At 33.9% G+C, this 71511-nt stretch overlaps 7 protein-coding genes and 1 pseudogene across 9 annotated transcripts; 5 read left to right on the top strand and 3 right to left on the bottom strand.

Annotated features, from left to right (window-relative positions):
* LOC136066832 (peptidyl-prolyl cis-trans isomerase CYP21-1-like) overlaps nt 1–3292 on the bottom strand; it is a 6131-nt pseudogene extending 2839 nt beyond the window's left edge.
* A 9114-nt stretch (nt 3293–12406) lies between these two features.
* Nucleotides 12407–18610, top strand: LOC112037060 (peptidyl-prolyl cis-trans isomerase CYP21-1). Of its 2 annotated transcripts, XM_065771756.1 has the most exons (7): nt 12408–12747; nt 15560–15638; nt 16743–16790; nt 17043–17066; nt 17164–17349; nt 17482–17557; nt 18202–18610. In XM_065771756.1, exons 1-7 carry the CDS (start codon nt 12649–12651, stop codon nt 18362–18364), a joined length of 675 nt encoding a protein of 224 aa, XP_065627828.1. In that variant the 5' UTR covers nt 12408–12648; the 3' UTR covers nt 18365–18610. The 2 variants fall into 2 exon arrangements, with proteins under 2 accessions (XP_065627832.1, XP_065627828.1); XM_065771760.1 differs by lacking the exon at nt 17043–17066 and having other exon boundaries at nt 12407–12747.
* Nucleotides 18611–23691: 5081 nt separating this feature from the next.
* LOC112037052 (protein HIGH ARSENIC CONTENT 1, mitochondrial) lies at nt 23692–25742 on the bottom strand. Of its 2 annotated transcripts, XM_024069868.2 has the most exons (6): nt 25638–25742; nt 25324–25401; nt 25082–25155; nt 24819–24886; nt 24337–24390; nt 23692–24073 (listed from the first exon to the last, which is right to left on the bottom strand). In XM_024069868.2, the coding sequence occupies exons 1-6, from the start codon at nt 25652–25654 to the stop codon at nt 23960–23962; spliced, it is 405 nt and encodes a 134-aa protein (XP_023925636.2). In that variant the 5' UTR covers nt 25655–25742; the 3' UTR covers nt 23692–23959. The 2 variants fall into 2 exon arrangements, with proteins under 2 accessions (XP_023925636.2, XP_065628686.1); XM_065772614.1 differs by lacking the exon at nt 24337–24390.
* A 7253-nt stretch (nt 25743–32995) lies between these two features.
* LOC136066828 (uncharacterized) lies at nt 32996–34462 on the top strand. Its single transcript, XM_065771754.1, has one exon. The coding sequence runs from the start codon at nt 33146–33148 to the stop codon at nt 34259–34261; it is 1116 nt and encodes a 371-aa protein (XP_065627826.1). The 5' UTR covers nt 32996–33145; the 3' UTR covers nt 34262–34462.
* A 3060-nt stretch (nt 34463–37522) lies between these two features.
* LOC112037055 (uncharacterized) lies at nt 37523–38965 on the bottom strand. The gene is made up of 2 exons (XM_065771748.1): nt 38593–38965; nt 37523–37948 (listed from the first exon to the last, which is right to left on the bottom strand). Exons 1-2 carry the CDS (start codon nt 38938–38940, stop codon nt 37685–37687), a joined length of 612 nt encoding a protein of 203 aa, XP_065627820.1. The 5' UTR covers nt 38941–38965; the 3' UTR covers nt 37523–37684.
* A 1375-nt stretch (nt 38966–40340) lies between these two features.
* Nucleotides 40341–45876, top strand: LOC112037061 (26S proteasome non-ATPase regulatory subunit 4 homolog). Its single transcript, XM_024069876.2, has 10 exons — nt 40341–40472; nt 40624–40737; nt 40840–40945; nt 42367–42481; nt 42557–42766; nt 43794–44109; nt 44357–44432; nt 44985–45079; nt 45167–45235; nt 45429–45876. Exons 1-10 carry the CDS (start codon nt 40461–40463, stop codon nt 45474–45476), a joined length of 1161 nt encoding a protein of 386 aa, XP_023925644.1. The 5' UTR covers nt 40341–40460; the 3' UTR covers nt 45477–45876.
* A 3990-nt stretch (nt 45877–49866) lies between these two features.
* Nucleotides 49867–51135, top strand: LOC112037065 (actin-depolymerizing factor 5). The gene is made up of 3 exons (XM_024069879.2): nt 49867–49999; nt 50122–50381; nt 50772–51135. The coding sequence occupies exons 1-3, from the start codon at nt 49871–49873 to the stop codon at nt 50920–50922; spliced, it is 540 nt and encodes a 179-aa protein (XP_023925647.2). The 5' UTR covers nt 49867–49870; the 3' UTR covers nt 50923–51135.
* An 8948-nt stretch (nt 51136–60083) lies between these two features.
* Nucleotides 60084–62788, top strand: LOC112037070 (subtilisin-like protease SBT1.6). Its single transcript, XM_024069886.2, has one exon. The coding sequence runs from the start codon at nt 60140–60142 to the stop codon at nt 62456–62458; it is 2319 nt and encodes a 772-aa protein (XP_023925654.1). The 5' UTR covers nt 60084–60139; the 3' UTR covers nt 62459–62788.
* The last annotated feature ends 8723 nt before the right edge of the window (nt 62789–71511 follow it).

Here is a 71511-nt window from a genome sequence, read left to right as displayed (position 1 = left end):
CATTCGTACATGAAGCCTCGAGAGTGGCTATGTGCTTGTTGCTGCAGTTCAAATCAAAGTGTTAGTATGAAAGCTGTACCTTGACGTTGTTCCTCAATATCAATATCGAAGTAAACTCTGTGGGTAATTTCAGGCACCTCTTCTGCTTTCTCTTCACTCTACACATTAAAGGAAGCAAATCAATACAGTTATAAATATTGCCATTAGGTAAGGGTTGATGGTAGTCGAGCATGAAATTATCAGTCCAATGAATCAACATGCAAAAACATAAATCAATGTATAAGCAAATAATGACGAATGAGTGAAAAGAAATTTCAATTCTCAAGCATGCAGATATGGCCATTCATCTTCACAGAAGACTTGAGATAATATTTCATAAATAGCAGACTCTTGGGAATTCATCGTGAGGTGATTGCTACATAACAAGAAAAGAGATAACACTGGAACCTAAAATCCCTTTTAGTATCTAAAGAGCCATATTTTTCACTTTCCCTTATATATTAAATCTCTATCCTATCTTATGTAAAAGGGTAACTTGGAATTCATTTCAATTAAAATTCGGTTATTCACTATGTATGAGGATCCCCGATAAGCATCCATGGGTGAATGGTAAAAGTGCCTAACTCATAATTGTTGAATTCATAGGTTCAATTCCTACATGATGCACATCAAGACCCTCCAATAAGTATCCATTTGGATATAGCTTTTCCCACATCTACATCTACTTTTTTTTTTTTTTTTTTTTTAAAGTGCGTTTCTAACTTTTTATGGCTGTGGTGGTTTTCCAGTGGGTCCCGTGCACTGTTCACAGAACTCACAAACCTCTTTTTTCAACACAACTTTCATTAAAAATAGGTCTCACGGCACTATTCACACATTTAAAATTATTTTACTACAGTGTTTTCAGTTTTCAGCCAAATAAACGGTATCCAAATGGACAGTCTATTGGAATTAGCTCCATATTATTAAGAATCTCATCATAGAATCATAGATCTCCAAATTATCAAACTAACTACCATTTTGATATTAATATCATTAAATGCCTTAGCAACACATATTCTCTACAAAGGTGCATAGTTGCAAGAATCCTGTAGAAATGAATCTGCTCCATAAGTAAACCCTCCTGCACTACCCTAACCAAATTGCAAAAGAAGCTTGATACCCCAGATTGGCCAATTCCAACTTAACATGCAGTACAGCAATTCACTACATTCATAGCAACAATTGAAGTTCTACAACAAACTTTTATATGCAACCAGGCTTGGGCTTCCACATTTACCACTTTTGGATTGACGTAATGCTTTTTTTTTTTTTTTTTGAAGTAAAAATTTTATTAGAAAGGAAAAGAGAATGACACAAAATAAATATTTGTGAAAATACGTGTGGATGAAAAATTGTGGAAAATTGCTGATCGAAAACATTTGTGGAAATACATGTAGATGAAAAAGTGGGTTGAAATGCGTGAAATATTGTTTAAAAACTGAAAATTGTTGTTTGAAATCACAAACCAAACACCCCAAAATGTGTACAATCCCTTTTCAAAGAATGCAACTTGCAAAGAAAGTGTCAATAAAAGCAACAAAAGACATCAAAGGGATGCCGCCTAGAGCATGCATCCAATCAATCAAAGACCGTAAAATTTGTTCTTTGATCTCATGAGCAGGTCAACTCCATCAAAGACCCACCTATTTCTTTTGTATCACAAAGTCCTCATACCACATAAGGCAAGGTTTGCCACACAATAGTGGCTCTGAAACCGTCATTGTCAGCTTTCCAACATCTAACATACAGATTTGGCCATTTGAGCATCACCTAAGTTAGTCCTTTTGATAGTTTGATGGTTGGGGGTGGGGATTAGAACCTTGAATGTCTCCATTGGAAAGCCAAAAGATGCCAACCATTTGAGCTACAAGGCTCTTGGCATCGCCCAAGTTAGTCCTAGCACTACAAAAATAAGGATCATACATCAGTTCCGGAGGGCAATGAAGAACCAAGTGATCAACAGTCTCCTCGTTACCCTTACAGATCTGATCGTAATGCTCTTATTTAAATTGTCAAGATTAGATTTGAGGCTGAACTTGCTCATGCTATTGTAGCTAATATTTGGTTTAGGCTGTTCTGTCGAAAGGAATTAAAAACTCCATTATGAGTAGAGCTCTTTGCTGCTTAAGGAAGCTTCCAGCCTGTGTCTTTAATGAGCTGGCCCTTTGTTGCTTTGATTAGTCATTTAGCCTATGTCTTATAGAATTATAGTTATCGCTGCAGTTGGTCCACTATTGCTATCTCTCTCTCTGTTCTAGAATTTGTGCTTTATAGTAGCTTGTGTTCTTTGTATTTATCAGTTTCAGCTCAAGATACTTGATACTTCTTGAATGTTGTGTCTATAGTGTTAGTTTCTTAACGAAATTTTCTCATTCATTAGGAAAAAAAAAGTATTCTAACAATTTTCCAATCCTTCTCCTCAATCTTTTTTGTAATTTAAGTTAAAAGTAGATGCTAATCATTTAAATAAAATACAAGTATTGAAATTTTCTACCCACCTATTCCACCTTAACCCAAATGCCCATTACTTACTTTGTAATTCCCTTATCAACTTTCAAGCAAATTCAAAATGTTAGCTACAACAATGTTACCATATATGAAATTCAAACAATGAACATGTTTATCTCTTCCAATTGCACCCAATCAAGCACTGCTCACACAAAATTCAAATGCAACTAAAGCTAACCCATGCTCATTTTCCAATTACACAACAACAAAAAACCCCTCCATTCACAGCATTCAGATCACACGCACGCACACCATAGCCAAACAAAGATAACCCATTATTAAATATCCAAAACCCAGATCAAATTCGCAGCCAAACTAGCTAAAACTCAACCCCACTCACACAATCAGATCCGTACACATACAAACCGAAATGGGTTTTACTTGTATTATCCAAAAAATAAATAAAAATCTTACCTTTTTGGAGTTGGAGAACGCGAAGATGAGGAAAATCAAGAGGACAACGTAGAGAAAGATGAAGCGTGGCTGGACCAAAAGTGAGATCGCTCGACGCATCGTTTTGGGTTACTCTTGTGTGTGACTGGATTTCTCTCTCTCTCTCTCTCTCTTTTGAATCAAAATTATATCTAAAGCTTTCGTGTCCTTCCATGAATGAAGGAAATAGCAGAGCTTTTCACTCTCTCTCTCTCTAGAGAGGAAGAAGGAGCAAATGTAGCAGTGTCAGTGGCCTCTCTCAGAGAGAGTGCGGAAATCTGTGTCTCTGGATTTTTGGTCTTTGGCGCTGAAGAGGAAGGAAATAAATTTCTTTTTTATATAATTAAAAAGCAAAAATAATAATAATAATAATAATAATCAGATAATTAAAAAGAAATTATTCTAATAAGAAGGATTTATTTATTTATTATAGGCTCATAAGTCATAAGAAGGATAGTGGACCGTGATTAGTTGTTGTTTTTTTAATATATTATATATAGGGGAATGGGTGATTAGTAGTAATTAAATACGATTTAATTTGCCAAAACTTTACAACCAACTAACTAGAACTTTACTAGATTAGTATCTGTCATTGAGCATATTTTACGAAATCTAATCAAACTCTTACAAGCAATTAACCACATCTGCCAAAACTACTAAGTAATTATGAGTTTTTACCGTTGACAGTTAAATAGTTTATATATATATATATATATAGGATGAATTGTGATTAGTAGTAATTAGATATGATTTAATTTGTCAAAGCTTTACAACTCAATTAGCATAAAACTTTACTTAGTTTCATGTCACAAAGTTATTTTACGCAATCTATCAAACTCCTGCAAGCAACTAATCCCACCTACCAAAACTAATTACTAAGTAATTCAGGAGTTTTACTGCTAACAGGTTAAATAGCTTAATTTCCATGACTATGAGGTAGCTTTTAGTATTTTAATTGAAACATTTTTTGGTAAACATGATAATTTCATTAACTAAAAGACATCAAACACAGAGCATTTATGCTCATACACAGTTCCGACAGCATCAAGGCTGAGCAAAAGGGAAACATCAATAGGGGGAGTGGAAATGATTTGGTCAAACATGATTTCAAATTTCATCTCCCTCATTATAACAACCAATACAATATAAGACAAAAATGATTTGGTGTTCAAATGTAGTGGTTTGGTGTTCAAATCACCACTGTGCTATTTTTGTACCTATTGGAATTTAAAAATAAATAAATAAGTTTTTTTTTTTTTTTTGAGAAGAAAAAACAAATCTGGTTTAGTTGGATTTGGGGATTTTGGATCAATAAGATGTAGTTTTCTTGTTTTTGTACCAAAATTCAAATTCTCCGAGCTATGTGTCCCTTCAAAAGAAGAGCTGTTTGTGGACCCTATAATACTTGGGTCCAAAGAGGCAAATAAATAAATGACCTGAACTGAGATGTTGGGAGTTTGAGATGGGCTTAGCATTGTCTTGTCCGGCAGTCTTGTGAGAGTTAACAATTCTTGGCCCAACAATTTCTTGATCAAACAGACTAGAGAAGGTTACTCCAAAAAAGACCAAAAGATTGGGATTCATATAGGGTGGATTTACTGATTTAGCTTACATCCAATGTATTGGAGTACTCAAACGGAAGCCTTGACTTACAAACATTACCATCCTTGAGGAAATCTATCACTAAATGACTGTTTAGCCTATGCTTAAAGTTCATAGTTTATCTTTTAACTTTTAGTTTTTATGTACAATTTTAAACTTACTTTTTTTTTTCACATTTTCTCACTTTTAAAATTTTTTTCAAAGTACAAGTATATTTTATTACACTTTACAAAAAATTTTAATAAAAAGCTAGATAAGTTGTTCTCAAACGGAGTAGAGGCAAGAGTCAAGGTTCAAAGTTCAAGTCTCGATAATGGAGTTTCACACAAAAAGACACACTTAAGATTAGGTTTTTTTTTTTTTTTTTTATTTTATCTTAGATCAAAAAAGAAATAAGTCCTCCATTTTATTTATTTCCTCTTTACTAAACTCAAATATAAAATGAATGAGAGCGTTGAGAACCCGTTCTTGTCCCATCATCTAAGGCATTCATATGGACCTTACAAGAAATTATAGGCCCAACTAGACAACAGATGAGCATGGGCCCAGACTGATCAAGGTTTTTAAGTACGCTTAAAATTGTTGATCTAGTGTGGGTTGCACAAAATGTGGCCCAAAAATGACCCCAAAAGAAAGAATTGGCATACATATGGGTCTCGTTCCAATGTTTTTCTTTTACTAGTTTTCTTCCAATTTCCTATTTTTAGGATCTTACTAGCAAGAAGTTATATTTAAAAAAAAAAAAACTATGATAAAAGAGAAGCAATTGGGGAAAATAAATGTCAATTAGTTTACTTTGTAAATATCAATCACCATGGCTCTTGTGTGGCACAAGTTGATTTTTCTGCCCCTTTGCTAAGCAAACTACTCTTTTATCCCCTCGAGAAAAATAGTAGAATAATTCCTAATATTAGATATTCAACGCTCGTGGATTGAATTTGAATCTTATTATCCTAGATTTTTTTAAAGAAAAAAAATAATACAGCCAAATTAAAAATTTAGTCTTTTTAAATAACAACTTCAATTTGTAAAATACTAGTTTTTCAGAATCTCTAGAAATATATAGTTTAATAACATAATTCTCTTCAACGGTATGGATTACATCAACCAACAATATAGTTAGGAAAATATGATTGTCAAAGGTTTTTATTATTATTATTATTATTATTTATTTATGGGAATTGTCAAAGATATTATTCATTCTAGAACCAAAAAGTAAATCGAAATAGCAATTCTTTTCAAATCAAATGTTTGAATTCTTTTCGTGAGAGGCTGTTTTGTCAAGATGCTGAAAAAGAGTGTCTCAGGCCTTCATATTTCTTCTAATGTACGTGCTAGTGACTGATGTCCTTCCAAGAGGAGGAAAATAAGGTTGGATGGGGAAAAAGACTGAAACTACTATCCAACGAAATTCCTTGGTATAACAAAAATTTTGAGTAATTTTCATTTTCTTTGGCCTAGTCTGGAGAATGCTGGATAAGACGTAAAAGCAGCCGTGTTTTTTTTTTTTTGGTAAGATATGTGTTGCGTTTAATGCATTAGACTAATCTAATAAATGCTGAATAATTTGATCTGAAACTAAAACTAAAAACTACTGAAACTTAAAACTGAAAAACTGTAGTAAAATAATTTTTAAATATGTGAATAGTTTGTGTAGTCCATTTTTAATATTTTTAAATATATAAACAGTGATGACAGTGTATAAACAGTAAATGCACTGTTACAACAGTAAATTTTGCGCTAAAAGTCAATATAAGCGTTTAAAAAAAAAAAAAATACAAAACGCCAACGCAGACATAGACGCGAAATCCAAACGGTCATCTCGGTGCTTTTTTTTTTTTTAGATTTGTGTTTTGTCTCTGTTGTATCTAATTTTTTTTTAAAAAATATATATAGAAATTGTAAAATTCTACAAAAAAAATTGTACAAAATTTGTAACAAATTTATAAATGAGTGAGATTTTCGGATGAATGTAGACTATATATAGTGTCTATCAACCATGAGATAGAGATAATTTAGAAAAAAAAAAATCAATCAAGAGATAAAAGATAAAGACAAAATAAAAAAGTAGATTTACTTAGTCTTGTGTCAAATCAATGACTTGTCATATGACTGTAAGATAACGCGGTGTTACATCAAACCCATTAACATCTAGCCGAAGACGGTTTGATTCGACCGGGGCCGCCATCTCTTTAATGTCCACCGTCAAGGAATTAAATCATGTTTGTACTTCTTCTCTCTTTTTTTTTTTTTTTTGAGAAAGAAATTGTACTTTGTACTTTTAACAATAATATCAATATGTGAATTGTCATTTTTTTTTTTTAAGGCAAAAGTAAGCAAAATATTATTAAAAAAAATAAAATAAAAAATAAACAACACGAAGTCAAGGCAAATCTAAATAAAAAATATCTTTCACATTTTTATGCAGAGATTCTATCATATATCAGTATTTATAGATAAAATTAATTTTTTAGCTAAACAATGACTAAAAATATTTTAAGAAGTGCTTTGGCTTATCTAATTTTATTTGTGTTTTTTTTTTTTTTTGAAAAATTGAACAAGTTGGGAATTAGTGAAATGGTCATGTGATTTGTGATTTGTTGAGGGGAGGAAAAAATGATGAAAAGATGGATGACCAAGAGGAAAGAAGTAATTAAAAAAAATTCTTTTTTTTAAGAGAGAAAAATTAATAAAAATAATATTTAAAAATAAATAGAAAAAAAAAAAACTAAGATTTTGATTTGGTTGTACGTGAAGAATGGATTAACTACAATCAAAAAATGGCCTTTTAACTACAATTAGACTAAAAAATTGTTTCAATTGATGTGAGTGCTCGATGTTGTACCAGTTTAGAACCCCCAAATATAATTTTATTGAGTATTGACCATAGTTCGTATCGTGGGATGGGCAGACGCGGGGGCCGTACAATATATATATATATATATATATATATATGTATATATATATTGCCCATCCAACGATACGAATCTATGGTCAATACTCAATAAAATATATATTTGGGGGTTCTAAACCAAGGAAGTCGATACCGTACCGGTACCGGCCGGTACGTACCGGTACCGGCCGGTACGTACCGTACCGGTTGCATACCGGTATCGAAACATTAACGTTTCGTACCGGTTTAAATACCGACCGTACCGGCCAATTTCAGGGCGTACTGGCCGGTACAGAAAAAAGTTTTTTTTTTTTAATTTTTTTTTTAAGTTTTGTAATTTTTGAATTTTTGTTAGGGTAGAATGATAACTTATTTGCATTAACTTATTAGTATTATTTTTTTTCTTAGTATGCAATGGTAACTTTTAAGCTTTCTATTTTTTATATTGTGTGTTTTTTTTTCTTTTAATTAATACTAAAGTTTAAAATTATGAATAATTAGTCTTGAATTGAGGAAATATTTTATGGTAAACTTTTATATTTATTATAATATATATACACACACATACATACATATATATATATATTATTTATTTATTTATTTATTTAAAAATATAAAAAATAGCAGTAAACCCGAAACGGTATACCGGTATCCGAAATATATCGTACCGCTGAGCAAACCGATACAGCTTCCGGTACGGTATTGACTCTCTTGTTCTAAACTGGTACAACATCGAGCACTCACATCAATTGAAACAATTTTTTAGTCTAATTGTAGTTAAAAGGCCATTTTTTTTATTGTTGTTAATCCATTCTTCACGTACAACCAAATCAAAATCTTAGTTTTTTTTTTTCTCCTATTTATTTTTAAATATTATTTTTATTAATTTTTCTCTCTTAAGAAAAAAAGAATTTTTTTTAATTACTTCTTTCCTCTTGGTCATCCATCTTTTCATCATTTTTTTCCTCCCCCTCAACAAATCACAAGTCACATGACCATTTCACTAATTCCCAACTTGTTCAATTTTTCAAAAAAAAAAAAAATAACACAAATAAAATTAGATAAACCAAAGCACTTCTTAAAATATTTTTTAGTTCATTGTTTAGCTAAAATATTAATTTTATCTGCAAATACTGATATATGAGAGAATCTCTGCATAAAAATGTGAAAGATATTTTTTATTTAGATTTGTCTTGAACTCGTGTTGTTTATTTTTTTTTAATTTTAGTTTTTCTTAATAATATTTTGCTTACTTTTGCCTTGGAAAAAAAATTACAATTCACATATTGATATTATTGTTAAAGGTACAAAGTACAATTTCTTTCTCAAAAAAAGAAAAAAAAGAGAAGAAGTACAAACATGATTTAATTCCTTGACGGTGGACATTAAAGAGATGGCGGCCCCGGTCGAATCAAACCGTCTTCGGCTAGATGTTAATGGGTTTGATGTAACACCGCGTTATCTTACAGTCATATGACAAGTCATTGATTTGACACAAGACTAAGTAAATCTACTTTTTTATTTTGTCTTTATCTTTTATCTCTATGATTGATTTTTTTTTTTTTCTAAATTATCTCTATCTCTATGGTTGATAGACACTATACATATAGTCTACATTCATCCGAAAATCTCACTCATTTATAAATTTGTTACAAATTTTGTACAATTTTTTTTTGTAGAATTTTACAATTTCTATATATATTTTTTTAAAAAAAAATTAGATACAACAGAGACAAAACACAAATCTAAAAAAAAAAAAAAGCACCGATTGCTTTTATGTGGCCGTTTGGATTTCGCGTCTATGTCTAGTGTTGGCGTTTTGTATTTTTTTTTTTTTTTTTTAAGCTACTTATGTTGACTTTTAGCGGCAAAATTTACTGTTGTAAACAGTGTATTCACTGTTTATATACTGTACATACACTGTTTACGTATTTAAAAATATTAAAAATGGACTACACAACACTATTCACATATCTAAAAATTATTTTACTACAGTGTTTTCAGTTTTCAGTTTGAGTATTTTTAGTTCTCAATTTCAGATCCAAATTATTCAGCATTTACTAGATTAGTCTAATGCATTAAACGCAACACATATCTTACCAAAAAGAAAAAACACCGGCTGCTTTTACGTCTTATCCAGCATTCTCCAGACTAGGCCAAAGAAAATGAAAATTACTCAAAATTTTTGTTATACCAAGGAATTTCGTTGGATAGTAGTTTCAGTCTTTTTCCCCATCCAACCTTATTTTCCTCCTCTTGGAAGGACATCAGTCACTAGCACGGACATTAGAAGAAATATGAAGGCCTGAGACACTCTTTTTCAGCATCTTGACAAAACAGCCTCTCACGAAAAGAATTCAAACATTTGATTTGAAAAGAATTGCTATTTCGATTTACTTTTTGGTTCTAGAATGAATAATATCTTTGACAATTCCCATAAATAAATAATAATAATAATAATAATAAAACCTTTGACAATCATATTTTCCTAACTATATTGTTGGTTGATGTAATCCATACCGTTGAAGAGAATTATGTTATTAAACTATATATTTCTAGAGATTCTGAAAAACTAGTATTTTACAAATTGAAGTTGTTATTTAAAAAGACTAAAATTTTTAATTTGGCTGTATTATTTTTTTTCTTTAAAAAAATCTAGGATAATAAGATTCAAATTCAATCCACGAGCGTTGAATATTTAATATTAGGAATTATTCTACTATTTTTCACGAGGGAGATAAAAGAGTAGTTTGTTTAGCAAAGGGGCAGAAAAATCAACTTGTGCCACACAAGAGCCATGGTGATTGATATTTACAAAGTAAACTAATTGACATTTATTTTCCCCAATTGCTTCTCTTTTATCATAGTTTTTTTTTTTTTTAAACAAAAATATAACTTCTTGCTGGTAAGATCCTAAAAATAGGAAATTGGAAGAAAACTAGTAAAAGAAAAACATTGGAACGAGACCCATATGTATGCCAATTCTTTCTTTTGGGGTCATTTTTGGGCCACATTTTGTGCAACCCACACTAGATCAACAATTTTAAGCGTACTTAAAAACCTTGATCAGTCTGGGCCCATGCTCATCTGTTTGTCTAGTTGGGCCTATAAGTTCTTGTAAGGTCCATATGAATGCCTTAGATGATGGGACAAGAACAGGTTCTCAACGCTCTCATTCATTTTATATTTGAAGTTTAGTAAAAGTAGGAAATAAAATAAAATGGAGGACTTATTTCTTTTTTGATCTAAGATAAATAAAAAAAAAATTAAAAAAAAACCTAATCTTAAGTGTGTCTTTTTGTGTGAAACTCCATTATCGAGACTTGAACTTTGAACCTTGACTCTTGCCTCTCACTCCGTTTGAGAATAACTTATCTAGCTTTTTATTGAAATTTTTTTGTAAAGTGTAATAAAATATACTTGTACTTTGAAAAAAATTTTAAAAGTGAGAAAATGTGAAAAAAAAAAGTAAAATTTAAAAAAATTGTACATAAAAACTAAAAGTTAAAAACTGAACTTTTAAGCCTAAGGCTAAACAGTCATTTAGTGTATAGATTTCCTCAAGGATGGTAATGTTTGTAAGTCAAGGCTTCCGTTTGAGTACTCCAATACATTGGATGTAAGCTAAATCAGTAAATCCACCCTATATGAATCCCAATCTTTTGGTCTTTTTTTGGAGTAACCTTCTCTAGTCTGTTTGATCAAGAAATTGTTGGGCCAAGAATTGTTAACTCTCACAAGACTGCCGGACAAGACAATGCTAAGCCCATCTCAAGCTCCCAACATCTCAGTTCAGGTCATTTATTTATTTGCCTCTTTGGACCCAAGTATTATAGGGTCCACAAACAGCTCTTCTTTTGAAGGGACACATAGCTCTGAGAATTTGAATTTTGGTACAAAAACAAGAAAACTACATCTTATTGATCCAAAAATCCCCAAATCCAACTAAACCAGATTTGTTTTTTCTTCTCAAAAAAAAAAAAAAAACTTATTTATTTATTTTTAAATTCCAATAGGTACAAAAATAGCACAGTGGTGATTTGAACACCAAACCACTACATTTGAACACCAAATCATTTTTGTCTTATATTGCTATTGGTTGTTATAATGAGGGAGATGAAATTTGAAATCATGTTTGACCAAATCATTTCCACTCCCCCCTATTGATGTTTCCCTTTTGCTCAGCCTTGATGCTGTCGGAACTGTGTATGAGCATAAATGCTCTGTGTTTGATGTCTTTTAGTTAATGAAATTATCATGTTTACCAAAAAATGTTTCAATTAAAAATACTAAAAGCTACCTCATAGTCATGGAATTAAGCTATTTAACCTGTTAGCAGTAAAAAACTCCTGAATTACTTAGTAACTAGTTTTGGTAGGTGGGATTAGTTGCTTGCAGGAGTTTGATTAGATTGCCGTAAAATATACTCTGTGACATGAAACTAAGTAAAGTTTTATGCTAATTGAATTGTAAAGCTTTGACAAATTAAATCATATCTAATTACTACTAATCACCGATTCATCCTATATATATATATATATATAAAACTATTTAATCTGTCAACGGTAAAAAACTCATAAATTACTTAAGTAGTTTTGGCAGATGTGGTTAATTGCTTGTAAGAGTTTGATTAGATTGTCGTAAAATATGCTCAATGACACGATACTAATCTACGTAAAGTTCTACGTTAGTTGGGTTGTAAAGTTTTGGCAAATTAAATCGTATTTAATTACTACTAATCACCCATTCACCCTATATATAATATATTAAAAAAACAACAACTAATCACGGTCCACTAGTCCTTCTTATGACTTATGAGCCTATAATAAATAAATAAATCCTTCTTATTAGAATAATTTCTTTTTAATTATCTGATTATTATTATTATTATTATTATTTTGCTTTTTAATTATATAAAAAAGAAATTTATTTCCTTCCTCTTCAGCGCCAAAGACCAAAAATCCCAGAGACACAGATTTCCGCACTCTCTCTGAGAGAGGCCACTGACACTGCTACATTTGCTCCTTCTTCCTCTCTAGAGAGAGAGAGAGTGAAAAGCTCTGCTATTTCCTTCATTCATGGAAGGACACGAAAGCTTTAGATATAATTTTTGATTCAAAAGAGAGAGAGAGAGAGAGAAATCCAGTCACACACAAGAGTAACCCAAAAAGATGCGTCGAGCGATCTCACTTTTGGTCCAGCCACGCTTCATCTTTCTCTACCTTGTCCTCTTGATTTTCCTCATCTTCGCGTTCTCCAACTCCAAAAAGGTAAGATTTTTATTTATTTTTTGGATAATACAAGTAAAACCCATTTCGGTTTGTATGTGTACGGATCTGATTGTGTGAGTGGGGTTGAGTTTTAGCTAGTTTGGCTGCGAATTTGATCTGGGTTTTGGATATTTAATAATGGGTTATCTTTGTTTGGCTATGGTGTGCGTGCGTGTGATCTGAATGCTGTGAATGGAGGGGTTTTTTGTTGTTGTGTAATTGGAAAATGAGCATGGGTTAGCTTTAGTTGCCCTTGAATTTTGTGTGAGCAGTGCTTGATTGGGTGCAATTGGAAGAGATAAACATGTTCATTGTTTGAATTTCATATATGGTAACATTGTTGTAGCTAACATTTTGAATTTGCTTGAAAGTTGATAAGGGAATTACAACGTAAGTAATGGGCATTTGGGTTAAGGTGGAATAGGTGGGTAGAAAATTTCAATACTTGTATTTTATTTAAATGATTAGCATCTACTTTTAACTTAAATTACAAAAAAGATTGAGGAGAAGGATTGGAAAATTGTTAGAATACTTTTCTTTTTCCTTAATGAATGAGAAAATTTCGTTAAGAAACTAACACTATAGACACAACATTCAAGAAGTATCAAGTATCTTGAGCTGAAACTGATAAATACAAAGAACACAAGCTACTATAAAGCACAAATTCTAGAACAGAGAGAGAGATAGCAATAGTGGACCAACTGCAGCGATAACTATAATTCTATAAGACATAGGCTAAATGACTAATCAAAGCAACAAAGGGCCAGCTCATTAAAGACACAGGCTGGAAGCTTCCTTAAGCAGCAAAGAGCTCTACTCATAATGGAGTTTTTAATTCCTTTCGACAGAACAGCCTAAACCAAATATTAGCTACAATAGCATGAGCAAGTTCAGCCTCAAATCTAATCTTGACAATTTAAATAAGAGCATTACGATCAGATCTGTAAGGGTAACGAGGAGACTGTTGATCACTTGGTTCTTCATTGCCCTCCGGAACTGATGTATGATCCCTTATTTTTGTAGTGCTAGGACTAACTTGGGCGATGCCAAGAGCCTTGTAGCTCAAATGGTTGGCATCTTTTGGCATTTCCAATGGAGACATTCAAGGTTCTAATCCCCCACCCCCAACCATCAAACTATCAAAAAGGACTAACTTAGGTGATGCTCAAATGGCCAAATCTGTATGTTAGATGTTGGAAAGCTGACAATGACGGTTTCAGAGCCACTATTGTGTGGCAAACCTTGCCTTATGTGGTATGAGGACTTTGTGATACAAAAGAAATAGGTGGGTCTTTGATGGAGTTGACCTGCTCATGAGATCAAAGAACAAATTTTACGGTCTTTGATTGATTGGATGCATGCTCTAGGCGGCATCCCTTTGATGTCTTTTGTTGCTTTTATTGACACTTTCTTTGCAAGTTGCATTCTTTGAAAAGGGATTGTACACATTTTGGGGGTGTTTGGTTTGTGATTTCAAACAACAATTTTCAGTTTTTAAACAATATTTCACGCATTTCAACCCACTTTTTCATCTACATGTATTTCCACAAATGTTTTCGATCAGCAATTTTCCACAATTTTTCATCCACACGTATTTTCACAAATATTTATTTTGTGTCATTCTCTTTTCCCTTTCTAATAAAATTTTTACTTCAAAAAAAAAAAAAAAAGCATTACCTCAATCCAAAAGTGGTAAATGTGGAAGCCCAAGCCTGGTTGCATATAAAAGTTTGTTGTAGAACTTCAATTGTTGCTATGAATGTAGTGAATTGCTGTACTGCATGTTAAGTTGGAATTGGCCAATCTGGGGTATCAAGCTTCTTTTGCAATTTGGTTAGGGTAGTGCAGGAGGGGTTTACTTATGGAGCAGATTCATTTCTACAGGATTCTTGCAACTATGCACCTTTGTAGAGAATATGTGTTGCTAAGGCATTTAATGATATTAATATCAAAATGGTAGTTAGTTTGATAATTTGGAGATCTATGATTCTATGATGAGATTCTTAATAATATGGAGCTAATTCCAATAGACTGTCCATTTGGATACCGTTTATTTGGCTGAAAACTGAAAACACTGTAGTAAAATAATTTTTAAATGTGTGAATAGTGTCGTGAGACCTATTTTTAATGAAAGTTGTGTTGAAAAAAGAGGTTTGTGAGTTCTGTGAACAGTGCACGGGACCCACTGGAAAACCACCACAGCCATAAAAAGTTAGAAACGCGCTTTAAAAAAAAAAAAAAGTAGATGTAGATGTGGGAAAAGCTATATCCAAATGGATACTTATTGGAGGGTCCATTGATGTGCATCATGTAGGAATTGAACCTATGAATTCAACAATTATGAGTTAGGCACTTTTACCATTCACCCATGGATGCTTATCGGGGATCCTCATACATAGTGAATAACCGAATTTTAATTGAAATGAATTCCAAGTTACCCTTTTACATAAGATAGGATAGAGATTTAATATATAAGGGAAAGTGAAAAATATGGCTCTTTAGATACTAAAAGGGATTTTAGGTTCCAGTGTTATCTCTTTTTCTTGTTATGTAGCAATCACCTCACGATGAATTCCCAAGAGTCTGCTATTTATTGAAATATTATCTCAAGTCTTCTGTGAAGATGAATGGCCATATCTGCATGCTTGAGAATTGAAATTTCTTTTCACTCATTCGTCATTATTTGCTTATACATTGATTTATGTTTTTGCATGTTGATTCATTGGACTGATAATTTCATGCTCGACTACCATCAACCCTTACCTAATGGCAATATTTATAACTGTATTGATTTGCTTCCTTTAATGTGTAGAGTGAAGAGAAAGCAGAAGAGGTGCCTGAAATTACCCACAGAGTTTACTTCGATATTGATATTGAGGAACAACGTCAAGGTACAGCTTTCATACTAACACTTTGATTTGAACTGCAGCAACAAGCACATAGCCACTCTCGAGGCTTCATGTACGAATGGTTAAGACTGACATTCTTATTGTTAATCATTTACTGAAAATAAAGGAGCAACGATCAATTTCTTGGCCTAATAATCGAAAAAGACAAATATTTCTCTCCCCAAACCCCAACCCTGTTCTGTCTATATATGAGCACTGGTATTTGCTTTTCAAATCCTTTTCTGTTTGTTGATCCGAATAAGATCTGACTAGATACATCCTATGAGTTAGTTTTTCTTTTTTGATTACGTCCTATGAGTTAGTCTCCTTTCTAATGTTTGATTTCTTGGTAATTATCCCTCCCCTACTTAAATCAATTGTGTTACTTTTGTAAACATCAAAATTTATATTTCTCAATGATTTTGGTGAGGAAGGCGTTCCATTATGGAGCCTACCATGTAATTGTGCAATTGTATCTTTATATTTTTCTTCTTTTTTCCACCGTCTTCAAATGGTGTAACTAATGATTTTATCCACACACACACACACACACACCAAAACCCTACTCTTATAAAAAAAAAAAAAATTTGCAATACTTGTATGCTTTATGCAGTATGTGGATAAAAATAAGAGCAGTTTATGATTGATTCTTGGATGGCGGATGCTATGCTTTTTAAATGGTAGTTCCAAGGCTATGGTCTATTTTTACTTGGTGGTCTGGATACCACTTAAAGGCTAAAAGTATTTGCAATCTTTCCAAGGGATCGCAGTGCAGCTCTATCTGCACATAGTGAAGTCATTTAACAACCAAGGTTGTCATTATTCACCGTCCAACTCTAATTTTTTACTTACGCTAGGGTTTTTTAAAACTGGTACTTTATCTTTAGATCAGTTAAATCTAAATCATGGGCCAATTTGATTGGAAATATCATAACATTCAAGTTGCTTGAACTAATCAAGGTTCTAACAGTAAGCCATTAGATAGAATAATAATTGGTCTAAAATCTAGAACATACATTGTTGTTGTCAGTCATTATAGCTCAATGTTTTATATTTCTTTCTCCTTTTTATATATTCAACCGCCAATTTATACCTGTATTTGTGCAGGTAGAATCGTGATCGGATTATATGGCCAAGTTGTAGCAAAAACTGTTGGTATGTCCTGAAGATTGTGTGTGTATTCTTTTATGTTCAGTATTTTAGTAACCTAAATCACCGATAAAAAAATTAGTTACCAAAATCATCTTAACTAGTTGGCTAGTTGCCGAATGGTTTGTTTTTCTTTACTTAGCAAGACATGTTTGCTTGAATTTAAGCTGTTGAGTTCATAGCAACTGAGATGAAGTTATCTCAGTATTTGATCTCATGCCAATTAGTTGCCTAATGCCTGAATTTCTTTGTTTGCAGAAAATTTTAGGGCTTTATGCACAGGTATTTGGGGTCTTTTTACTTGTTTTACGGGTTACTGAACCTGATGGCTGTTGTTATTATCAATATGCTGATTATAACTTGCTCACTTTAAACATAGGGGAGAAAGGCGAGGGTGCCCATGGGATAAAACTCCACTATAAAGGAACACCATTTCATCGTATAGTATCTGGGTTTGTGATTCAAGGTGGAGATATTGTTCATGGTGATGGCAGGGGTTTTGTATCAATATATGGTGGTGGCACCTTTCCTGATGAGAATTTCAAGATAAAACATTCACATGCAGGTCATTTACTTAAGATTCTTTCAGTGGTTGAGTTGTGTGTAATAATTTATGATTCCTAATGCTCAATATTTTCTCAATTGTGGAGTTTCCTTTTTACTGTCCTTTCTCTGAAACCGTACTTTATTTTTGTAGGTGTTGTTTCCATGGTGAATTCAGGGCCTGATTCCAATGGCTCACAGTTTTTTATCACTACAGTCAAAGCCAGCTGGTAAGCTATTCTCCAGGGTTGTATTATTGAATATTAAGACAAAAGTATAAACAGGTGGACCTGCACATAATTTCCAGGTCCAGCACCTCCTAATTCCTGATTGACATGTTCAGTTCTTTGGAATTTTGAATCCTTAACGACAATCCTCTCCTGTACGCTACTTTAACAAAACTCATGCATCTATATTCTCTAGGACCATCTGAAATTTTCATATTTCTCTTTCTTTTTATTAATAAAACTACCATCTAAGATTTTGTTCCTGTTTGAAGAAAATGGGGGCAGCTATGGTTGCCAAAAGCAAGTTTTCATTATTATATGGACAATCTTCTTATTGTATCAACTTCAGCCTGTTCAAAATTTAAATGTTTACCATCGCATACTCTTGGTGCAATGGTCACTCTACAAGTATAAGTGCTTGTGGGGTGTGGAGGGCAAGGATTGGGGTTCAAGTCTCCAGAAAGAAGCTTTACACACATATACACTTAGATTAGGCTAGAGTAGAATTTCTATCTTATATAAAAAATAAAAAATAAAAAAAAAGCTTAAAAATTCATACTCTAGGTCTTTGCTTAATATGCTTATTCTGCTGCCAAAGTCGATCTATACAAATGATGTCTGATATGCTATATGGGCTAAAATTCCAGGTTGGATGGGGAGCATGTTGTCTTTGGCAAGGTCATTCAAGGCATGGACACTGTGTTTGCAATTGAAGGTGGGGCTGGAACCTACAGTGGGAAGCCTAGAAAGAAGGTTGTTATTGCTGACTCTGGGGAGATACCCAAGAGTCAATGGGATCAGGAAAGATAAGTTCCTTTATACATGAACAGCAGCAAGTTTTTTTTTTTTTTTTGAAAGTTTGGTTTAGATAATTGATTCTCACTCTCTTCCCTTTGTAAGATGTCCATGAAATTTTACAAGTCATGAGCTCCCAGTTCTGATAGTCGTAGGCCTTCTTGGAAATATTGTATTTTCTTTTGTATTTGACGACTGTTATTAACACAAACATGTTTGTTGTAGAGGAATCAAAAGGAAATGACCTGTTAGTATCCCAAACTGTTTTTTTTTTTTTTTTTTCTACTTTGGGTGAAAACAACTTCATAGAGATATGCTTTACATCATTACATGCCAACAAAAAGAATCAAAAGGAATGGAAAATTTCAAATTTTATTTTCTGAGTCAAGAAAATTAATACATCATATGGTACAAGCATTCCAAACAGACATAAACTCTTTTTACTTCTGTCTCATTTTCACCTTTGCTCAACAGAACCAGAAATGGGGGTGAAATAGTCTAAATCATATTATGCACAACGTTTGTATGAATTAATGGGTTTGCAGGAAACTGAAACTGAAGCTCAAAGCTGTAAAAGTTTTGGACAATTATTAAGATAGCTTTCTTCATGGTGTTAAGATCTGAATGAGATACTCAATAATCTTTCTTCTTCTTCTTCTTCTTTCTTTCTTTTTTTTTTCTTTTTTTTTTTTAACATGAAACACAAGAGTATGAATAATATGATAAACAAGAAATTCACTTACCTTCTTTAGTGATAAACATACAAGGAACATTTAATGCATTATTGATGTGGCTCTTGTTGAACTCCTAAAATGTCCTATTAAACATAGATTTATGTTTTTTGGATGAGTATTTAACATAGGTTCTTAGACTTTACCACGTTATTATCATATAAAGCTCTGTCAAACTTGTGTCATTTTGAAATTAATTAGCTAATCAAAATGATAAAACTAACATCTAAGATCTCACCTCCCTTCTAAATAATGGTGACCCAAGTGAAGCAGATCTTTCGAAGTCTGCACGTTGACAATTGTAACATCTTCGGCCCTACTAGAGATAAATAGGAAAAAATAAACAAGAGAAATCTGACTCAAAATTACAAGCTTATAAAAGCATTTGTAAAGAACAAAATACTTTGGATAGAATGTTAATATTGGGTTAGTTTCTTATCAATGACTTGACCATTGCAGTGAGTCCCTTAACCTTTCTCTCATTAGTACCTAAACTTTGATTTTGTAACCCCGTCAATTTGCTAATGAAGAAGTGGCTAGGCAACCCAGGATTTAAAAAACAAAATAAAAACATACAATATTGAGCTGCCATGTCACCTTTCTATGAGCAAATTGATGAATTTTTAACAGAAGATGTCTATTTAGTATTTACTACATTATCAAATTTTATGTACTAAATTGGCTAAAGAGATCTTACTGCAACAATATAAAAGTCAAGGTGGTCTTAGTGCATTTTATCCAAATAAGATGAAGAGTGAAGGGAAAAAAAAGATCAATATTACAATAATAGAAATGACAATTATGTATTATCTTGAGAATCCTACCCTTTGGTGCCTTCCATGAATGCTTTTGTATGAAAGGGAAGAATGCTATATGGCCTCAGGCTTTTAAGGAATACAGAACATTGCGAAATATCAGTATGGGTTATATATAAAGTATAATCCATGCTTGTTTGTTCCTTTCAGTTGATTATGATAGAAAATAATGAACACCTAGGAAATAACCCTATTCTTTATAAGTACGACATTTTCCCAAAGTAAACAATGCTCAATTTGTATGAAGTCAAAAATGTTTCCCCTAGCAATTTCCATAAGAGATGCGGTAAATAGGGCTCAATTATGTGGAGCATGATCAGTGGCGGAGCCATGATTTTAGTCTAGGAAGGTAAGATTAAAAGACAGTATTAAAAGAAAAATAATTTAAATATATTAATCCATAACAGTAACAAAATAAATTGTAAATAAACAATTGTAATTACAAGTATATGTTTTATATTGTTAAAAGAAAGAAACAAAAATAACCATTCATAGTTACTAACAGTTGAAAGTTAGACATCTAATTTGATTCCTTAAAATAAATTAAGAAAAAAAAAATCCATCTTTTAATTTTTTATTTTATTTTATGAAATCTAAAAATATAGCAAATATTTGTAAAGTTGTATATATGTCTTACTGTCTGATTGCTTCTTAAAATATGTAAAATTCAACATTTATTTCTCTATCCTTTTAAGTATTTAAAATTTAAGTTTATAACAAAAATTCAGAATTTGAAATTGTAAAAAAGTTAAGAAATAACAGCATTTCATCATTCATTTATGGGATAAGTTATTTATGAGATAAGCAAGAAATGAATTGTTGTAAATAGTGAAATAGGTAAAAAATATAATACAATACAAAAACTAAGAAAAGGATAATACGAGGTTAAGACTTAAGCATGTAAGGGGAGCTTTAATGCTTTATCCCTTATTTATGAGCAACTTCATGCTGCTCTCTCATCATTATAAAAGAACTACTAGAATAAATAAATAATTGGTGGGTGTCAATTAGAATAGATCACATGGCGCTTAATTGTAGAACTCATGTCCAAACACATCCCCACAAGTTGATATGGTCGTAATTTTCTTGAGGTTAGAACGTGTTTCTGGGTTGGGTTTTGACTAATCCTAGTGTTCGACGGTCAATTATTCACATAGATTTGTTTGTTTGTTTTTAAATTGGGCACACAGCCAAGCACATTAAATTAGTGCAAGTTGGGTTAGGAATAACTCTAACCCTATTTTTAGTCCATGGAGAGAGATGGGGGAGAAAAGATTAAAGGAGAAGGTGATCGACATACTGATGACTAGAATCATAAATGATAATAAAAATGAAGTACAAGTGAGGAACATATGCTTTTTTTTTTTTTCAATGAAACACAATTAGGGTTGGTTCTATAAAATTTGAGGCATAAAACGACAATTTTAAGTAAAATTTTTCCTTTTCTTTAACTATCAATCAAAAAAAAAAAAATTTAAGTTTTTTATGCTATAATTTTTTGAAAACAAATTTAAAGCACTTACTTAGTTTTTGAGATGCAAAATTACTAATTAAATTTTTGTATTCAAGTTTTGCTAACATCATCTTTCAATTGTTGATATGACTAATATACTTGATCTTTCTTGTTACTAATTAATTTTTTGTATTCAAGTTTTGCTAACAGCATTAGGTCTATTTTGTGCATTTCGGTCTACTTTGGTCCATTTTAGTCAATTCAGTCCACTTCTGTATATTTTAGTCCATTTTGGTTCATTTTGGTCCATTCAGTCTAATTTAGTCCATTTAGGTCCATTTGGTCCATTTCAGTAATGCTTTTGGAGGAGAGGATTAAGTAGAAATAGGAGCTGCTTCATGAATTATTATTATTATTATTATTTTTTGAGAAACAAATTAATTGTTAAACAAACACACACACACACACACACACACACACACACTTAATTACACTCTCTCACCAAGTTCAAACACATTACTTAACCCAAAGTACCACTACAAAATGGCCCAACTTAATGAAATTTTGTCATCTTCTCACTGTAATGTTGGTAGGTTCTTGATAAAATTACAATTTTCTTATTATATTATTAAAGTCTTGTACTTTTTTTTTTCCTAATATAAGTGATGGTTTTACTTATATGTGTTTCCTCTTTAAGTCATTCAAAACATATAGAGGATTAACCATTTTTAAGGAGTATTAGAATCAAATTCCAACCACACATTAAATTATTAGCAAAATTTCTCACATTATATAATAATTGAATATAAAACTCATTGTGTTTCCTAAAAAAAAAAATACTTACAAAATTTAAAACACTTTCAAATAACAAATATAGAAAGCTTAATTTATAAAATCTTATATATTATATCAATTATACTTTGTTAGAAAATAACTATATCATTTTAAAACAAAAATATATGTTTTTAGAGAGATAAGGAGATAAATATATATTTTTTAAAACAAAAAGAGTGAAGTTTTGGTTCTATACAAGATGAAACTTCATGGCTTCTTTTAAATGTGTGTCGTATCCGTATCGCGACCGGTGAATAGGAGACCAAACACAACTCAAATAATTTTTTTTTAGTATCTCACCTTTTTCAAGTATAGATTTTAAAGTACAACAAAATAAATTGAACCAAATAGGTAATAAATGTTGTGGGGGAAAAAGGACCCAGCCCAACGTTATGGGCCGAAGGCCCATAGGAGGACTATTTTGCGACCGATAAGAAGAAGATAGAAAAGGCAAGGCCCGGCTGGAAGTGGGACCCTCAAAAGGAAGAATTATCACATTCCGAAGAGGATATCTCCTGTCTGAGGAGGTTGTAATCCTCGGACGCGATATCACAGGTCAATTGAATGTGTGAAAGGACAGAATGACCTTCCGAGGACTCCACCTGATCAAGATAAGCTCTGAGTATACTATGCAACGATAAAGATGGAGAAATATCTAAGGGGAAAGCTGCTGCCACCGTATTTAATGCACTGCAGCAACTTTTATGGCCGCATTTATGTGGAGAAGACCCCTGAACAGTGCATCCTAACCTACCGCCACTTACACAGAGCCAAAAAAAGATGCCTGACGTAACATGTACTTCAGCAAACTCATGGATGAGGAACACGTGGAAGATGGAGATGAGGAGAAGAGTGACTATATAAAGGAAGGAAGCTCTTAACAAGGAAAAAAAAAAGGGAACTTGGTGGTAACCCTAAGATTTTTGTTCATCAGAAAAACAAATATTGTAGCTCTTCGGATTATCAAATTCTACGTGAAAATTAATGTTAGTTTGTGCTTGAAAGCTGTGATCCATTGTTATTAATCTCATACTTAACCTAGCTCTTTCACCCATACTCTACAAATTAATTGTTCCAGGGCTTGGGCCACAAATACCAACCCTACAAATGTATTATGACTTATGAGTGAGATTTTAGGATTAATTAATGTGGTGTTATCAACCATTGATAAATGCTTTTTTTTTTTAGGGATGAAATTCTCTTAGAAACAAAAAGTAAATACGCAAATTATATACACAATTTAATTAAAAAAATGAATATGATATTTCCATATATGGAACTACAGTGGGAATCCTAGAAAGAAGTTTGTTCTTGCTGACTCAGGAGAGATACGAAGAGCTAGTGAGGTCAGGAAAGACGAGTTCCCTATACATGCATATGAATAACAGCAAGTTTTTCTGTTTCCACTTTGCAAATTTGGTTTAGATAACTGATTCAAATTCTCTTCCCTTTGTTACATGTCCATGAAATTTTACCAGTCATGATTTCCCAGATCTGATAGTTGTACGTCTTCTTGGAAATATTGTATTATGTCTTTTGTATTTGGCAACCATTATTTATACAAGCATGTTTGTTGTAGTCAAATAAAAAAGAAATGAATTTGGTAGTATCTCAAAACTGTTATCATACAGTACAATTTTCCAAACAATCATACACTGAACTCTTTTATCCTTTGTCTCATTTTTCTCCTTTGTTCAAACCCATTAAACATCACAGTAATCACACACATACAAATGCTTTGGCTTCAACATACAAATAAGGTGTATCAATCAGCATTTCAAGGGCGAAACTTGCAAGCAGTTTTAAGCTCTTCTGGTGGTTTGTCACCGGCAAGGCCACTGTCAACCCATGCTGAGTAACCCCCTCCCATATTAGTTACATGTTTATATCCCTGCCACCACCAAATCTTTCCATGTTATCCTTTTGTCAATTGAAAAGAAAAATCATAAATAGTATAAAGAACTGAGTATTTCGTTCACAACTATAGTAATCCTAATTTGTCTTTCAAAATAATATAGGGTAAAGCACTTGTACATAACATCTACCATTGAGTGCTTGGAGATTCGGGATCTTGGGTTCGAGTTGTTGGGACAACATATTAGTAAATAGTATATCTAAAATACTTGGCAATAAAAGGCTCTGAAAAAAACTTACCGCATTAAGCAGATCAACACAGGCACGAAATGATCTGCCTCCACTATTGCAACCCTTCACAGTATTAAGAAAAATGTTATAAATAGCTAGATAGTGGTACTAAACTTTCTTTGTTTTTTAAATTATCATTAAGTGTCATACTTGTATATGCAGTTTTCTTTTACATTCCCTTCCAACCTCAACAATGATTTCTATATATCTTCACTATTGTGCTGAAGAACTCTTAAACTTACACAGTCTTTTATTTTCGTCTTCGTAAAACTATGACTTATGAATAACATATACAAGTTTTACAACCATATTGGCTTAGTGGCACTGTTTGGTTTTCCATAAGAAGATCTTGAATTCGAATCCCTCTTCGTCATTAACTTATTGTAAGCACCCCAAAAATAACATATAGTACAAGTCATGAATATATTCACATCCTACCACATGCCAGTCCACCCACTCGCAAATAATGAAACAGTGAGTAATAGTTTTACCACGACTAAGTGATCCTCCTCGGAAATGGCAGCTACTTGGGTGAGAAAGTCAGGGTTTTTCACTCTCCCTGTTTGTCAACAGAATCAAAAATGAGGGTAGAAATAGTCTAAATCATATTATGCAGAACGTTTGGAAATTGGGTGAAATGAGTTTGCAGGAATTTCAAGCTCCTAATCATGATCCCTTTTTGTTTTTGGTTTTGGTTGCCATATGAAACAGAAGTGTATTAATAATATGATGAACAAGAAACTGACAAATTTACCTTCTTCGGTGATGAACATGTAAGGAACATTTAATGCATTATCAATGTGGCTCTTGTTGAATTCCTCTACTGACCTGTTGAACATAGATTCATATACTTCACCATGTTATTATTATTGTAAAACAATGTCAAACTTATGTCATGTTTGCATTCACATAGGCCTTGAGATTGTATCATAGCTTAAAAATTGAAATTATTTTGCTAATCAAAATGATAAAAAAAACTAACATCTAAGATCCCACCTCACATCTAAATAATGGTGACCTGAGCCAAGGAGATCTTTTGCAGTATGCACATCGACAGTCGTAACATCTCCATGCCTACAAAAGATAAACAAGATAAGTCTAACTCAAATACAAATTTATAGTACTTTATACAACCAAAGTTATCTTGAAGCCATTGTAAAAGGATTTGAACTTTGGATAGAAAGTTAATATTGGGATTAGTTTCTTAACATTGACCCGAAATTTAGAAAAATAAAATGAAGAGGAAAGGAAAAAGAAGCATATCAGAGTCATAGAAATGAGGATCATAGATTATTTTGAGAATATCTTACCCTTTGGTGCCTTCCATGAATGCTTTTGTAGGAAAGGGCAGAATGCTATAAGGCCTCAGTCTTTCAAGGAATTTACATAACACAATTGCAAAACACCAGTATGAGTATATATTAAGGATAATGCAATCTTGCTTGTTCCTTTCCGTTGACTTTGATAATTAGACATGAGCACGTAAGGAATAAGCCTGGGATAACCTTATTTTTTATTAGCATGAGAGTGACACTTCGATCCCCAAGTAAACAATGTTAAATTTTTATAAAATCAAATGGTTTCTTCTAGCCTGTTATAATGCGATTCCTCACTCTCTTTCTCATTGTTTATGTTTTATAAACTTATCCACTCATATTTATATAAGTTTAGCAAATTACTTGGATTATTGGCCCATCCTACTTGGTACCTTGTATTGCAAGTCATGATTATTAGACCTTATAGCATTTGAATTTGAATGGTCAAAAGTTTTTTTTTCTTTTTTTTTTAATCATAAATTAATTCATCTATAATAATAGTGGGATTGAATCCACATTCTCAAAACACTACGATTGCTAACTAATACTAATATAATAGAAAATAACTGCCTTTTCTGCATACTTTCTCCAGTTCCGTTGCAAAGATAAAATGTTTGTTGAGATAAAGTTCATCACTACTGATTTTATAATCTTTTCATTTTAACATTTATGTATTCCTAATATTCCAAAGGAATCCTAGCAAGACTATACATGTTGCAATTATAAACTCGACAGAGCTGGGTTTGTGGCTGACATAAAATCGTTTTGAACTTGATAGTGCTCAGTGCTCAATGTCTTCTTTGATTAAGGGGTTACTAGATTTTATGGACTCCCTCGGCTCTAGATAGCTATTTTGTTTTTATTTATTTTTTAGCTCTCTTTTCTTGTATTCATCACGTGTACTTGCTTTGTGGTTATTTATTTATTTATTTATAATTTTTTCATTACTTTAAAAAAAATTACACACTCTAGTATATATTGGTGTGTGGCGTTGAACAAACTTTTGACACCTGAAGTGAAATGCATGCATGGAGAGATTTACAATAGATAGTGCCTTCTTCTGCAGTGAAATTTAATTCTTATAGACTTTTGAATTTTGGTTGTATTTATTACACATAGTATGTTTTACACAGTTTTTGTGCAGCAAATACTTCCCTTTGAATTTTGTTACTTTTCTCTTTAAGTCTCCATTGCCTCTTATTGACTTGTTAACTTCTTCGATCTAAAATGTTATTATTTGGTCTTTTATTTGCTTTTAGTTTCACATGCCATTATTGGCTTTATGAATCACTTTGAAATTCTCTAATAATGGTATTAATCTACACTTTTCTTTGCATATTCTTTGATATGCTTTTGGTTTCCTTAGTCATTATTAGCTTTTTTAATCACTTTCAAAATTTCGGTGAATGCACACCTTATTTTGCATTTTGATTTTAATTCCTTCATTCTTTTGCTTTTCTCTTGTGAAAAAAAATGAATTTACATTTTTTATATAATAAAGTATTATAATGTCAACTTCATTGCAAAATACAACAAGAGAATCATGTGATACGTCACTTCTATCGTGCGCAATAGAACTAATATGAAGTAATAACTTTTCAAGTATCTGCCAAGGAAAGTGGATTTAAAAAGAGGGAGAGCAATATTCATGAATCATGATTTGTGGCTTAATGTTGGACAGTGACATAAAGTTCACTAGCCCTTTTGTTGTAGAAAATAATGGGCCTTTGCACCTCCCTATAATATGGGCCTGGAACTATGGCAAGTCACTCTGTTCACTTTTCAAGTCTTTTGGGCATTACGGACGCCCTACTTTCCTTCAGTGCTTTCTATGTGAGAAAACGAAGAAGCGGGTCCAAATTCTATGAGAGATGGTATGTATAGGTCTCAAGCTCATTTGGACATCATGGCTGAGAAGAAGTGGATCCAAATTGAATATGGAGGGTGTGCTACAAAGGCCCTATTTTTGTTCATGTTATTGCCATTGTTGTCAAAATCACAATTTGAATTTTACGATTTTACGATTCTACCTATTTAAAATGATCTGGATTTTTCAAAGATTTTGCGATCGTTCAAAATCAGTAGGATTGTACGATTCTGTCGATCCCAAACGATCTTGGTTTTTTATAATCTTCTTTAACTTGACAGAAGGCTCAGTTGGACCCAAATGAAAAATAACATCCTAATAGACTAAGTTTTGCTATTCTAATGTAGAGAGATAGAGTTTCATGCTTTGAGGTTTTTGGCTTCTTTAAATGATGCTTACAAATGAATTTAATGATGTATGGTAATTGCATCAAATGGATGCAAATAATTTTTAGTTTTTTATGAATGAATGTAATTTATGTGATTATTTAACATACTAATGTGTATTTTTTGTATTTTTCTCAAATAATGTAGAATCTTACGATCCACAATCCAATCCTACAATTAACGATCTCACTTATTTCCCACGATCCTACGTAAGATCCCGATTTTGACAATCTTGATTATTGCTATGATGCTCTTTGTTTCATTGTAAAATTTGGTTAAATTTGATTTTTATTTTTTATTTTTGGGTCGATTGTAAAATCTTTTGTAAAATTTTGTAACATGTTTTACCAACAAAAAATATAGTGGCTCTCCTCTCATCCAGGGGTCGGGCCGTCAATCAGGTGAGCTGAACTCTAGTGATTGAAAGGCACTTCATGTTTTAAAAATTGTATGTCATATCTATTTTCACTTAAATTATTTTATAGAGCGAAACCAACGAAGCATAAAAAGAATTACGCTATAGGCTATAGAAGTAATTGGTGGATGAAAATCAGAATAGATCACAAGGCACTTAATTCTAGAATTATCAATTACGTAAGTCGGCAAAGACAGACAGCCCCCACAATGTGTATTTTTTTTTTTATGGGACCCCCACAATGTGTATTATTAAAAAGCCCAAGCGGCAAGTGGCAAGTGTTATGGTTGGCTTTTAAAATTAGTTTCGTAGAAGCTATAACGTGCTTCTGAGTTGGGTTTTGACTTTGTCCAATTGTTTGAAGCCTAATGGTCAATTACCAATTGTCCACAGGGTTTTCCAATTGGGTACACAGCCAAGCACATTTAATTAATGCAAGTCGGTTGGGAATAACTGCAACACTATGATATGAATATGAAAATTGGGGGGGAGAGAGGAGAGAGGAGGGAAGAAGTGAAGTGAAGGCAAAAAGAATATAGAAGATAATGGATGGAGTAATAAACAATAATAAGAAGAAAGTGCATGAGAGGAACACATGCATTTTTCTATTACATGGAATAGACATTTGTGGCGATAAAAGGGAGGAAAAGGTTTTGATATATTCCTCTAAGTATGGTTAGAATCATTTTCAACTAATTAACATTTTTTGGTATTTTTAACATAGATGTACAGATTTCAAATTTTTCCAATCGCATTGTAACTATTATATTATAAAAAAATTTAAAAAAAAAGAAAGAATCAATTATTGGCATTCATTAATCATTTTATCAAATCGTGACAAAATAGAAGAACCGATTTTAGTTTATCCAAAAATAAATAAATAAATAAATAAATAAACTAATTTTTTAAAGTCACTATAAGAGTATTCCCCTTATTTATAATGCGATTCCTCACTCTCTTTCTCATTGTTTATGTTTTATAAACTTATCCACTCATATTTATATAAGTTTAGCAAATTACTTGGATTATTGGCCCATCCTACTTGGTACCTTGTATTGCAAGTCATGATTATTAGACCTTGTAGCATTTGAATTTGAATGGTCAAAAGCTTTTTTTTTTAATCATAAATTAATTCATCTATAATAATAGTGGGATTGAATCCACATTCTCAAAACACTACGATTGCTAACTAATAGTAATATAATAGAAAATAACTGCCTTTTCTGCATACTTTCTCCAGTTCCGTTGCAAAGATAGAATGTTTGTTGAGATAAAGTTCATCACTACTGATTTTATTATCTTTTCATTTTAACATTTATGTATTCCTAATATTCCAAAGGAATCCTAGCAAGACTATACATGTTGCAATTATAAACTCGACAGAGCTGGGTTTGTGGCTGACATAAAATCGTTTTGAACTTGATAGTGCTCAGTGCTCAATGTCTTCTTTGATTAAGGGGTTATTAGATTTTATGGACTCCCTGGGCTCTAGATAACTATTTTGTTTTTATTTATTTTTTAGCTCTCTTTTCTTGTATTCATCGCGTGTACTTGCTTCGTGGGTTTTTTTTTTTAATTTTTTTATTACTTAAAAAAAAATTATACACTCTAGTTTATATTAGTGTGTGGCGTTGAACAAACTTTTGACACATAAAGTAAGATTTATGCGTGGAGAGATTTATGATAGATAGTGCCTTCTTCTGCAGTGAAATTTAATTCTTATAGACTTTTGAATTTGGGTTGTATTTATTACACATAGTATGTTTTACACAGTTTTAGTGCAGCAAATACTTCCCTTTGAATTTTGTTACTTTTCTCTTTAAGTCTCCACTGCCTCTTATTGACTTATTAACTTCTTCGATCTTAAATGTTATCATTTGGTCTTTTATTTGCTTTTAGTTTCACATGCCATTATTGGCTTTATGAATCACTTTGAAATTCTCTAATAATGATATTAATCTACACTTTTCTTTGCATATTCTTTAATATGCTTTTGGTTTCCTTAGTCTTTTTTAATCACTTTCAAAATTTTAGTGAATGCACACCTTATTTTGCATTTTGATTTTAATTCCTTCATTCTTTTGCTTTTCTCTTGTGAAAAAAAAATGAATTTACATTTTTTATATATAATAAAGTATTATAATGTCAACTTCATTGCAAAATACAACAAGAGAATCATGTGATACGTCACTTCTATCGTGCGCAATAGAACTAATATGAAGTAATAACTTTTCAAGTATCTGCCAAGGAAAGTGGATTTAAAAAGAGGGAGAGCAATATTCATGAATCATGATTTATGGCTTAATGTTGGACAGTAACATAAAGTTCACTAGCCCTTTTGTTGTAGAAAATAATGGGGCTTTGCACTGCCCTATAATGTGGGCCTGGAGCTATGGCAAGTCACTCTGTTTACTTTTCAAGTCTTTTGGGCATTACGGACGCCTTACTTTCCTAATGTGAGAATATGAAGAAGCGGGCCCAAATTCTATGAGAGATGGTATATATAGGTCTCAAGCTCATTTGGACATCATGGCTGAGAAGAAGTGGATCCAAATTGAATATGGAGGGGGTGCTACAAAGGCCCTATTTTTGTTTATGTTATTGCTATTGTTGTCAAAATCACAATTTGGATCTTACAATTTTACAATTCCACCTACTCAAAATGATCTGGATTCTTCAAAGATTTTGCGATCGTACGAAATCAATAGGATCGTACGATTCTGTCGATCCCAAACGATCTTGGTTTTTTATAATCTTCTTTAACTTGACAGAAGGCTCAGTTGGACCCAAATGAAAAATAACATCCTAATAGACTAAGTTTTGCTATTCTAATGTAGAGAGATAGAGTTTCATGCTTTGAGGTTTTTGGCTTCTTTAAATGATGCTTACAAATGGATTTAATGATGTATGGTAATTGCATCAAATGGATGCAAATGATTTTTGGTTTTTTATGAATGAATGTAATTTTTGTGATTATTTAACATACTAATGTGTATTTTTTGTATTTTTCTCAAATAATGTAGGATCTTATGATCCACAATCCAATCCTACGATTAACGATCTCACCTATTTCCTACGATCCTATATAAGATCTCGATTTTGACAATCTTGATTATTGCTATGATGCTCTTTGTTTCATTGTAAAATTTGGTTAAATTTGATTTTTTTTTTTTTTTTTTGGGTCGATTGTAAAATTTTGTAACATGTTTTACCAACAAAAAATATAGTGGCTCTCCTCTCATCCAGGGGTCGGGCCGTCAATCAGGTGAGCTGAACTCTAGTGATTGAAAGGCACTTCATGTTTTAAAAATTGTATGTCATATCTATTTTCACTTAAATTATTTTATAGAGCGAAACCAACGAAGCATAAAAAGAATTACGCTACAGGCTATAGAAGTAATTGGTGGATGAAAATCAGAATAGATCACAAGGCACTTAATTCTAGAATGATCAATTACGTAAGTCGGCAAAGACAGACAGCCCCCACAATGTGTAGTTTTTTTTTTTTTTTTTTTTTTGATGGGACCCCCACAATTTGTATTATTAAGAAGCCCATGCGGCAAGAGGCAAGTGCTATGTTGACATGGTTGGCTTTTAAAATTAGTTTCGTAGAGGCTATAACGTGCTTCTGAGTTGGGTTTTGACTTTGTCCATTTGTTGAAGCCTAATGGTCAATTACCAATTGTCCTCAGGGTTTTCCAATTGGGTACACAGCCAAGCACATTTAATTAATGCAAGTCGGTTGGGAATAACTGCAACACTATGATATGAATATGAAAATTGGGGGGGAGAGAGGAGAGAGGAGGGAAGAAGTGAAGTGAAGGCAAAAAGAATATAGAAGATAATGGATGGAGTTATAAACAATAATAAGAAGAAAGTGCATGAGAGGAACACATGCATTTTTCTATTACATGGAATAGACATTTGTGGCGATAAAAGGGAGGAAAAGGTTTTGATATATTCCTCTAAGTATGGTTAGAATCATTTTCAACTAATTAACATTTTTTGGGATTTTTAACATAAATATCCAAATTTCAAATTTTTCCATTCGCATTGTAACTATTATATTATAAAAAAATTAAAAAAAAGAAAGAAAGAATCAATTATTGGCATTCATTAATCATTTTATCAAATCGTGACAAAATAGAAGAACCGATTTTAGTTTATCCAAAAATAAATAAATGAATAAACTAATTTTTTAAAGTCACTATAAGAGTATTCCCCTTAGCATAAGAATTTGCTTTAAAAAAAAAATCACATAAACACTTTTCAAAAATATTTACATCAGATTATCTATATTATACTATATTTTATTAAAATATTATTTTTTTATCAATTTTTAAAAATTTTTCTCTCTTTGTTTAAATAAGTAAAGAAAGCATTTTTTTAAAGAAATAGTAAAAAAAAAATTAAAAAAAATAGTTTTGCATATAAACCATAAGTCCATAACCGTGTAAACTATAGCAACAATATAAATTTACACAATTTTTTTTTTAAATTTTTTTGAAAGCTAAATTTACACAACTTTATTTTTTAACTATAGGTAATTTTTGGAGTTTGATGGGCTAAATTTAAACCTTTTATGCTAACATACTTATCCATGTGATGTGAGTGCCCACAATTTTAGAAATGGTAAGTTGATGCATGCACACATGTACACAATCACAAGGCTACCTGAACCAGTTTACACCTAAACACACCGAAGACACTTTACAAAAATCAGTTTTTAACAGTCAAAAACAACAACATGATTCCATCCTAGTCCCACACACCACCATCTCCAACACAGTAACACTTCTCTCTCTCTCTCTCTCTCTCTCTCTCTCTGTGTGTAATGGGCAGCACAGAGGAGCAACCCAGCAAACCCATATCTCTCTACGACACTTCTTCCTCCCCATCTCAACCCCTTCTCTCCAAACCACCTCCGCCACCACCACCTTCCTTTCCTTCCTCTCCACCTCATCTCCCTTTTCCGCCGCTCGAAGACCCACAAACGCCGCCACTCTCCACCCCGGCCGACCCGGAACAGGACTCCGATCCCACACAGTACCTTCAAATCACGTACAACTACTCTCCCAGATCCTTCAAAGACCTCCCTTTCCTCTTCCTCTTCCTCCTCTTCGTTCTCTGCACTTTCGTCCTCGGCATCTTCTCCATCTTCCACCGCAACACCAGCTATTCCAACCTCTCTTCTTTCACCTATGACTCCAATTCAACTTCTTGCACCGAATCCACTCTGTCAAATTCAACAAACCTTTCGTTTTCGTTTTCGCTTTTGGCGGGTTTTTCTTCGACTTTCTCCAATTCTTTGATATGGGTTTTCGTTATTACCTTCGTTTTGACCGTACCCATTTGTTTTCTCTTACTTTTTTGTCTCAAGCGTTACACCAAACAGCTTGTCTACGTTTCGCTTCCTTTCTTTGTTGTCATGCCAGTCTTCTTCAATGTTTATTGGTTCGTCGCCTGCACTCTTAGCTCCACTTGCAGCGACGATTTCCCTTTGGTTTACCGAATTCTCGTCCTCATCTTCGTGTTCTGCATAATCGCCGTGGTTATCTGGATCTTCGTGATCAATTGGCATCGAATCGAGCTCACTGTGGAGATCATTAAGATTGCCTCCGATGCGCTTTATAGGAACTTGGGCTTGTTCGTGGTGTTGCCGTGTTTGACGATTGGGTTGGTGGTGTACTATGCGCCAATCGTGGTGTTCTTGGTTTTTTCGAGGCAGAATGGGGAGATTGTGGCTGAGGAATCGAGCGGAGAGTATAGTTGTGTGTGGAAGCAAGATGGGTGGGTGCCTGCGTACTACGCGATCGCCATATTGACAATGTTGTGGTCTGCTGCGGTTATGGTGGAAACTCAGGTTTTTGTGATCAGTGGGACTATTGCACAGTGGTATTTCTCTAAGGATGAGCCTCCTAGGCGGAGCATAAGGAGTTCATTGAGGTGAATTTCTGCTACCATAAGTGTAATGTGTGTGTTTTGGTGTGTACTGAGTTTCATATTGGGCTGTGTACTAGGTTGATGTAGGTTATGTAAGTGATCGCGAGGAGTTCTGATTGTGTTTGCTCTCTTGTTTGGGGTATAATGTAGATGTGGCACTTTTGTTGTAATAATTGGAGGCTAAATAAAATTAGGATTAATTGTTAAAGATTTTGATGAATCTAGGATATAGCGTGACAAACAAGTATAATGTGTGTGTGTGTGTGTTTGTGTGTGTCTGTGTGTGAGACTGAGAGTCATCTTGGGCATGTATTAGGTTAATGTAGGTTATATAAGTAATTATGAGGAGTTTTTATTGCGATTTCTCTTTTTTGGGTATAGCGAATATGTGGCGATGCTAAATGAAAATTAAGATTTATTGTTGGAGATTTTGATTGAATTTAGGATGTGGTGTCAACAAACAGATATAATATGTCATTATGTATGTATGTATGTATGTATGTATGTATGAATTTGTGTGTTTTAGTGTATACTGAGTTTCATCTCAGGTGTGCACTAGGTTCATGTAGGTTATATAGGCAATAACCTACATGTGAGATTTGGAGTTTTTGTTGTGACTTGTGAGATTTAGAGCCCAAATGAAATTTTATTAGTTGTCGGAGATTGTGATTGAGTCTAGTGCGTGTGTGTTTTGGTGTGTACTAAGTCTCATCTCAGGCGTTTACTAGGTTAACATAGAGTATATAAGCAATTAAGAGATCGAGGAGATCCAATTGTGACTACTGTTTTTGGTTATAAAGTAGTTGTGGTGCTTTCGTTGTGAAAATTGGTTGCTAAATAAAATTTTTAGGATTAGTTGTCAGAGATTGTGATGAATCTAGGATATAGGGTCAATAAACACTTATAACATGTGTGACTGCATGCCATCTTGGGTGTGTTTTAGGTTGATGTAGGTTATATAAGTAATTATGAGGAATTTTAATTGTGATTTTTTCCCCCCGTTATAGTGTAGATGTGGTGTTTTTGTTGTGACAATTTGAGGCTAAATGAAATTAGGATTAGTTGTTGGAGATTGTGATTGAATCTAGGATATAGTGTCAACAAACACATATAACATGTCATTATGTATGTGTGTGTGTTTTCGTGTTTATTTAGTCTCATATCAGGTGTTTACTAGGTTGATGTAGGTTATATTCTTATGTAGGCAATTGTGAGGAGTTCCAATTATGACTGCTCTTTTTTGGGTATAGCTTAGATGTGGCACTTTTGTTGTAACAATTGGAGGCTAAATGAAATTCTCAAGTGTTTACTAGTTTGATGTGGGTAATATAAGCAATTACAATGAGCTCCGATTGTGACTGCTCTTTTCTGGGTATAGCACAAATGTGGTGCTATTTTTGTAAAATTGGAGGCTAGCTGAAATTAGGATTAGTTGTCGGAGATTGTGATTGAATCTAGGATATTTTGTCAACAAACACATGTAATGTGTCATTACATATGCATGTATGTATGTGTCATCCAGGGTGTGTACTAGGCTGCTGTAGGTTGTGTGTTTTGGTGTGTACTAAGTCTCATCCCGGGTGTGTCCTAGGCTGCTGTAGTTTATATAAGCAATCATGATGAGCTTCAATTGTGACTGCTCCTTTTTGGGTATAATGTATATGTGGCACTTTTGTTTTAACAATTTGAGGCTAAATGAAAATAGGATTAGCTGTTGGAGATTGTGTTTGAATCTAGTGTGTGTGTGTTTTGGTGTGTACTAAGTCTCATATCGGGCATGTACTAGGTTAAGAAAGAGTATATAAGCAAATACAAGGAGATCCAATTGTGACTACTGTTTTTGGGTATAGTGTCGTAGATGTGACACTTTTGTTGTGACAATTGGAGGGTAAATGAAATTAGGATTAGTTGAAGAAGTTTTTGAATGATTGAATCTAGGATAGATAATAGCTTCTTGGTGCTGAGATTGTTATATATCAACATGTCAATAAATAATAATGCTTGGTGGTGATAAAAGAATTGGTAAGCTACAATGATTTTTTGTCATGGAAGGCATAGATAATAGCAATGCTTGCATTGTGTCTATTGGGCATTGATGGCTACTTGTTGCCATGGGGTACCAAGAATTAAGACACTACTTGAAATTCCCTGCCTTGGTGAAATGTGCAACCCTTCTTATTGCCCTTATGGAACTGGATAGGTACCTTCCTCTGGAAAAGGGTTTCCATTGGACAATTGGAGACCAAGTTTGTGTTGCTCTAAAAATTTTGTTATTGTGTAGTCTAAGATTACCATGTTGGAGAGCAGCATTTGGGAAATAGGGTGCTGTCAAGTGGCCTCTTCTATTGTGGTTTTGAAACCTTCACACAACATTCTGTTTGGCTAACCTACAAGCATACTAAATGGAAATAAACATCATATGATGAGGATAAACAGATAATATATATTTGCTTGAATACTTCAATTCAATCAATTGTGTTAATGGAATTGGAAAGTGAAAATGTCTTATTTGTATGTTATTTTCAGTAACTTTTTGGTGCCTCCCGCACTTCTTTTCTTTGTTTTGAATATTAATGGCAGCATGTTTCCATGGATGTCTGTTCACTTGGTAGTGTCAGATCACTCTGGCCTTCAGTTGCATGGCCACACCTGGCATAGATGTCCAGCTCAAGCCTTTGAATTGTAAAACTTTGGAAATTTACTGTAACTATTGAACTCTTAAGTCTTTGATCTTTTGTTTGTAAATCTGTACTTTGATTTGATGCAATGAATCTCACATTCTTTATAATGTCCTATATCCTGTTGAATATGCTCAGAACCAAATCAATCTTCAGTAAATAGGATTAAGGTTATGTTCTCACTATCAAAATGCCTCTTATTTAGTGTTTCCCTCTACTTGTCTGCCAAACCTTTCAGCACATTAAGAAAAGAGAGGGGGGGGAGGGGGGGGGTGAATAAAAATAAAGTCTAAATTACACTAACCTCCTTTGAGGTTTGGGAAGTGTCAGAAACCTCCTCTTATTTTCTGAAATGACACTTAGCCCTGTAGACTATTACTTTTATTTTATTTTATTTTATTTTTCGTGATTTTTGTTATCATATAACTGATGTGGTAGTAAACCATCCATGGTTGTTTTGGATGTGATTTTAATTTTTAAAAAAGAAGAAGTCTGTTTTGACTCAATTATAATAGCACATATATGGCCATACAGCGTATATTTCTCATGTTTTTCCAAACCTTGAACATGTGTGTTGGGGGGGGGGTAAATGATGATCAAAGTTACCAAAAATTCTAACTCTTTATTGAAGAAATCTCAAAATTGTACAAGGTAACACTCAAGGGTATACACAATTTGCCGACTGGCATGTTCAAATTAATACACAGAACAAATGACTAATCAACAACAAATACATTATTCTGATTCAAGGATTATTTATACACCGGAGTTGTGGAAACAAGAGATGGTCTATGATTTCTACTAATGGGTAACTGAACATAAACCTCATGAACCTCCTGCTTATAAACCTCTCCTCTGTCCCTGTCTATAGCATAACAAACATATACAGTATCAATCACGTTGTCCAGCACATGTACAAAGAAACCCAGCAATACAATCAGTAGCACCCATGCCAAAGCAGCCACAAAGTATGAATCAACCCCAAGATCGCTCACACCCTTTAATATAGCACAGACCTGCTTATGCACATTCATTAACATCAAGAATTTAGAAACAGAAAGGAGAGATAGAAAGAAAGAAAGCTTCAAAAAGTTTTTTTTTAAGTTCAGAAAGTAATGAAGATCATATAAACTAAGACAGAGAAATTATCAATGTTGGTCTAATGGTATAGAGGCCTTCTCAATTGACTAGTGTCAGAGGTTCGCAACTAAGACTAGCCATCTTTTGATAAGTTAGAGTGGCACAGTAACACTGTTTTATTTTTTATGATATTTAATCATTTCATGTATGCTTTGGAGAGAGAGAGAGAGAGAGAGATCTTTTCTTCTGTTCTCTCTCTCTCTTGGTTCCAACAAAGACTATATAAAAGATCTTAAAGCATTAAGCAAGTCACAGCTTGTATTATCCTCCCCCCCCCCCCCCCCAACCCAACTTTCCTCGTGTTTTTGGGCCAGATAGACAAGCCAAAATAGGAGATGCATGAAATATTATTGTCATCCAATTGCAATTGGAAAACATATGCAGAGTCATCTGGCCTGTATAGATACCACACATGTGAATCGGGAATTTTCTCCTCACATCATCAATTCATGACAAGATCCACTTGAATCAGTAATCATTGAGAAGCAAAAATGATTAGGGAGTCAGAAAGACTACATACCACAATGGCATATATAGCTGAGAGGACAAAAATAATTCCACCCAATAGGCGAGTGGAGATGGTCTCCACAAAGACAGCCGAGAGAAGATTACGTTTGAGAAGCTCATATGTCATTCTTGCAGATGTGCAATATGCTTCACCGGTTATTGCCACAAAATTAATTGTAAATTTGTTAAGAAAATCAACTGCTGACAGCAAAGCATTAACACAGCAACGTAGTACAAGGTTCACCATCCCTGGAGCATCATGTCTTGCACTATCAACAGCAGCACGCACCACACGTACAGCACAAATAAGTAGACCAGATAGACATATTGTGCCTGATGAGGGCCGAAAGCATTTCTGCATGTGTTTACAATAAAAACATAAGGAATCATATACCAGACTGTTGACATTTCTCTCAATAAAAAGTACTCAGCTAGGCATAGTTAATACTTAATTCTTTTCTTTTCCTTTTTTTTTTTTTTTTTGGGGGGGGGGGGGGGTGTGAATGTGGTTGGGGGGGGTGGTGTACTCTTCTCCTTCAAGGTTTGGGGAAATATAAGAAACCTCCTCCTATGTTCATAAACGACACTCTAGGTGCATCTTCCCCCCACCCCAGCAGATCTCCAAGTTGGGCAGTTACATTTCAACCAGATTCTTGAACTGTGAGATGTGTCTCTTCTAAGTTCGAATGCTGTTTACATGCATGCATATCAATTCAGCCTCAACTATTTCAGATGTCTGGTGCTTTCCTTGTAATCTATTGTATACATTACTATATGTAGGCCATTCAATATGACACGTCCAAATGGCACAAGTGAAGTGAGGAAGAGAAATTCAAACCCAGGTTCATCTTCATGGAATAACAGGGTAGTGCCACTCATCCATAATACTTTTAGCAATTATAAGCTATTGGAAAAACTAAAATGGAAAAAGTTTAGCCCCAAACTGGTTGGGAGCAAAGTTTTGTCCTTCCCTATTACCCCCTCCTTTCCTTTTACTCGGTTGGCAACATGTCACCAAAATCAATTATTGAGGCAAAAACTTGTTACATTCAAGCAAAACATGGTGCCTTCAAACATGTTGGAGCGTGTTAATGAATAATGAGTGCAAAAGGAGGCTAATATTGAGCCCCGCCTACATTGAGAAATAATAAAACTAATAAACAAATACATTTTAAATTGAAAGTGACTCGACTCCTTATAAAAAGTCAATCGATTACATTATAAAATTCAACCTTAACCAATGCTCTAAAGCACTCATAAAACTGACTACAAGATATTTTCACAACACCATGAAAGTAAGATCATATATTCGCGTTTATGGACAATTTTTAATTGGACAAAGTAGCTTCAAATCGGTTTAGACCTATTTTCTCCAACTCCATTACATCATGATTTTTAAGCCTATCCATGTTAATTAGTAAAACAAGTCACACAACTAAATCTGCACCTAAATAGCCTTTCCAATTGCCATATAGTAAGCGTGGAAGAAAATAACTCTAAACTTACACGAAGCTAAAACTTATACGAAAGCTAATTCTTTTTTTCTTTCACAGATTGAGCGAAAAGAGTCGGAAATAAAATTGAGTCGCAGAAAAACTATTGCCTCAAAACCTAAATAATAGCCGTAATAGTTTTATATTACTTTACGGCTTTACCCTTACGAAAGCATATATTACAACGACTTTACTTTCTTCATGTTCGACTTAACAACTAAAGTTTGAGTGCAGTAGCGGAAAAGAAAGAAAAAGACTATAACCTTAAAACCTCTTAAAACATCAAAAGCTCCATAAACTCAAAACATCAAAAACCCAAAAAAAAAAAAAAAAACAGCGTTAGTCTCAACTCTTCACTTCGCTCTTTGCTCACACAAGCTCAACAACCATGGTTCTCGAGGTTTGAACTGAAAACCCCTATTCTTTTCTTTCTGGGTTTCCTTTTTTTATGTATATCTATACTTCATATTCTGTTGAATTACGTTTATGTATGATATATGTACACATAAATCATGAATGTAATTGATGATGAAGTTTTTTGAATAAAACAGGCAACAATGATATGCATAGACAATTCAGAATGGATGAGGAACGGTGATTACATTCCGTCCCGTTTTCAAGCCCAATCTGACGCTGTTAATCTCATCTGCGGTGCCAAAACCCAGGTCACATATTTGTATTAGATTATGTTTTTCTTGTTATAATTTTATGATTTTATTTCAAAATTTTTTATTTAATAAAAAATGGGGTTTTGATTGAATTTATAGGCTAATCCAGAGAACACTGTGGGGATTTTGACAATGGCGGGAAAAGGGGTTCGTGTATTGGCCACTCCCACCTCTGATCTTGGCAAGATTTTGGCTTGTATGCATGGTAAGGTCTTTTTTTTTTTTTTTTTTTTTCACTTACTAGTCTATGTCTCTGATTCAATTTTAGTATTGGGTTTTTGGAAATTTTGTATTTTGATAGGTAAATAATGCAACTTTATTGATAGGGATAAAAATTTATGATATTGGGTTTTTGGATGTATATAGGTAGTTACTGCAATTTTATCAATGGAGATGATGAACACAAAGGATAAACATTCAAAAATATCAAGTGGAAGGTCTTGAGAGAAAATAATTTTATAGGCATTGCAGAATTTAGGTGACTCAATTATTTAGGGGTGAGAAACTATAATTGAAGTTCATGGGGTCATGCCATTTTTTATATTTTTGGTTGGCCCTGATTAATCTATTGAGAATTCGTAGTTAACTCCAAAAATTTTGTTGCGGACAGAGAATATGATTTTCAATAGGATAGAATGGCAGAGAAGAATACATATGGTCAACCCCAAAGTTTTTGGAACTAGGCTTTTGTTTTTGTTGTAATGGTAACTTTGTGTTGCTGATGAATAGTCTGATTTTTGATAGGATGGTAAAAAAATTTGTTGCTCACAAAGAATATGATTTTCAATAGGATAGAGTGGCAAGGCAGAATATATGTGGCTGACCTCTACGTTTTGAAACTAGGCTTTGTTGTTGTTGTGGTAATTCTGAATTTTTGTTGTTGTGTAATTCATTTAATAGGTTAAGCCTTTACTATATTATAGATGACTGAGTAAAAATTATAAATTCAATTCATATTTTTCACTAGAAAATAAAGGTTATCTTAGGTCACATGTGCAATACTATTCAATATAAAGATGTAAATTACTTTACTTCATTGATTCAAATGAAATTTGAGGACTGTCTACCATCAATCTTTATAAATTTATTGTATGTGAAAAAGGCCGTGGCCCCAATGACTGTTAAATTTGAATAGTAAAATTATTTTCGTTTAGAGTGAGACTTGTCTATGTAATTTGGAATTTTTTTATGGTTTGTTCATTCATAGTTCTGCAGAGTGATGGGAGATTATGTTATAAGATTGTGTGTAAAGGTCTATTCTTTGGTATCAGAAAGTGTTATGCTGTTCAAATTTCAGTTTCCAAAGACAGCATTTGCTCGAATAAGTATTATAGATTGAGGAGCTTGCTATTATGTTTCATACCTACACAGAATTGTCAGTTCTTTTAACTATTTTGACTCATGGCTTAATATATAACTAGATGGGAAAATTTGTTGTTCCTTGAGTGTCATGTACCTTTTTTTTTTGGGGATGAAACCACGATGATATTAGATTGCTACAGAACTTTGTGACAATAAAATGGGTAAATAAATTAGACATTTGCATAACTTTCAGCTGTTCCTTGTCATGTTGAAGTGCATTATTCTATCATATTCTTTTTCGATTTCTGATTTGCTTTTGTATAGGTCTCGAAATGGGGGGTGAGGCAAACATAGCTGCTGGAATCCAGGTGGCTCAGTTGGCTCTTAAGCATCGCCAAAACAAACATCAGCAACAGCGGATTATAATTTTTGCAGGAAGGTAAAAAATCTGAGCTTTGTGTAGCTCATTCATATTTGTTTATATCTAACCTTTTATTTTCCAACCTTTGTTTAGTCCTGTCAAATATGACAAGAAAGCGTTGGAGACGATTGGAAAGAAATTAAAAAAGAACAGTGTAGCTCTTGATATCGTTGACTTTGGTGAAGAGGATGATGAGAAACCTGAGAAGCTGGAGGCCCTCCTTGCTGCTGTTAATGCTAATGACAGCAGTCATATAGTTCATGTTCCTTCCAGTGCAAATGCTCTCTCTGATGTGCTTATCAGGTGGGTTCATGTTCTGTGTTTGTTTTTTGGCCTTTTCTTTTAAATGTATTTTGCATCTTGACATTTCGTCTGTGGTAAAAGTCATAATTTTTTGTCTAGAATAATTTGGAAATTTAAATTTGGATGTCAATGTATATTAGTAAAAAAAATCTATTAGAAAAAGTTTTGAGGGGGCCAAAAGAAATACATATTAGAGTAAAGCAAGTTGGGAAAGTCATTGACAGTTTGTTTTGAAGAACCTGAAATTGATTGAAATGTTCAATATATGGATTTTTATGATGATAACCAACTAAATATATGTGGTACCAGACTTTGCTGTTTGCTCCTGTAATGGTAAAGGTGGGTGTAACATCCCTACTACAAATAAAGAGAATGTTATGTCATTTCTGATAATGGAATATGTCATATATTTCTGAAAAAATCCTTGGGATGTCTGAATTTCATACCATATGAAAAGAGTAATTACTAAAGGATACTTAATATATATATATATATATGCATATATTCCCCTCATTTAGATAAAGCGGTTACAATTCACGAATCCATGACCACCTTTGTCACAACTTTTTGTGTCTTCCTATTATGCTTTCCCCTCTTGCTTTCCCTATCTTCTTGCAAAACCCTTCATAGACTGCTTGGCCTTTTGTTCCACTTTTCTCCCAACCTTCCATACCTCTTCATCTCTTCTTTTATATAAAAAGTAAATACTTCCACTTGCGCTTTGTGAGAAGTGTGCAAACATCATCCCTGAATCTCAACCAAAAGAAAAGGACAAAGAAGAAAGAAATAGAAAAGAAAAGGGTAGTAGGATAGAGGACAATCTGCATGAAGGTATTGCCATGTTCAATGTAGGACTTGATTTCCCTCTGACATATAACTTTTCGACAAATTGTGTGAACTAAGTTATAGGATTCTGATTTTGTTTTTCCTTGGCGCACATGTTTCTTCAATATACTAAAAGAATAAAATGGTGAATTTTTTTCCCAATCTTTTACATAAGTGATATAATTGTCTATTTCAAATGCAGTACACCTGTTTTCACTGGAGATGGGGAAGGAGGAAGTGGCTTTGTGGCTGCTGCTGCGGCTGCTGCTGCTTCTGGTGGTGATACTGGCTTTGATTTTGGTGTAGATCCCAATATAGATCCTGAGTTGGCTCTTGCCCTTAGAGTTTCTTTAGAAGAGGAGAGGGCAAGGCAAGAAGCTGCTGCAAAGAGGGCTGCTGAGGAATCTTCTAGACAAGAAAAAGGAGAGGAACCATCATCCAATGCAGAAGATGCAACTATGGAAGAACATGTGAACGTTACAGCTCCTGAAGATATCAAAAAAGTTACTGAAGAAATGGTTGGTGTCTTCTTTTTAATTTCTATCCTTGACACTTGTGTGTGCGCGCGTGTGAACAAAGAAAATTACTGATGTTATGAGTAGTGGTCCTTTAAATTTCAATCTGAACATTTGTGGGTGCGTGAGCACTATTGTTGAATTATGTGTGTAATGCTCTAAGGTTATGGGTTTGTTTGCTTGGATGCCATTATTTGTTACAAAGAACTACTTCAATTTGACTTTGCCTTGACAAATGACTTGGTGTTAGGTCTCTGGATCTGGTCACTCTGGGGGCGATGTTGAGATGTCAGAGGCAAGTGCTGAGGATCAGGAGCTGGCCTTAGGTAAGTTATGTTTGCTTTATTCCATTTATTTTTGGGGTTGTATGATACTTTGAGTTATCTTTTATGTTGTTTTGCTTATTCCAACATTTGTTCCCCTTGTTTTGATGATTTTACTTTTCTCTACTTTATGCATACATGTTAGCTCTGAAGAACATGAAGCAATCTTCCATTTTCTATCATTCAACTTTTTGTTTTTTTGCTTTGTATCTGGAACAAATTTTATCTTCAATTTGTTATATGAATGCTATTCTAATTTCTAAGACACTTGTCTGCACCCATGCAGCACTGTTCTGTACTTTTTTTTTTTCTTTTTTTTTTTTTTTGCGTCATATGCTTGCAAATGTTAAGAGGGGCATTGTGTTCCTGCTTGTGATTTCTATATTAAACTCAGGCCTGACTCACTGTGATGGCCTTGTCAAAATTTACCAAGCTGGCTAAGTGGCGTAGTGAACTAAGAATATTCTAAGATTTTGAATCTTGAGAGAAATCCAGTTATTAATTATTACATTACTGACATCTACTGATCCATTACTGTAATTTTGTTGCATGCAGCTCTTCAAATGTCCATGCAGGAGGGTACAAGTGATCAATCTGTTGTAAGCAAGGTGTTGGAGGATCAGGCCTTTGTGGCATCTGTTCTTGCATCAGTATGTGTACAGCAACTTGCACTTATGAATTTCTAATAGTCAGTTTAGTATATGCTATCATTATCTTGACATCTTATTTTCTCACAGCTTCCAGGAGTTGACCCCAATGATCCTTCAGTGAAAGATCTGATTGCATCTCTGCAAAGTCAATCTGAGGCGAGTTTATAGAACTTTTTCAATAAGACCTGCATGGTTTAGGCATGGTTTACTAAGTATATCTGTGTTGCTGTCATCATTCTTATTTTCATCATGGCATTAATGTTTGTGTTTACTGTATCAACTTCTTGTAGACTTGTAGTGTATTTTTTTTAACTCACTTTGTGTGTGCGCGCGTGGAAATCTTCATTAGGAACAACAAAAGAAGAATGAAGATGAACAACCTAAGGAGGACAAGTGAAGATATTTCTACAATACCGCTAAGCAAGAGCTTCAACTTCAGAACCCAATTCTACGTTTGAAAATGGATGATGCTATAGTTGCCTTGACATTGATGATCTATCTTAGAAGCATTCTGTTCCTTTCCTGTAGGCCTGATGTAGGCTTCTATTTCTCTTGGGACTATGAAGCTTTTGCGTCATTGAAATAGAAGTCAATTGAATTTTTCTTTTAAAATCACTGTTGCAATTTCTTTGTTAATATTTCTAAACGTTGTAAGCTATGTGATTAATTTTCCACAACTCCATGCCTTGTTTTATCTTCTATGAAAGAGAAGAAGAGGGTCTACTGATACTTTCTTCTAAAACTCCATGTACTCTATTCTGACACAATCATGACAACAGACTAGTAGTCTTTATTCATGGATTAATGTTTTTTTTTTTTGGGTCAGTGTACTATCTCATGTGTTAGGACCAGTATCACAATCTAATGCCTTATATGATATGGAACTGTTTCAAGATTTTGGCTCTGTTTGCAGTTGGGCTTACTGGTCCATGTATGCTCAAAGGTCACCCAGGTTATTTGCTTGTGGTTGATGCTGAATAATTGAGGTACCAAGGACAATTTGATGCCACAGGAAGCTCATGCAATAACACATTCACTGCAACATTTGTCTGACATTTTTGTTGATGTGAGATGCTGTCATCTTCATACAGCAAGTCCTTCTAGTGCCACATAAAGTGGCACAAAAAAAGCCACAACTTGCCCATGTGGCGAGTTGTGATTGGTGGAGGGGTGGTGATGGGATACCACTTCACCAACCATAACTTGCCATATGGGCGAGTTGTGGCTTTTTTTGTGCCACTTTTTGTGTCACAAGACTTATCCTAATACATCTATTCAGAAATGGCTACTACTGTCCAGCTCAATCAAAATGGTCCAATCATGAGCAAAGGGTGGGGCCTGCTTGGATTTACTAGTACCAAGATAACATTCTGGCCTTAATAATTTCCTCGAATGAGGCCACATAAAAAAAACAAATCCCACTGTTACTCTGTCCAGATTGGAGTATGCAAGAAGAGATTGGTCAGATTTCTTGTGTTCCATGTCTGTATGCTAAAGAATTACATACTAGTTGTAAGCTGACAGTCTCATGAAATTGCTGAATTCTAATGCTTAGGCTGAAATTGTCATGATCCAGAGATCTTAAGCACAAGTTTCTTCATTCTTCTAGCATGGATTATCACTCCGAATTGAGGTTGGATACACTGCCTAAATATTGTGATGATGAGTACCACTTATTTCATTTTGCATCAAAATAATTCCCAAGGTAGCAAAGTAGGGAACGACTCTGGACCATTCCTTAAGGAAAAACTGACTCAACTACATGGTCAGGTCATATATGCCATCATAGTATAATGTTCGTGTAAATTATGGTACTCACAAATGCATCTTTTCAACTTTATATGGATCAATATGCACCACCAAATTTGAGTACTTCCATAAGAAAAAAGTTGGGAGCTACCGGCGAGATTCTTGGTATTCATCCTATATCATTCACCATCTTCGTGTGGATTGGAGACTCGTTTATAAAAACAATTAAGCCATGCCAACAAGTTGTGGACATAATTGAGAATTTTGTCAAGGATAGGGCCACCCACATGATTGACATGCCTCCCCATGCACCTCCCTCACTTTCTCTTGCTTGCTATAATGCTGGATTTTAGTATTTGTAATCTCTCTCTCTCTCTCTTTCACACGTACTCATCTTTATCATCAACAATGGTTAGTAGCTATTTTCTTATTATTTTATGGAATAATTGTTGGGGATGTTGCTCCTATCGACTGCAATTTCTTTAGACAAAGTTGTGGAAAAGCTCAACCTGTAGAAGGGTATGTAAGTATGTGTGTGTTGAGAATTATTATGAATAAAAAAACAAAGAAATGATGACCAAATTGGCAAAAGAACCTGAATGGACTAATGGTGATTGGTGGCACATACATTGACTCGTTTATATCAAGAAACAATTTTACCTTCTTTTTATCTTTTTAACAATCTATGTGCATAGTTCCTCGATGATCCTTTTTTCCTCCTTTGCTTTCACGCAAAGACTTTTGAGGAGACACAAAGATAGAGAAGTGGAGATGTGGGTGTGCGATCCGAGATGGGACCACTGTATCAGTTACTTTTGCTTGTGTTTTGTATGGTATTTTAGTTTTCATACCCGTCAAGTGGGTTTTTGTGATAGAGAATAGGGAGTGTAGCTAATTAGCTATACAAAGTTTTATATTAACTTTCTTCAAAACTATTGGATGTAATCTAATGTGATTTGTGTATAATAAAAGGATCGTGATTGTCACACATTAAGAAATTTTACGCTTTGTACACCCCATGTGTAAAATGTGAACAATGCAAACGTTCAAATGTCTATATTTTATATATGATGTACGGGTGTATATGAAGTGTGAATATAGAAATGTAAAACAATAATCTATATCTACATATCTGTATAAGCGATGAGAATTCTCTTCATTTATTCTTCTACATCATCAAAATCAAAACTTTTCATTTATATCAATGTATTAATTAGTTACAATGTGTTAATGGAAGTATAGTTTTTCTTTTACCTAAAAAGAAGAAAAGAGTAATGTTGCTTTAATTATAACTTCCAATTTGTGTTTTCCCAAAAAAAAAAAAAAAAAAAAAAAATCCAAGTTGTGAAAATGATAATTATATTCCGAATATTTCTCATTAGAGAATAGAGAAGGTTCGTGAATGACTCACCGATTGGCTTTTGTTGATTCTAAAAAAAAAAAAAAAAAAAAAAAAAAAGGTTGGCTTTTGTTGCCGTGCCCATTGTTTTAGTCTCTACTTTTCTGCATACACTCTCCAGTGAGCCATAGTTTGCAGAACTATGCTTCTTTTTTTTTCTTTTCTTTTTTCGCTAAAGGGAACTGTACTACATCTCTCTTTCTTATTCTTTTCTTTATTTATTTTTTAATTAAAAAAAATCTCCTGTGTGAACTCATCAACTTCACACTATGTGACGGTAAGAGTAATACCACATGTATTACCGAGGCTTTGATGAGCTATCATTGTGAGCACAACACATTTGTTGAAGTGCACAACTCAAACTACTAACTCCTAACAAATATCATATGAACGATACAAAAACTTCTACCTCTAAATCACACTATGTGGGGTTACTTCACTCATTTACTATTGTCACTCACTATCATTCAGTCATTAAATCCTTAATGAGAGTTCAAAAAAAAAAAAAAACCAGCTACACCGCTAGTTTTATGTATGTTGACCATTTCTTCATGAATCACCCAGCATATGTGCCGATACCTATGCTTTATCTAACATGGGTGGGCAAGGAACTCCTGCTTTCCAAATTCCAATTTCTAATAAAACTTTAAAGTATAAACCAAACATTGGGTAAACTGAACCACTTATTATTCAGAGGAAAATAAAACAGTTATTTGTTGAAAGTTGGAGACAAAATAATGCGCAGAGGATAGAAATTTTAGGGTAAAAAATGTTTTTATTGACAAGTCTAAAGGAGTACAATTCCTTAAAATAAACATTAAATTTTTTAGAATTTTTATGGTAATTTCATTATCAAAATTTTAAAATTCTATCCATTCATTTTAGATGAATAATTTGATTCTAAAATATAATTAACATTTATGATAAAGAGAAAAGTTAACTGTTGCCCTATAAGTATTGGTTTATTAAATTTTTTTTTAAATTACAAAAAAAAAAAAACTAATTTTTTTGATAACTTTTTATATTTCCGATGAAAATGGTTTCAAAACTTTTATAAAATGGTCCATTAATAAATGCCTTAAGGATATCTGTTAATCGGACTCTAAGATAAATTATTCAATTGCTATAGCAATTCACCGGTGGCTATTGATAATGTTATTATGGGGATTCATTAAAAGCTACAAGAGTTTAGATTGATGCATTTTTCTCACGTATGTCAAGGGTATTGATAATTATGTAACTTGGATAGAGAAAAATCACAATATGATTGAGTAAGCATTGACTCAAGATGTATTATTACATTTATCTTATTATTAATGAACGTTACTACCCTCTTAATTTTAAAAAAAAAAAATCTAAATGGAAATTTAATAAAACTTGAGAACATTAGGAAAGTTTTCATTTCAAAGTGACATTCATAAATGCAATGGAAGTGTAGATTTATTGTGCCAATTCATTATTAGTTGCCATTGTTACTTTGGTAAATCCACTCATAGTGGACCCAAACACAAAAAATATTTACACTTGAAGATGGTTGAGTCCAATAGCACAGACAAACCAAATCTACTAAAGGGCAACTTGGTCATAGAAATAACCTAGTATATACACCTTAGATCTAATACATGAACAAAGTTGTAATATCAATGAACCTTAATGGCATTTGGATAACCCAATCTTTATATAAGACCCAAGTGCAACCACTCTCATATTCAGACCACCTAAAATTCACAATTCACAACAAGTCAACAACCATGGCAATGGCATTCAAGATGGTACAATTTCTCTTCACCATACTCTTTGTTTCTTTTCATTCATGTTTACCAAGAAAAAAAATTTATGAAACTATGTGTTATAGTTGATTTAGTGCAATTGGGTGTATGTGTCATAATGACAGGCCACTACTGGAATGTGGGTTACTGATGAGTGCAAGAACTCATTCCATGAGATGAAATGGAAGAAGGTGCATAGGTACATAGTGTTCAAGATCGATGAGGGATCTAAGCTAGTCACCGTCGACAAGGTCGGCGGCCCCGGCGAAGGCTATGATGAACTTGCAGCCTCATTGCCTACTGATGATTGTAGATATGCAGTGTTTGATTTTGATTTTGTCACGGTTGATAATTGCCGGAAGAGCAAGATCTTCTTCATTGCATGGTACCTAACCTTTCATGCCTTTTTTTAATGCTCTAGATCCTAATAGTTGTTAAAACTTTGTTATAATATTTAAGCTATGTTAATCTAATGCTGTGACTATATGGTATAGAAATTTAGTCTTGTAAGCAACATGGTTGCAACCACCACCACCACCACCTAAAGTATTACTAGTAGGATTAGATTTTAGACATTGCATTGAAATATGAAAATGATTTGAATCCCTCACACTCAGTTGTAAGAATGATTAATTAGTTACTTTTGATCAGCCATTTGGTTCATTATGTTTCTTTCTCTGGATTAAAGTCTGCATAACAAGCACTGGATTTGGATGCAATGGTTTGCATTGAACCAAATTGTTAATGAAAATTGTGAATTTTGGGTTCTTAATAGGTCTCCAACAGCATCAAGAATAAGAGCAAAGATGCTATATGCTACTTCCAAAGATGGGCTGAGGAGAGTGCTAGATGGCATCCACTATGAAGTCCAGGCAACCGACCCAACAGAGATGGGATTTGATGTTATTAAGGACAGGGCCAAATAGATGTGATTAGAATTAGCTAAAACAATGTTTGTGGCATCTTACTTTTATTTAATAACTCCAACCATATGTGCCTTTTGTTGCTGTTGTTACTTTTACTTTTGTTTTTTTTTTTTTATAGATAATCGCAACTAATGTAAGTTAATCCTCTCTAATTTATAATAATATTTATGTCCCCCTGTGTGATAATTTAATGACAAAAGGACCTTTTGTTTTGATCCCTTTTATCATACAAAGATACAAAAAAGGTTGAATTAATGTGACACTTGAACGCTAATGGGCCTATTTGCTTTTACTAGCACTAATAGGATTCGTTGTCAAAATCAAGATTGTGATGAGACAAGCTGATTCAGCACCTAGACTAAATCCATGTATATCTGTTCAAATGAAATTTCTGGCTTATAGCCTTATAGTTGCCAATTTGCTCACTACTTTGACGAAAAGTTACATTTGTATTTGATATATTACCTTTCTTTTTCTTTTCTTTTTTCTTCTTTCTTTCACGTTGTACATGTGAGAGAAATAATACATATATCATATGCATAAGATAATTATTAAATCTTGACTTTGTTATATATAACTTTTGGTATCAAACTTGGGGATTATATGAAACCTTTTTGAGCCTTTAAAATTGAAACAATAGAAAAGGTGGAAATATTGTTATGAAGATCTATGATAATAAGAGTACTCAATCTTTGCAACTCCAGCAGCTAAATCTGCAGGAAAAAAAAAAAACAAACAAACTTAATTGATAATGAACCTAACCATGCCAAATTAGGATTGAAAATGATGACTCTAATCTCTAGCTTAGTTCTGATTTTTAAGGCAAAGGAGTGAACTTAATTAAGCTTTTAAACAACTTTTACTCTTTTAATTGTACCAATCGATTAGTATCATGTTCATTTAAAAACGAGGTCGATGTTTGTATGCATAGAATTTTTGGTGAGCATAATAAGGGTGATAATGAAAGTTTTTCATGCCACCTAGCATGAAATTGATGCTATGCCTTTTTTTTTTTAATGAAAAATTGTTGCTATGCCTAAACTTATCGGACAGGATTTGTGGTATAATTGCATGAGCCCTTTGGACTAAAGTTGGTAGCACAATAAGGATAAGGTAAAATGTCAATAGGAATCAGTATACTGGCAGTACTTACTAGAGAGTAACAAGGCTGATAAAGTGATAATGGTTATGGTTCTATGTTATATGCCTGCAATGATATTAGCAAGAAAGGGTTACCACTGAAAAAGAGCTTAAAATCCTTCCCTGTCCCAATTTCATCAAGTCTTTACTCATTTCTAATGAACATTTTCTAACTTCTTCAGAAAGTAAAGAGTCTCCAATTGAGGCTTTAATATAACAAACCACTTAATCCAGAAGCTTAAACTTATAGGTTTCGACCCAATCATGTTATATTAATTCCACAACTTTTATACATTTTCTCTGTGTAGAACCTTTACTTACACATGCATACTCAGCAGTTGGAACAGAAATCAAGCATATTGGATCATGGTTGATGATATATAAGAAAAGGCAATCAGCAACATGTCTGTAAAATTTTAGTTATTATCAAGAGCCTTGTGGTTAAAATCATAACTCCTTGCTAACAAATATGGGGTCCTAGTACTCATGTAAACTTTAAAAAGTTCAGGCCAATGCTGTTGATTGTAATTTAAGGGTATCAAATATCATAGAAGAATACTTGCTAGTTGCTTCAATCAAAAGGGCCTAAATCAATGTTAAAAAGCAAGGACTACAGGGCAAGCAAATGCACACGATTGACATAGGGATGATATATAATGTCATGGGCCCCGCATACCCACAATTAAAATCATGTTTGGCACCTAACTCTTATATCTAACATCATTCCTATCAAGGGGGTGCTTATCCTCTTGCTTCTGTCCTCTCTGAAATTCTTGGTGAGGCAGTTGTTAAGTCCTGTATTTCGTACAGTTAATATGTCCAAGTTGTACAAACTCAATGATATGATACCCTATTTCACTACTTTTTTGCAACAAATACCCATGTCTATCTCTTCTTTCACGGGCTGGGAAAACATTACAGTTTCAAGCTAAAAGCCTAAAACCACCATTGGCATGATAACACATCAAAGTCAAAATAATTAAAGAACTATTACCTGCAATGATGCATTCCACATGCAAGGTGCATATGAATACAGGGGAGTGATAAAGTGTATCATTTTGTTTGTGTGCTAAACTGCTAATTAGCATTTGTAAATCAATAAGTTTAGGGATACAATTTTGCGTAATCATTTTTATAACTGTCGAGGTGGTATGCTACGATTGATTCTAGTAGTGTTACTTTGCGATGTTGCTCTAATCACAATTAGTCACATCAACTCATTGTAAAAATCTTTGTAAATCGTAAATTGTAACCACACTACTGTCATGTCAAATTGTCAATAGTCATTAGGTTGTAAAGACTAAAGACTGAAAGTTAACATTGTGATGCCCTTCATGCTTATAGCAGAATCATGAGTCACAATCTAATAAATGGATTTAGGACAGGAGTGCCTTCAAATTTGACTCTTTTTGTGACTCGTGGCATAGTTTTAGGCACGTTGAAAACTACAATCGCCTACCCTCCCTGAAGACCAAACTGCAGTTATGTGGTCTTATTCAAGTAAATGGAACAGCTCTGTTCAGAAAAGTCAAGTCCTTCCAAACACTAATGTCTAACCTTATCTGGGAAAAAGAATTTTTTTTTTTTTTTTATTGAACTGTGAATATCATATCAGTCTAAACTTTGGAAAATAATTGGACTAATTGGGTAAAAATGTTTTTTACTGATTTGCTAGCAACTGTAATGCTTGAAAGTAAAGAGGACCAACTCAATTATTGAATCTAGGCTCTAGGCTTTGTAGCAAAAATTGACCTAGCCCATGCCAAATTAAGTCACACTCACACCCACTCCCAAGCCAAAATGACTTTGATCATTTAAAAACATGAATCATACACCAATCCCCAACAAATGTAATGGGCCTGGTTGTCCACAATGCCATTGCAAAATTGCATGCTTGTTTGATTGTTTCAATATAATTATGAACTATCTTTCTGCAATCCTCTGCCAAACCAGGAAAAAAGGAAGAAGAAAATTTGCAGAATCCAACACCTAAAGAAGACACTCTTTAACAGGATACATCATACATCACACCAAAATTATGCCACAAAACCCCACTAGTCCACCATTGTTTGTGATCTCTTCCTACACTAAAAGTAATGAAAGCTTTGAACTGGACCAAAATAATGAGGCTTGGGCTAGTGCAAGTGAAGCTTTTCTAGTCACAAAGTCCACTAATCATGGCCCAGCCAGCGCACCACTTTGCTCATGGACCACCCAATTAATTTTTCCCCTTATTGTTATTAGGCCCTACACTTTTACACCATTAGTCCTCCAATGGGAATAATTTCAATTTTGTCCTTATACATTTTATTGTGTTAATCTTTGATTCTTTTCCCTTGACTTTTAATATCAACTCAATTTTTATTTTTAAGAAAATTAACTTAATTTTAAAAGTTTAAAGACTAAAATGAATTGAACTTTAACATTAAATGACACAATTGAACGCAATTGAATTTATAGGAATGAATTTGAAATGGAAAGAAATATTCATGGACCAAACTTGTAGTTTTTTCTTTGTTAAAAATTATTATTATTATTTGTTAAGTGTTGTAACTTAGGATCCACAATGAAATTCAACTTTTTATTATTTTTTATGAATTGCAAATCTTTATTAAGAGAAAAAGGCTACATAATAGACAGCGAATATGCCTCCAGCCTTAGAACATCACTGAGACAGGAGGGGCAGTTGCTACCATCAAAAGAACCAATTATCCTGTTACATATAGACCATTTAGCAAGATCCAATTCAACCATATAACTTCATTCATCAATAAGTCACATGATTTATTAATCAAGGCAACCAATCAAAAAGCAATAAGGTCACTCGTGGAATTTCGAGCAAGTTAAACAAGCTCAACCAAAAGGACAAACTACAATCCCAAAATCCAAGCGCAATATTGATATTTGAGAGGTCATGATCTCCATCTTGTGGGAATCAATGGATATGAGCCTAGAATCCCATCAATGATGAAGCTAGCATGTTAATCTCTCCTATAATGGTAATATCAATGCCACTTATCATGAAGCCATTAAGGTCCTGATTGAAAGAGATACTATGATAAAGGAAATGCATCATTGGTAAATTGATAAATTGAAAGCCCTCAACCAAAATTAGGTATGAGATAAGAACACATCATATTTCTATAAAAAGAGTCTTTTAGAGAGATGTCCATTGAATTATGCAACACAATCATGGTAACAATGTTACTCCAATCTAATTTTTATTTTCTTTTGCAAGTACTCTATGGGAAGGTATGTTGGATTTATGTCTCCTCTCTCTCATTAACATGTGAGTCTCACGTCATATATGAAAATTATGTGTACATTATTGACCAATCACTCATGTAACCATTAATTTTTTTATTTTTTATTTTTTGAAGAGCGAAATTCAAACTCTCACTTAAAGTTAACATAGTTACATATTTTGAAAATCTAATAATTGTATTGCATGTTATTTATGTTCTTACACGTATGTTAAATTTCGTTCAAATTAGATGTTATTTATTATTCGATCCATAATTTTTTTTATGCATAATGTAAGACTATAAAAGCTTAAAATTGAAATATTTGATTAATGATATAGTTATTAATATTTAATTTAATTAAAATTTTACAAGTATAGAAAATATAGTTTAAAAAAATGCAATTTAATGATGTATTTGTCAAAAATAAAAATATAGAAAAAGTTGGAAAGGTTATTCTATTTTAAAAAAAAAAAAACCGAAACTTTGTCTATTGGTTTATGCTACAATGATCAATAAAAACTAGATGAATAAATTCAAATGCAAAAGTTAATATCCAATACCTAAAATACCTAAATTAAATGTATTGTGGCTAAAGGAACCACCTAACTTCATTCATTTCCTGCTGCAATTGCGGGCACTTTAGTTTGACCAATTTCATTCTCAAAAAAGAAAATTATAAAAAAAAAAAAAAAAATCTTAGAGATTTTTTAATTTTCACAGGCATCCCATCAAAATAAAGACACTTTTGATTGAATTTTATTAGATATTTTTCAATTTTTCACAGCCATCCCTCAAAATAAAGACAGTTTTGATTGAATTTTATAGGGTTTGAGTCAAATCTAAATTCTAAACTCACTCTCCAACCTCAGACAACTTTCCAGCTCAGAAAAATGTAAGCAAAGAGGGCCCAATGGGCCACGGGGACCCATAAAACTGAAATGATCACATGTTCACCACGCGACAATATGGATGCACGGGTTGTCCAATCTATACCGTCCAATCCGGAGAAATCGTGGCCCGCACTATAATAACACCACGTTCCAAGATGCGATCATAGCCGTCAAAAACTGAGTGATAAACCGAACAGAAGTTCCTTTTATATTATATTTTTATTTGATCCGACTCTGATTGTCCTGTCAATGTTTCCTGCTTTTACGAAAAGGAAAATGTCAGTGTTTCCATTTGGACCATATATGCTTTGTCCACTCGCCTTCAATCCACGTGTTTCTCTACTTTCTCATCTAAATCTTTGAAGTTTTGACCATTTTGGCTGCCCCAATATAGGAAACAATAATTCCCAAATTTTTTTTGAGAAAGAATTATATATTATAATTAGTGTTTAATAAAAGTAAAATCAATGAATTTTAGAAGTTATGTAAGAATTTGATCATGTAAAATGATGCTACATCAACAATTTATCACTTAAGAAGTTATGAATGGACATAGAAGAGTTTGTCTTTAACATTGTTTTGTATGAATTTAAAGAATGATAATAAATTCCCATAAAAAAAAAAAGAATTATAATTGTAAGGACTCAATTTGGATTGGACCCAGAGTATGAATGGGGTTTCAACCCAACAAGCCCAAACAATAAATTTGTAGAGAGTGGATTGAAGGTTTAGGCGTTGACCGTCGTTCACCAAGCATGAACTCCCTTCTTTTATTAAAAGATACTTAGAACTTTTTTACAACTGGGGGGATACTCCTCGGCACGTGGTCGAGGAGCCCTTTTTCTTCTCCCTTCTTCCCCTCCCTCTATATTACTTTACTTGCTTTTCTTATATAGTCTTCATCTTCCTATCTCCTTCTTTCATCTGTTGATCATCCATTCGTCTTTCTTCTGGCCGTCCGTCCCATCAGAGGCCTTATCTGTACTCAAGTGGTTCACCCTGATCAACGTTGCCCTGCTAAGGGGTTATATCCCCATTAATGCGGCCAGAGGGGTTAGGTGAATGCATTAAGTGTGAATGTGACAGCTTGCTCTGGGCTTGTCCCTTCCCAAAATTATCCTTAGTATGCTGAGGACGAAGAGGTCCTCGGCGTGGGTCAAAAAAGAGGTTTTCCCCAACTTAGCCTTGGATGGTCAGTCTTCCTCGGCGTCGGCCTTGGGCCTACTACACGATGGGCTGAGGCTATTAGGCCCACGGGCCCCACAATAATAATTATAAGTAGATTTAAGTTAAGTTTATATATATATATATATATATAAAACAAAATGAATCAATTATGATAAAATTAATTTTTTCAAATGTTTAGTGACCGTTCAAGTAATTTTAGAAACAAATTGACAAAAACATTTACAAATAATGAAGAAAGTCTAAAACACCGATGTGGCGTCTAACCACCAATACTTTGCAGTTTAAGTCAAATTTCTCTCTTTCTAATTGATGAATGAAACAAAAAAATGTGCACATTTCTCTTTCACTCAACTCTCTTTAATGTTGTAGTGCCCACTCTTCCTAGTTTGTTTCCATATGTAACACTATATTAATGGAAGATGGTTTGTACCGTTGGCATGAGGTATGGATGTCATGCTTTATCGGCTCAATCCACATTTAACACGCGAGTGCTATTTTGTTAATTAAATGGCTCTTGATCTAAATAATCGTGGTTATATCTCTAGTATAACAAAATTGTACTAATAGTTAGATGTATGTAATTAAAAGTAAAACTATAAAATGCAAATCTAGGCACATATTAAGCAAGACTATAAGCTATAGATATCGTTCAAATACCATGCCTAAATTTTCCAACGTTTAAGATGAACCAATTAAAACATCAAAATTATAGAATTTGAACTCACAATGTTGGGGTTCCCCTATTTCTAATTTCCTTAAAATCATACACTGAGTGACTGTGGGACCTTCTTATCTTGATCAATTTGTCCCTTTCCCTCACGTACAAATTACAAATATCAATGCTTGACAATGTGTAATTAAATTTCCTATTTCTATTTCATTGATTTCAATATGACCGTTACACAAAGCTTTCAATAATTAATTAGATGAGAATTGAAATTTGCATGAATGATCCACACGACAAATTGGAAATTAGGTAGGTGTATCTCTCAATCAGCATGCAATGTATAATAATAGAATCATGTATGGAGAGCATAAGTGCAAACCTCATTCTCAAATTGATCATGCAATTATCATTGTCCTGATCTGAAAATTCATGACACGTTGACACTAGAGGTAGACATGCATTCAAGGACATACATATATAGCTTTGTATATCTCCTTTGTATGCAATTGTAATTAATAAAAATTTACTTGGTGACATTTAATGTGTGATAATAATTGAAGTGAAAATGACATTGGCCAAATGGTAGTACGAACAAATTCGAAAACCATTTAGTGCTTCAATAGTGGGTCAAAGTTTTGTTCATCTTCGTTGTCTAGCCTATTCAAGCGAATCCAAGGTCCATAATAGTTCTTTAGATTTAGGGGACTTCATAATCTAACACACTTAAAGCGTATCCAATGTCTATTGTTCAATAGATGCTTTTTTCCAAATAAGATTTCTTCTTAAAAAAAAAAAAAAAAGTTGGTTAAATCCTAAATTAATGCTAGAGACATAATCATTTCTATACCCAAATCAATATTCTGTTTATGTGTCAACTCTTAATTGAATTTTAATTTTTTTTTTAACATGTAATGAACCCATGTGAAAGTAATGAAATTTAATCAAAAGTTGATATATAAGTAAAGTATGAATTTATTAGTGAAAAGGAGTATGCTTCTGACATTACTCTTTGGCCCTTTATCAACTCTCAAAAATAGCAATAAGTACGTGAAAACAAAATTTTTCATAATTACTAATGCACTTTAGTGTGATTGGTGCATAATAAACCTCATAAAAACGATATTATTCTAATAATAGTGACTCTTTTAACAAATGGTAAAAAGGGGTAATGTAAAAAAATGTATCATCATGATCTATTGACCTTGATCTAGAAATAGCCAAAGAATAAAAAGCCTGTAATAAAGTACTTTACCCTTGTTCGGTTCCATTTGATCAGCTTGAACAATCTAAAGATTCTAGAGGACACTTGCAGAGGAAAAACACAGTCAATTTACAATTGAGTAATGCTGGGAACATCAATTTTGACACAATTTTATACCATAAATCGCTATATAATAAGTTATTATTAGTAAGAGTGTGTCAATATTAGTGAAACACATGACGAATTGTATCATAAAATTGTGCTAAAATTGGAGTTTTCAGCATTATTCTTTACCATTTTAGTTTGGTAAAATTTCCAAGTACTACGTCGGTTTAAAAGTACAGCAGAACTGCCGCAATATTTTATTGCCGACTCATCAAATTCCTTTTAACGACAAAATCATTTCCACACACTTAAAACGCTAATTAATCTCTAATTTTTTTTAGAAACAATTAATCTCTAATTAATTAATCATTATCAAAGGTTTTCCATTTAATTAAGAACTTTGTTATCATGTGCCGGCTAGCATTTATTAATGAACTAACTGTGGTTTATTTATTACCTATCACAAATCTTATTTCATTAGATATTGACAAAATTTTACTTTTCAACTATAATTTATCACAAAATAATTTAATTTTTTTTATCTAAACTAACACACATTTAATATATATTTAATTTTTTTTATATCCTTGAAAAAAAAAAAAAAGTGAATAGTTTATTTTTAATTTTATCACGTTAACCGGTGCTTTACGGCACCCATCAACAGCACCCTTTAATTAAATAGTGACTGAAAATAAAGACAATAAATCCTCTCCTATATTATACTCCACATCTGTGTCGGCAAATCCTCACTTACGCTTCCACTTCACTCACTCTCAAAAACATGGCTTCACCAATACTGCTTTTTCTCTTCTCTATCTTTCTCTACAGTTTTCCTTATCTGATCCTATCACTTTCCGCTGATCAGACGGTCCAGACCTTCATCATCCGAGTGGACTCTCAATCCAAGCCGTCCATTTTCCCCACCCATTACCACTGGTACGCGTCCGAGTTCGCCGACCCGCCCCGGATCCTCCACACGTACGACACCGTCTTCCATGGCTTCTCCGCTTCTCTCACGCAAAGCGAAGCCGATACAATCGGCAAAAACCCCTCAGTCCTCGCCGTGTTCCAGGACCGCCGTCGCGAGCTTCACACCACTCGGTCTCCTCAGTTTCTCGGCCTCAGAAACCAGCGCGGTCTCTGGTCCGATTCCGATTACGGCTCCGATGTCATTATCGGTCTTCTCGATACTGGAATCTGGCCGGAGCGACGAAGCTTTTCCGATAGGAATCTCGGTCCGGTTCCGTCTCGGTGGAAGGGAGCTTGTCAGGCCGGAGAGAAATTCACGGTTAAAAACTGTAACCGGAAGTTGATCGGAGCTAAGTTTTTCTCCAAAGGTCACGATGCTTCGGCGAGTGTTGGTGGTCCGATAGTGAGCAACGGTACGGTTGAGTACCGGTCTCCGAGAGATGCCGATGGACATGGAACACATACCGCTTCCACCGCCGCCGGGAGGTACGTTTTTCAGGCGAACATGTCAGGTTACGCTTCTGGAATCGCTAAAGGTGTGGCTCCGAAAGCTCGTTTGGCGGTGTACAAAGTTTGCTGGAAGAACTCAGGTTGCTTCGATTCCGATATTCTCTCCGCCTTCGACGCCGCCGTTAAGGACGGCGTTGATGTAATCTCGATCTCAATCGGAGGCAGCGACGGCGTTTCGTCACCTTACTATCTAGACCCGATCGCAATCGGATCTTACGGCGCCGTTTCGCGAGGAATCTTCGTGTCCTCATCCGCCGGAAACGGTGGCCCCGACGTAATGTCAGTGACAAACCTCGCTCCATGGCTCACCACAGTCGGCGCCGGCACAATTGACCGGAATTTCCCCGCCGTTGTCAAACTCGGTAACGGCAAGCAATTCTCCGGCTCTTCGCTCTACGCCGGAGCTCCGATTGACGGAAAAATGTATCCTCTGGTCTATCCCGGAAAGTCAGGGGTCTTAGCTGCTTCTCTCTGTATGGAAAACTCATTGGATCCAAACGTCGTCAGGGGCAAAATCGTAATTTGCGACAGAGGAAGTAGTGCGAGAGTAGCCAAAGGACTGGAGGTGAAGAGAGCCGGAGGCGTCGGAATGATACTCGCCAACGGAATGACCGCCGGCGAAGGCTTAGTCGGCGACGCTCACATTCTTCCGGCTTGCGCACTCGGCGTCAACGAAGGCGATATCGTCAAGAAATACCTCTCAACTCCGAATCCAACGGCCACGATTGATTTCCAAGGCACCTTGCTCGGAATCAAACCGGCTCCGATCGTAGCTTCGTTTTCAGGCAGAGGATTAAACGGTTTGGACCCGAACATTCTCAAACCCGACTTGATTGCGCCTGGTGTGAACATACTAGCCGCGTGGACCGACGCAATTGGCCCGTCCGGATTAGAATCCGATACCCGAAGGACCGAGTTCAGCATACTCTCTGGTACTTCAATGGCTTGTCCTCATGTAAGTGGCGCAGCGGCCTTGCTTAAATCGGCTCATCCTAATTGGAGCCCCGCCATGATTCGGTCTGCGCTGATGACCACAGCGAATATACTCGATAACCGAAACCAGCCGATGATGGATGAGGCCAATGGTAAACCGTCCACGCCGTATGGTTTCGGGGCGGGGCATGTGAATTTAGGTCAAGCTATGGATCCTGGCTTAGTTTATGATATCACCAATGTCGATTATGTCAACTTTTTGTGTGGAGTTGGATATGGTCTCAAGGAAATTCAGATTATAACTAAATCAGTTCCCAGCTGTCCTAGGAAGAGGCCGTTAGCGGAAAATCTTAACTACCCGTCAATCGCGGCGTGGTTTTCGAGCGCGAAGGTTGGGGCGACGAGTAAGAATTTCCTAAGGACTGTTACCAATGTGGGTGAAGTGAATGCTGTTTACACTGTCAAAGTTGAGTCTCCGAAGGGTGTGACGATTGTCGTGAAGCCGACGAAGTTGGCTTTCACGGCTGCCGTGAAGAAGCTGAGCTATGTTGTGACTGTAACGACTGATAGCAAGAATTTAGTGCTGGATGACTCGGGTGCGGTGTTCGGGTCGATTTCTTGGTCCGATGGGGTGGGAAAGCATGTTGTTCGGAGCCCCATTGTGGTTACACTGTTAACTCCTTTGTAAGAGGTTTTGATCATGTCGTTTTGATCATGAATAGAAAAAAAAAATGTTGCAGGTGTAGAAAGACTACAAGTCGTTACGCCTAGTAGTTTTTTTTTTTTAATGGGTGTTTTGTTTTGAATGTAGAACTAGGACTAGAAGTGCCTAGAACTGGTTTTTCAGGGTGGTGTAGTGTGTAATTTCCTTTAATTTTTATAATTTTTTTTTTTTTTTAACAGATGTTGTGTATTTAATATTTATAGACTTTGAGGCGACTATATATGATTCTCAATGTCATAAGTCATAACTTGTCTTTGTAATGAAACTATTATAGCAGAACAAAATTGTTCATAATTTTGTTGTTGGGATAATTATGTGTATGACATTGTTTATGCTCTTTGTTAAGAAAATTATGTATGGTTAGAGGAGCTGAATGTTTCATGTAGCATTGATACTAGTTTCTTTTTACTTGCTTTAATTGTGCCTAAGCTAGTGGGCAGAATTGATGGTTAGGTAGCACAATCATTAAGGACTTTAATAGCCTATGCAAAATTCAAACTTATCGCATCAATTTAGAGGGCTGATATTGTTCTAGAAATTTAGAATAAATGGTCCAGAGGACATTTCTGTTCACTTTTTTTACAGCTGGACGGTCCAAAGAGCAATGAAGATGGATTTGGTAAGAGCATCTCCCTGTTTTTGCTTTTGCCCCTATTCACTATTTTTGTTTTTGGTTTATGTTTATCATTCCTGGTCTAATTTCAATTCGTTTAATTATCATCATATAACATTATCATGGAAGGCAAAAGAATAAAGGTATGTTAGTGTTCCACTCTGTTTTTGTCCTTGGCCTCTTTGTGCCAAAGTTGGTGAGCAAATTGTTGGACGGGAAGCACAATCATTAAGGAATAAGAACTTTATAGCCTGTGCAAAGTTCAAACTGATCATAACAATTTAGAGGGTTGATGTTGTTCCAGAAATTAAATGGTCCTCGACTCCTTTTGCTAATTAGAGTTTATCTTTTGCAGTTTGAATGGTCCAGAGATTGATGAAAATGGCTTTGGTTAGGAGTTTCTCCATGCTTTTGCTTTTGCTTCTATGAATCAAGATGCATGACTCAATGTCAATGCCCTATCTTTGTTTATGGTTCATGTATCTGATTCTTGGTCCAATTTTAAATCATTTATTTAGTGATATATCTTTCTTATATGGCATAAAAAGGAAAAATGAAAAAAGAACAAAGATATGTGGTTCCACTTGTTTTTGTTGAATGTAATTCTTGTACTGTATGGTACGTTGTTTAAATAAAATTGAAGACAGGATATGTTAAGAGTAGGCATACTAAGTATTATATATTATATAATAAAGTAATGTGGTACATTAAGAAAATATTAGGCTTGATTCCCAAATATTCCCACTAGGTATAATTGTATAAATATATATTATGTGTCAAACACTAAGCATGTTGGGACCCTTTCAAAGCCTCAATTATTAAATAAAAAAGATGCACTAGTCGTTTCAAATCTTCATTTTTATCCATTTCAAAGCACTAATAAAGCCTTCTTTTCTTCCTTTAAAAAAAATCATTATATATTTGTTTCTTTTATTCATATAGACATGCAAAATATTAAACTATGTGACATTCTTTATCTTGTCTTTGGAATCTTGGATGCTCATTTCGAGTCTTCGAACTTTTCTCTTATGTTTTTCAAATTTTGAGGTTTCCTATTATATATATACATCGTAAATGAAAAGTTCTTTATTTTATTTATTTATTTATTTAATCAAAGTTACAACAAAGAAATTAAAAAGGAAAAAGTAAAAGATATATAACAAGATGGAAATGATGGATGCCTATTCCTCTTTTGATGTAGAAGATAGAAGAGGGCCTTACTTCTTTTTCTTTAGAAGTGCTTCTTCCTAATTTTGTTGTGGCTTTGCCATTAGGCTTTTTGAGAGGTCCTGATCGGTCTGGTGACTATAATTGATTGAGATAGTAGGACCATCACAAAACACCAATAATCTCTGCTTTTAATAAACAAAATCTCAGTCAATCTATGTCCCATAGATACAACAAAATGGTAATGAGGAAGACCCCACTTTGCTTTGTTTAAATTAATCAATATGAGGGGACTATGATGGAAAGCTGAGTAGCTGACCTTCCAATCTCATAAGAAAAAAATGGAACAAAACAGGTAGATAAGATAATTTGTGCCCATTAACACTCATTAAAGATCTCAATGATTTGATCTATTTGAGTGAACCTAAAACCCAAAACCAAAAAATTAATCTAGGGGGTGAAAATTGCTGAATTTGGCCTAACTAGTTGGCTTAGCTTTTCATGGTGCTAATGACAGGTCTAACATAGTGTTAAAATACTAAATATGTTGATCTAATAATCATATTGTACAAAGTCAAATATTCTAATATTGCATAAACATGGCCAGCTGCATTATCATCAAGTTACTTTGCTGTAAATTGTCCCATTCTCCTAAGTGCTGGAAAGTATTTTAAAGTAAGGCATTGGAAAACAACTAGCAAGTAGCAAGAATAGATTAGTATTCAGCTTTGAATTAAGCATGTATAAACTTCTGTAAAGTAGAGTTAAAAATCACTTCCTGCTTGCTTTATGAACAATTTTTTGATTGAAATTGCTTATTGGGATTTGTACTATTCGTAAGCAGAGCAAAAAACAATGAAATTATATATATCCCTTAGAACTTACATAAAGGTAGGAAACGTCAAGAACACTTAATTGAAGAAACAAAAGTGTGGATGCATAATAAATTTTCAATCAACTATGGATTTCAATTAAATAATCCACAACTTTAAGAAAATTCTTATTATTATATGGGATGATGGCCCCATGACTGAAATTTAAGCCCTGTTCTGGTTTAGTTTAGTTTCTTTGATTTATTTTGCTTAAAAAATGATAATGACCAAAAGTAAAGTTGAACCTTGAAAAACAAGTAATAAAAAAAAAATGAAACTTTAAAAATTTATTCCACCAACTATAATATCTCATGTTTGATTTTTTTTTTTTTTCTTTTTTTTTCATGTTACTTTATAATAGGGGACGGGAACAAATGTATGGTATGATAAGATGTAATTGAAAAAATATAAAGTAAAACATTTAGAGTGTGACAAATAATTTATTCAGCTGAAGTCCATCAAATCAATGTGAAAATCCCATACGTAAACAAAATCTTACCGACCAAAAGCAAATTTGATTCTTAACCATATAAAATAGACATTGATGTTAAATAATCCTGAATGTCTTTTAGGATTTGGACTGTTTAGCAGTCTAGAACGACCATCAAGACCTTTGTTTGTAGCCAAAGCGAGAATAGACTAATGCATGTGAGTGAGTGCACATTGGGTGTGGAGGTCACCTTTTCTTGATTGGGACTATGTATTAGTATTCTGCAAAAGCCAGACTACGTGGCTTATGCATGGCTGGAGTTCATTTACAATTTATCTTTTTAAACCTTTCTGAAGTGATTGGATTCGTATCTACTATGCATTTTAATGTGACATTTCAAGAATATTAAGATGCCCCTTACTGCCAAATGCGTTCTGATTGAGAGTCATTATAAGGATTGCAACATTTGTAACCCCACGCCGACACAGACATATATAACAAACACACATTGATTATAGTAAATTGGTTTATTCTACTATTGTGGTACTAAAGCAATAATTAAGGGAGAAAGAACAGTCTTAGAGGACTTGCTTTGAACTTTTTTTCACAGTTCTTGCAGCATCTGTAACAAGTCATTATGGACAATTTAAACCAAGGGTAAATACTAGTACATACTACTATTTATTGCACACAATCATACACGCACATTTTAAACTGAAATCATGATTTCAAGTCACGATTTCAGTGGAAAAAGTTTGTGCGCTCTTATTGAGAATCATTCCCAAGGATTGCAACATTTGTAATCCCACGCAGACAGACATATAACGAACACACAGAGATTATAGCAAATTGGTTTATTCTACTATTGTGGTACTAAAGCAATAATTGAGGAAGAAAGAACAGTCTTAGAGGACTTGCTTTGAACTTTTTTCTACAGTTCTTGCAGCATCTATAACATGTCATTATGACAGTTTGAAAGAAGGGTAAATACGTACTGCTTATTGCACACAAACAAACGTACGCAAACGATTTCAGTGCAAAAAGTCTGTGTGTGTACGTTTGTGTACAATAAGCAATATCACTAGGTTGATTATTGAGTTTACTCAAACCATAGCGATTATGCCAATTACCACAAATGAAAATTAAAAAAGAAAAAGAATAAAAAAGGAAACTTAGTTGAACCTACCCTCGCTGAGATGCTGATTAAGTGTGAATTGGAATCAACTTTTTGTTGATTTGCTATAAGTTAACAAAAGAACAATCATATCTATAACCAGTGAAGCTATTAAAAATTTTACATAAACAAATTAATAAGCTAAAAATCTGAAAGCAAAAAGTAATTAATCCAAACACTCTTATATTATGAATTTAAAAGGTACGTACCCATCCCCATATGCATGGAGTCTAGTAAGTTTTTGGCCAAAGGGGAATTTAGTTTAGTGTACCAAAATTCTCAAATGCTTGATGAGGCATCAATACTCTTACTACTTTTGGGATTTATTTACTAAACAATGCAGTACATATAATGTCATACCTAAGCTTTTTACCTTTTAAACCAGTCTAATTGATAAATGGAAGCTGGCAAAGATCAGCTAGAGGTCCCTCTTAAAAGAACCATAGATCTTAAATCACCCATTTTGGCAATCATAATGTTAATCCCACTGTTTAGGAGATTTGTAACAAGTGGACCTTAGAAATTCTAAACCAAATATATGACACTGAAAAGGGTTAAATGACCTCATACAGCAACCATGCTATGGTCAATATACAAAGGGTACATATGAACTAAATGAAGTCTTTGTTGTCATTGCAGACAATATGATAATCATGAACAATGTGCCAACAAATGCCTCCAGTGCAATTCTGTTTTCCATTGCTGATCTTGAAGCCAGCACGACTAGCATTAGAATGGAGTATGACTAGCACGTCAATTAGAAGAGAAACAAATATAAGAATGAAAAAAATGGCTGCAGAAAGAACAAGAAGAATAAGGCTAGAGAAACTTTTTCCCTCTAGCAGAGAGAAAAAACCAGTAACTTGTAGGGACTTTAGGAGCAAGATAAAGAAAGCTCAGATGTAGTTCCAGTTGGATGCAAGAATATCTGATGTCCTCATGCTTAGGTTACATACAAAATGAAATGTGGCTTAGGAGTAACAAGGGCTTACTAGTTACTAGAGTATATATAGGCAACAAACACCATAAATGAAAGGTCCATTACTAGAACAAGTTGAAGCAGAATGAGAGGGAAGGCTTAGAAATTCATGGAATGGTCTAGTGTTTGTAAGGCTGATGTAGATGGGACAATGGACTAGCTGGGTGGCTAAGAAGACGGTGAAATGAGGGCAACTCGCAATTTAATTGATTTTAGATCATGCTCAAGAAAGAGATGAAACCAAGCATTATCTTTGAGTATGATTATGTATTTTGATTACTATTAGGATAAAATTTAGGTTAAATTCTTTAAGTATTATACCTTAGGTTCTTCCAATTGAAGTAAATTATGTGGTAGCATTGACTAATCACTGATGAATTACATGTTGAATTTAATTTTTCTTAGAAAAGATAACGATGCATTGGTCAATATTCCATTCAGTTGATTTCAATTAGAGAACCCGAGGTATATCACCTAAAAAACTATACCTAAGTTTTGCCTTTCTGTTATATCCATTTTGCCCAATAATTTTCCACTATGTGTGGTGCTTTAGCTGTGTGGATATCTATGAGCCTTGGTGAGTTTTTTTATATCATTCATTAGTCATTGAGGCTGCCTCAGATCACTTGGGTTTTGTCCTGGTAGCTAGGCTAGTCACTTTGCCACATTGAATTTAAAAGGTACGTACCCATCCCCATATGCATGGAGTCTAGTAAGTTTTTGGCCAAAGGGGAATTTAGTTTAGTGTACCAAAATTCTCAAATGCTTGATGAGGCATCAATACTCTTACTACTTTTGGGATTTATTTACTAAACAATGCAGTACATATAATGTCATACCTAAGCTTTTTACCTTTTAAACCAGTCTAATTGATAAATGGAAGCTGGCAAAGATCAGCTAGAGGTCCCTCTTAAAAGAACCATAGATCTTAAATCACCCATTTTGGCAATCATAATGTTAATCCCACTGTTTAGGAGATTTGTAACAAGTGGACCTTAGAAATTCTAAACCAAATATATGACACTGAAAAGGGTTAAATGACCTCATACAGCAACCATGCTATGGTCAATATACAAAGGGTACATATGAACTAAATGAAGTCTTTGTTGTCATTGCAGACAATATGATAATCATGAACAATGTGCCAACAAATGCCTCCAGTGCAATTCTGTTTTCCATTGCTGATCTTGAAGCCAGCACGACTAGCATTAGAATGGAGTATTACTAGCACGTCAATTAGAAGAGAAACAAATATAAGAATGAAAAAAATGGCTGCAGAAAGAACAAGAAGAATAAGGCTAGAGAAACTTTTTCCCTCTAGCAGAGAGAAAAAACCAGTAACTTGTAGGGACTTTAGGAGCAAGATAAAGAAAGCTCAGATGTAGTTCCAGTTGGATGCAAGAATATCTGATGTCCTCATGCTTAGGTTACATACAAAATGAAATGTGGCTTAGGAGTAACAAGGGCTTACTAGTTACTAGAGTATATATAGGCAACAAACACCATAAATGAAAGGTCCATTACTAGAACAAGTTGAAGCAGAATGAGAGGGAAGGCTTAGAAATTCATGGAATGGTCTAGTGTTTGTAAGGCTGATGTAGATGGGACAACGGACTAGCTGGGTGGCTAAGAAGACGGTGAAATGAGGGCAACTCGCAATTTAATTGATTTTAGATCATGCACAAGAAAGAGATGAAACCAAGCATTATCTTTGAGTATGATTATGTATTTTGATTACTATTAGGATAAAATTTAGGTTAAATTCTTTAAGTATTATACCTTAGGTTCTTCCAATTGAAGTAAATTATGTGGTAGCATTGACTAATCACTAATGAATTACATGTTGAATTTAATTTTTCTTAGAAAAGATAACGATGCATTGGTCAATATTCCATTCAGTTGATTTCAATTAGAGAACCCGAGGTATATCACCTAAAAAACTATACCTAAGTTTTGCCTTTCTGTTATATCCATTTTGCCCAATAATTTTCCACTATGTGTGGTGCTTTAGCTGTGTGGATATCTATGAGCCTTGGTGAGTTTTTTTATATCATTCATTAGTCATTGAGGCTGCCTCAGATCACTTGGGTTTTGTCCTGGTAGCTAGGCTAGTCACTTTGCCACAACCAAATTGTACACATAATTAACGGGGTGGAGGAGGATTATGTGTTTGCTACAGGAAAAGATTTGTGGTCACAAACTACAGAAAAATGGACTTGTAGTTATCAGATTCTTCCATAGTCCTCAACTTGCTTGTAATAAAAGTCAGAAATTTACAAGAACTTCTAAGAAACTAGAATAAATGGACTGGGGTACCACTTCTAGTTCATTGTATTTTGTGCCTTCCATAGTTTTTTTAAGGATAAGATACGCATTTATAGAGTTCAAGAAATAAAAAAAGATACGCATTTATAACTCATTGAGAATAGGCTACCTGGTTCTGTGGCTCAAGATACTCTTGTCCAAAATCTTTGAACAAACATCATTCTTTGCCACTGATTTGATGTCATTCAAGTAGTACTACACTGCATGTGCAACTGCATGGTTTTTGTAATCTCTTGTTCTACAACATGCACAAAAATAAATGTGATTAACCAAGACCATCCATAACCATTGGCCATAACTTCATGAACTTGAGCAGTAATTTGCAAATTCTACATATTAAACTTTGTGTCACAAGATTTTTCTTAGCATAATTTGCTTAGACAATCTTTTATTAATCAAAAGACAATAAAAAGAAACAAAAAGAACATAACAGCTAACTAACAGCAAGCAAATATTGCTCAAGATTTTAAAACTCTGCAATACCTTAAAAATGAACGCAACCATCAAACCACGCCTCTCTTTCTCTCTCACGCATTCAGTTGGTTTGAATTTAGTGATGAGACTGCTTGAATGTACGAATACAAGTTATGTTCAACATGTTTTGGTTTTTGGTACTCAAATAATATAATGTAGGATTAAACAACAACAGAGTTACAAAAACCCCTCTTTAAACCTTTATTATCTGTACCAATTGGGGTAAGGATAGAGAAGGGAAAAATCCAAAAGAATTACATCAAAGAGATCATTCACCTAGAAGGTGAGCTGCAGTGTTTACTTTCCCATTAGTCCAGCATAAGGAAACCTTGTCAAAGTTCTTAGTTAGTTGCAAGACATTTCTCATTGAGGTCTCAAGCTCCCAAGGCAAGCTTGTTGATCTTCTCTCAAGGGACTCTATACACTCTTTAGAGTCAAAGACTCCACAATGATCCCTTGGAGTTGTTGATGTTCTGCTAACTCTAGAGCCCACCTGATAGCAAAGGCTTCATCAACAGCAGGGGAGCATAAACGGCAACAAAAACTTCTTGTGAAATTTTAAAGTTACTTGTGGTGGTCTTAACCATAGTGACGGGTACTTGCTTCACTCCAAGGAAAATTGGATCCATATGCCACCTCACTATGAAGAACATTAAATAGATTGATTTCTAACTATCAATTCTGTTACATTTACTTTCCCTTTTGAAAATAGCATTTTGTTTCTCAACTCCCATATTGAGCTAAAATCTATCAGTCATAAGGATGAATTGATTTTTAGGAAAGCTTTTATCCAAAATACCTAGAGGTGCAATAAAAATCCATCTAAATAATATGGCAATTGACAAAATAGTCCCGTAACTTTGGGAGAAGGGGTGCCTCCGCACAAAGAGGTCACAGTGACTAGGCTCGGGCAACTGTTATCACCAAAAAGGTTTTAAAAAAAAATATATAATACTAATTCCATATGAGAATCAAAGTGAAAG

This window comes from Quercus suber, unplaced genomic scaffold (assembly GCF_002906115.3).
Source record: "Quercus suber isolate HL8 unplaced genomic scaffold, Cork oak 2.0 scaffold_5, whole genome shotgun sequence".
Classification (NCBI taxonomy): domain Eukaryota; kingdom Viridiplantae; phylum Streptophyta; class Magnoliopsida; order Fagales; family Fagaceae; genus Quercus; species Quercus suber.
This window is presented reverse-complemented; position numbering and strand designations above follow the sequence as displayed.

Bases quoted from the DNA above. Each gene is read 5' to 3' on its own strand.
- LOC112037055 (XM_065771748.1), bottom strand. From the start codon at position 38,940: ATGCAGAAATGCTTTCGGCCCTCATCAGGCACAATATGTCTATCTGGT. The intron at 37,949-38,592 runs GTATGTAGTCTT...GTGCATAAGCAG, and splicing joins CAGCTATATATGCCATTGTG to GTCTGTGCTATATTAAAGGG.
- LOC112037065 (XM_024069879.2), top strand. From the start codon at position 49,871: ATGAACCTTAATGGCATTTGGATAACCCAATCTTTATATAAGACCCAA. The intron at 50,000-50,121 runs GTACAATTTCTC...TCATAATGACAG, and splicing joins TGGCAATGGCATTCAAGATG to GCCACTACTGGAATGTGGGT. The intron at 50,382-50,771 runs GTACCTAACCTT...GGTTCTTAATAG, and splicing joins AAGATCTTCTTCATTGCATG to GTCTCCAACAGCATCAAGAA.
- LOC112037052 (XM_024069868.2), bottom strand. The intron at 25,156-25,323 runs GTGGGATCTTAG...TATGTTCAACAG, and splicing joins CACCATTATTTAGATGTGAG to GTCAGTAGAGGAATTCAACA. The intron at 24,391-24,818 runs GTAAAACTATTA...AATACTGTGAAG, and splicing joins AGGAGGATCACTTAGTCGTG to GGTTGCAATAGTGGAGGCAG.
- LOC112037060 (XM_065771756.1), top strand. From the start codon at position 12,649: ATGCGTCGAGCGATCTCACTTTTGGTCCAGCCACGCTTCATCTTTCTC. The intron at 12,748-15,559 runs GTAAGATTTTTA...TTTAATGTGTAG, and splicing joins CGTTCTCCAACTCCAAAAAG to AGTGAAGAGAAAGCAGAAGA. The intron at 17,558-18,201 runs GTAAGCTATTCT...CTAAAATTCCAG, and splicing joins ACTACAGTCAAAGCCAGCTG to GTTGGATGGGGAGCATGTTG.
- LOC136066828 (XM_065771754.1), top strand. From the start codon at position 33,146: ATGGGCAGCACAGAGGAGCAACCCAGCAAACCCATATCTCTCTACGAC.
- LOC112037061 (XM_024069876.2), top strand. The intron at 42,482-42,556 runs GTAAAAAATCTG...ACCTTTGTTTAG, and splicing joins ATTATAATTTTTGCAGGAAG to TCCTGTCAAATATGACAAGA. The intron at 44,433-44,984 runs GTAAGTTATGTT...TGTTGCATGCAG, and splicing joins GGATCAGGAGCTGGCCTTAG to CTCTTCAAATGTCCATGCAG.
- LOC112037070 (XM_024069886.2), top strand. From the start codon at position 60,140: ATGGCTTCACCAATACTGCTTTTTCTCTTCTCTATCTTTCTCTACAGT.